Below are 72,089 nucleotides of genomic sequence, written 5' to 3'. Positions count from 1 at the left end.
GTGGAAGCTAATTCCTTGGACTAAGGTCTCTTTTGCCTATGGAGATACCATGCACCCTGGACTATTCTGCTAATGGGGAGTCAAACCCTTACCACCTAAGGATTACTTATGGACTCTAACTACTTATGGACTCTAAAGGACTGTGCCCTGGATTTCATGAGGTGAACTCCGGAGACCGAACTGGGTATTATAATTCTGTTTCTAATCTTTTATTCTTTTATCTTACTGCACTGTAACCTCCCTTTCTGTACCCATATAAGCTTGTATCCGCTAGCATATATCTCTATGTATGTTGGTTGTCTAGTATCGACCCTCTTGGTTTAATAAATATAAAACTTTAGAAAGCTCGTCTCATATTATAAGACCCAGTCCCTCTCTCAGGGTGAGAGCGGACGGTAAAGGTAACAGGGTGATCACAGTTTTGCCCGTGGCAAGGCCAGGTAGGCCAGAGGATGGGTAAAAGTGGCGAGATCCTTCACACCTGGTCTCTACGTACCTGCTTCCAGACTGCAACTGGAGCCTCCTGCAGGCTATCCACGTGCTGTCCCCAGCATCCTCTGCCTTACCTGACTACTGGACCCCTGCTCCCATACCATTAGTAACGTGACAGGGCAATACCATCAATATTTTACTTCTATAGCATGCAGCAAGCAGCAATGTTCTTTTGTGGAATTAAATATGTACATAACAAGATGTTAGAATTGTTACCCCGCCAGGACAATTTTTGTCAATATGCCTTGTCGATATCCTAAACGAAGACCTCCAGAAAGGAAGACGTCCAATTGTGGCAATGCATTTTATCAGGGCATTATACATTTGCTTGAATCTGGTCAAATGAGTCCATTCCATCCCTTCCGATCCTGTAGAGAACCGTTAAATGGAGAAAAAGTTTTTCCCTGTTGAAAACAGACAGCTGGAAATTTTCTTGTTCTTTGTGTCTTTTATTCATTACATAATGCACTGTATGACAAAGCATATAAAACCCAGTCTGGTCCTGATAATGGTTGTGCTTTGAAAACACCATTAATATGTGAATACACATGGAAAATATTTCGGAGTAAGGTCATACAGTACCGTGCATTACATTTATAAAGTAGTTTTACAGTGATTTCCTAGGTATGCTGCTGTACATAAAAGTTTTATTGATGTGAAGCATCTTAGGAATATATTCATAGGAAAGCCTACAGTACGACAACCAAAATGAATAAACATTGAAATTATTTCTCAAGTGTATAGAAAATTACCATCTGGAATCTTTTATTCAGAATGGCTGCTATTTGCAAAAGTTTACTTTAATTGTTTAAATGTACAATGCCAGACTCTACATTTATTGTATTCTAAGCATTTACGTACAACACTATAAAGGAAAAAGGAAACAAACATACGTAATGGGTTATTCACTTTCTAACATTCATGGCCTATCCTACCCATCAACCAAAGATTTTTCTTTATTTAGAGCATGAAATGGTCGAGCTACATTATCCCTGAATTCATTTGGAGACCAATGGCCAGAGAGAAGTGAGTCTTTGTACTACAGGATCCTATCTAAAAATGTCGCTTTTTTGCTGACGGCTGGACTCTCAGAATTTGATCATGTGTGCTAAGAACCTCATTTTCATGCATTTATAATAAAAAAAAGCACAAACAGCCAGAAGTGGTAACAAGTACAGAGAAGTCTTTACTTACATCGTAAGTTGTGAGGTTTGCAGAATCTTCAGTCCTTTGCACAGACAAGTTAGCAGAGGTGCTGTGACAAGAATTAACTGTTCTGCTCTCCATTCACTGTTTGAAAAGGGCAAAGCACCCCCTCTCCACTTATTGTACATATTGCTTCTATCCTTGTATCTAGGGATGCAAACTATAAGATAAGATAATCCTTTAATAGTCCCACTGTGGGGAAATTTCAGTATGTTACAGCAGCATAGTAATACAGATACAGGATAGTACACAGTAATATATTACAGACGTAGATACACATATGCTGAGAAGAGAATATATACTAGGAGTCCATAGCAGCTAAGGACCAGAAGAGAAAGAAGGAAGACTTCATAGTCATAATCATTAGTCATTAGTTTTCTGTGTGGAGTGATCTTCCCTTGGTCTGATGTTGATTATACAGCCTGGTCGCGGTTGGAAGGAAAGACCTGCGATAACGCTCCTTCTCACACTTGGGGTGAAGCAGACGGTCAGTTACAGTGCTGCCAAGTCCCATCAAGGTCCCATACATGGGGCGGGATTTGTTCTCCTGCATGGAGGTGACCACAGACAGTATCATTCTGTCACCCACCACCTGTACTGGGTCCAAGGGGCTCCCCAGGACAGAGCTGGCCCTTCTGATCAGCCTGTCAAGTCTATTTATGTCCCTGGTTGATATACTGCTCCCCCAGCAGGCCACACCAAAAAAGATGGCTGAAGCAACCACAGAGTTGAAAAAGGCCCTAAAAAGTGACCCCTGGACTCAGCCTCCTGAGCAGGTAGAGCCTGCTGTGGCCCTTTCTGTGCAGCGCCTCCAGGTGATCAGTCCAGTCTAGTTTATTATTGAGGAGCACACCCAGATACTTATAGGTCCTGACTATCTCAATACATGTTCCTTGGATCTCCACCGGGGTCGGAGCACCTCCCAGCATTAATCCTGAGGTGGTTCTGCTGGCACCATTCAACGAAATCCTGGTTTAAGTCTCTGTATTCCCTATCGTCTCCATCAGTGATAAGGCCTACTATAGCAGAATCATCGGAGTACTTCTGTAAGTAACAGCTGGATGAGTTGTGCCTATGGTAACAAAGTCAACTGAAAATAAACCGGAGGACAGACACCTAGTGGTAGAAACTTTAGAGATGTTTTTCAGGCAAAAACCAGACACATTTTTAATTAAAGTGCATTGTAGTTTGGCCCAGAATCACATGCTGTATGAAATGAGACTAAGTTGTCTGAAAAGTAAGTCACCATTTAAGCTGCTTTTCTAAACACAACATGGTTTTTGACCGGGGCAACATGGTGGCTCAGTGGTTAGCACTGCAGCCTTGCAGTGCTGGAGTACTGGGTACGAATCATGTCAAGGACAACATCTGCAAGGAGTTTGTATGTTCTCCCCGTGTTTGTGTGGATTTCCTCCCATACAAAAAGTTGTTGTAAGATGTTTTGTAAAGACTTCATATCCATCACCCTTATTTTTGCAAATACTGCCGTAGCCATCAACGAAATATCCTGTAAAATGGGTAACATGGAAAGCCAACTTTGGGCATAAATGTAATCAACTTTCATTGGACATAAAATCCATTTTAATATAAGAAAATTCTCTTTCCATTTGTCTAGATAGAGAGCATTATGAAGTCTCCAAAAACTATTTTGTTACCTACTGCTGCTTTAAGTCACGGAGGACTTTATCTGTGAGAACTGTTACGTCTGATCAATGAACACCAAGGGCAATTTAACTAGAAGAAAATGTAAACATTCTTCTGTTATTCATTGTGCCTCAGTGTTAAATCTTAGATATTAAGACTACTGATGTGAAGAAATTTCATTTAAGAGTATTAAACTGCCATATGCTTAAGTGTGCAATTACATAATTAAAGCAGAGAAAGTGTGAAATATTTCCTTCCAGGCTGACATAACAGATGCTACTCCACCAAGTCTTAAGGCATTGTCGATATACAATATTTATTCTTTTTTTGCACGATCAGCTAAAACAATAAATCAAACTAATGTTTATTGCACAAAAGTATAAATGCTGCCATTGCGGATTTACCAATCAAACAAAGAATCCAACACTCCATGAAAATATACAACTCCAAATCCAAAAACATTGGGACGCCGTGTAACATGGAAAGAAAACAAGAATGCAATGGTTTGAAAATCTTGTCTAACCATATTTTATTCACAATAGGAAATAGAAGACATAGCACAAGTTGTAACTTAGATATTTTTCACTTTCATATGTAAAAACTAACACATTAAGAAATTGATGGCAAGAATATATCTAAAAAGGGTTGTGACTAGAGATGAGCGAACACTAAAATGTTCGAGGTTCGAAATTCGATTCGAACAGCCGCTCAATGTTCGTGTGTTCGAACGGGTTTCGAACCCCATTATAGTCTATGGGGAACAGATACTCGTTAAGGGGGAAACCCAAATCCGTGTCTGGAGGGTCACCAAGTCCACTATGACACCCCAGGAAATGATGCCAACACCTCTGGAATGACACTGGGACAGCAGGGGAAGCATGTCTGGGGGCATCTAACACACCAAAGACCCTCTATTACCCCAACATCACAGCCTAACAACTACACACTTTACACACTCAATACCACCTCTCTGACAGTAGGAAAACACCTTGAAACATGTGTATTTGGCACTTGCAGTGAGGAGAGCTTGTCACCAGCAGTGAATTTGGCCCTTGTAGTAAGTTGAGGTTGGCACCAACATTTGTTTTGAAAATCAGGGTGGATTGAGCCTCTAACCAGCAGAGTTTGGGCAAATTCATGGTGGAGGGAGCCTCTAAAAACCCCAGTTTGGACCAATTCATGGTGGAGGGAGCCTCTAACCAGCCCAGTTTGGGCAAATTCATGGTGGAGGGAGCCTCTAAAAAACCCAGTTTGGACCAATTCATGGTGGAGGGAGCCTCTAACCAGCCCAGTTTGGGCAAATTCATGGTGGAGGGAGCCTCTAACCAGCCCAGTTTGGACCAATTAATGGTGGAGGGAGCCTCTAACCAGCCCAGTTTGGACCAATTAATGGTGGAGGGAGCCTCTAACCACCCCAGTTTGGACCAATTCATGGTGGAGGGAGCCTCTAAACAGCCCAGTTTGGGCAAATTCATGGTGGAGGGAGCCTCTAAAAAACCCAGTTTGGACCAATTCATGGTGGAGGGAGCCTCTAACCAGCCCAGTTTGGACCAATTAATGGTGGAGGGAGCCTCTAAACAGCCAAGTTTGGACCAATTCATGGTGGAGGGAGCCTCTAAAAACCCCAGTTTGGACCAATTCATGGTGGAGGGAGCCTCTAACCAGCCCAGTTTGGGCAAATTCATGGTGGAGGGAGCCTCTAAACAGCCCAGTTTGGGCAAATTCATGGTGGAGGGAGCCTCTAACCAGCCCAGTTTGGACCAATTAATGGTGGAGGGAGCCTCTAACCAGCCCAGTTTGGACCAATTAATGGTGGAGGGAGCCTCTAACCAGCCCAGTTTGGACCAATTAATGGTGGAGGGAGCCTCTAACCACCCCAGTTTGGACCAATTCATGGTGGAGGGAGCCTCTAACCAGCCCAGTTTGGACCAATTCATGGTGGAGGGAGCCTCTAAAAAACCCAGTTTGGACCAATTCATGGTGGAGGGAGCCTCTAAACAGCCCAGTTTGGGCAAATTCATGGTGGAGGGAGCCTCTAAAAAACCCAGTTTGGACCAATTCATGGTGGAGGGAGCCTCTAACCAGCCCAGTTTGGACCAATTAATGGTGGAGGGAGCCTCTAAACAGCCAAGTTTGGACCAATTCATGGTGGAGGGAGCCTCTAAAAACCCCAGTTTGGACCAATTCATGGTGGAGGGAGCCTCTAACCAGCCCAGTTTGGACCAATTAATGGTGGAGGGAGCCTCTAACCAGCCCAGTTTGGACCAATTAATGGTGGAGGGAGCCTCTAACCACCCCAGTTTGGACCAATTCATGGTGGAGGGAGCCTCTAAACAGCCAAGTTTGGACCAATTCATGGTGAAGGGAGCCTCTAAAAACCCATTTGGACCAATTCATGGTGGAGGGAGCCTCTAACCAGCCCAGTTTGGGCAAATTCATGGTGGAGGGAGCCTCTAAACAGCCCAGTTTGGGCAAATTCATGGTGGAGGGAGCCTCTAACCAGCCCAGTTTGGACCAATTAATGGTGGAGGGAGCCTCTAACCAGCCCAGTTTGGACCAATTAATGGTGGAGGGAGCCTCTAACCACCCCAGTTTGGACCAATTCATGGTGGAGGGAGCCTCTAAACAGCCAAGTTTGGACCAATTCATGGTGGAGGGAGCCTCTAAAAACCCCAGTTTGGACCAATTCATGGTGGAGGGAGCCTCTAACCAGCCCAGTTTGGGCAAATTCATGGTGGAGGGAGCCTCTAAACAGCCCAGTTTGGGCAAATTCATGGTGGAGGGAGCCTCTAACCAGCCCAGTTTGGACCAATTAATGGTGGAGGGAGCCTCTAACCAGCCCAGTTTGGACCAATTAATGGTGGAGGGAGCCTCTAACCACCCCAGTTTGGACCAATTCATGGTGGAGGGAGCCTCTAAACAGCCAAGTTTGGACCAATTCATGGTGGAGGGAGCCTCTAAAAACCCCAGTTTGGACCAATTCATGGTGGAGGGAGCCTCTAACCAGCCCAGTTTGGACCAATTAATGGTGGAGGGAGCCTCTAAACAGCCAAGTTTTGGGAAATTCATGGTGGAGGGAGCCTCTAACCAGCCCAGTTTGGACCAATTCATGGTGGAGGGAGCCTCTAAACAGCCCAGTTTGGGCAAATTCATGGTGGAGGGAGCCTCTAAAAAACCCAGTTTGGACCAATTCATGGTGGAGGGAGCCTCTAACCAGCCCAGTTTGGACCAATTAATGGTGGAGGGAGCCTCTAACCAGCCCAGTTTGGACCAATTAATGGTGGAGGGAGCCTCTAACCACCCCAGTTTGGACCAATTCATGGTGGAGGGAGCCTCTAAACAGCCAAGTTTGGACCAATTCATGGTGGAGGGAGCCTCTAAAAACCCCAGTTTGGACCAATTCATGGTGGAGGGAGCCTCTAACCAGCCCAGTTTGGGCAAATTCATGGTGGAGGGAGCCTCTAAACAGCCCAATTTGGGCAAATTCATGGTGGAGGGAGCCTCTAAAAAACCCAGTTTGGACCAATTCATGGTGGAGGGAGCCTCTAACCAGCCCAGTTTGGACCAATTAATGGTGGAGGGAGCCTCTAAACAGCCAAGTTTGGACCAATTCATGGTGGAGGGAGCCTCTAAAAACCCCAGTTTGGACCAATTCATGGTGGAGGGAGCCTCTAACCAGCCCAGTTTGGGCAAATTCATGGTGGAGGGAGCCTCTATACAGCCCAGTTTGGGCAAATTCATGGTGGAGGGAGCCTCTAACCAGCCCAGTTTGGACCAATTAATGGTGGAGGGAGCCTCTAACCAGCCCAGTTTGGACCAATTAATGGTGGAGGGAGCCTCTAACCAGCCCAGTTTGGACCAATTAATGGTGGAGGGAGCCTCTAACCAGCCCAGTTTGGACCAATTAATGGTGGAGGGAGCCTCTAACCAGCCCAGTTTGGACCAATTAATGGTGGAGGGAGCCTCTAACCACCCCAGTTTGGACCAATTCATGGTGGAGGGAGCCTCTAACCAGCCCAGTTTGGACCAATTCATGGTGGAGGGAGCCTCTAAAAAACCCAGTTTGGACCAATTCATGGTGGAGGGAGCCTCTAAACAGCCCAGTTTGGGCAAATTCATGGTGGAGGGAGCCTCTAAAAAACCCAGTTTGGACCAATTCATGGTGGAGGGAGCCTCTAACCAGCCCAGTTTGGACCAATTAATGGTGGAGGGAGCCTCTAAACAGCCAAGTTTGGACCAATTCATGGTGGAGGGAGCCTCTAAAAACCCCAGTTTGGACCAATTCATGGTGGAGGGAGCCTCTAACCAGCCCAGTTTGGACCAATTAATGGTGGAGGGAGCCTCTAACCAGCCCAGTTTGGACCAATTAATGGTGGAGGGAGCCTCTAACCACCCCAGTTTGGACCAATTCATGGTGGAGGGAGCCTCTAAACAGCCAAGTTTGGACCAATTCATGGTGAAGGGAGCCTCTAAAAACCCGTTTGGACCAATTCATGGTGGAGGGAGCCTCTAACCAGCCCAGTTTGGGCAAATTCATGGTGGAGGGAGCCTCTAAACAGCCCAGTTTGGGCAAATTCATGGTGGAGGGAGCCTCTAACCAGCCCAGTTTGGACCAATTAATGGTGGAGGGAGCCTCTAACCAGCCCAGTTTGGACCAATTAATGGTGGAGGGAGCCTCTAACCACCCCAGTTTGGACCAATTCATGGTGGAGGGAGCCTCTAAACAGCCAAGTTTGGACCAATTAATGGTGGAGGGAGCCTCTAAGCAGCCAAGTTTTGGGAAATTCATGGTGGAGGGAGCCTCTAACCAGCCCAGTTTGGACCAATTAATGGTGGAGGGAGCCTCTAACCAGCCCAGTTTGGACCAATTAATGGTGGAGGGAGCCTCTAACCACCCCAGTTTGGACCAATTCATGGTGGAGGGAGCCTCTAAACAGCCAAGTTTGGACCAATTCATGGTGGAGGGAGCCTCTAAAAACCCCAGTTTGGACCAATTCATGGTGGAGGGAGCCTCTAACCAGCCCAGTTTGGGCAAATTCATGGTGGAGGGAGCCTCTAAACAGCCCAGTTTGGGCAAATTCATGGTGGAGGGAGCCTCTAACCAGCCCAGTTTGGACCAATTAATGGTGGAGGGAGCCTCTAACCAGCCCAGTTTGGACCAATTAATGGTGGAGGGAGCCTCTAACCAGCCCAGTTTGGACCAATTAATGGTGGAGGGAGCCTCTAACCACCCCAGTTTGGACCAATTCATGGTGGAGGGAGCCTCTAACCAGCCCAGTTTGGACCAATTCATGGTGGAGGGAGCCTCTAAAAAACCCAGTTTGGACCAATTCATGGTGGAGGGAGCCTCTAAACAGCCCAGTTTGGGCAAATTCATGGTGGAGGGAGCCTCTAAACAGCCCAGTTTGGGCAAATTCATGGTGGAGGGAGCCTCTAACCAGCCCAGTTTGGACCAATTAATGGTGGAGGGAGCCTCTAACCAGCCCAGTTTGGACCAATTCATGGTGGAGGGAGCCTCTAAACAGCCCAGTTTGGGCAAATTCATGGTGGAAGGAGCCTCTAACCAGCAGAGTTGTGGGAAAGCAGGGTGGAGGGAGCCTCTAACCAGCAGAGTTGGTGGAAATCAGGGTGGAGGGAGCCTCTAACCAGCAGAGTTGGGGGAAATCATGTTGGAGGGAGCCTAGTATTAGCAGAATTGTGCAACGCTTATGGTGGATGAGTATGAGGATGCGGAGGAATTGGAGAGGTTGAGTACAGACATGGAGTTTCATGTTGGGGTGCTTTACACAGGTGGGCACAAAAATGAAGGCTCTATCCAGTGGTGGTTCATTTTTATCAAAGTGAGCCGGTCGGCACTCTCAGCTGACAGACGGGTGCGCTTGTCAGTGATGATGCCACCGGCTGCACTGAACACCCTCTCAGATAGGACGCTGGCGGCAGGACAGGACAGCACCTCCAAGGCATATAGGGCAAGTTCAAGCCACAGGTCCAACTTCGACACCCAATACGTGTAGGGCGCAGAGGGGTCGGAGAGGACAGGGCTGTGGTCGGAAAGGTATTCCCGCAACATGCGCCTATACTTCTCACGCCTGGTGACACTAGGACCCTCCGTGGCGGCACTTTGGCGAGGGGGTGCCATCAAGGTGTCCCAGACCTTAGACAGTGTGCCCCTCGTTTGTGTGGACCGGTGAGAACTTGGTTGCCTACTGGAGGAACTGCCCTCCCTGCCGCCAACGTCACATGCTGGAAACATCTCCATCATATTCTGCACCAATTGCCTGTGGCAAGCATTGATGCGATTGGCCCTCCCCTCTACCGGAATAAAAGACGAGATGTTGTTTTTATACCGGGGGTCAAGGATAGCAAAGATCCAGTACTGGTTGTCCTCCATGATTTTGACAATACGCTTGTCGGTTGTAAAGCACCCCAACATGAACTCAGCCATGTCTGCCACAGTGTTAGTTGGCATGACTCCTCTGGCCCCACCGGAAAGTTCAATCTCCATTTCCTCCTCATCCTCCATGTCTACCCATCCGCGCTGCAACAATGGGACGATTCGAAGTTGCCCGGAAGCCTCCTGTATCACCATCACATCATCGGACAACTCTTCTTCCTCCTCCTCCTCCTCCTCCTCCTCCATTAAACGCAGTGAAGCGGACAGATGTGTGGACCTACTCTCCAGCTGTGACGGATCGGATGCTATCCCTAACTCCTCTGTGTGATCTGAGTTATCCCTGATGTCAATCAGGGATTCTCTCAGAACACACAAGAGTGGGATTGTAAGGCTCACCATCGCATCCTCAGAGCTCACCCTCCTTGTGGACTCCTCAAAGACCCGTAGGATGTCACAAAGGTCTCTCATCCATGGCCACTCATGGATGTGAAACTGAGGCAGCTGACTTTGTGGCACCCTAGGGTTTTGTAGCTGGTATTCCATCAAAGGTCTCTGCTGCTCAACCACTCTATTCAACATCTGAAACGTTGAGTTCCAGCGTGTGGGGACGTCGCACAAAAGCCGGTGTTGTGGCACATGCAGGCGTTGCTGGAGAGATTTTAAGCTAGCAGCGGCTACTGTCGACTTGCGAAAGTGGGCGCACATGCGCCGCACTTTCACCAGTAGCTCTGGAACATTGGGGTAGCTCTTTAGGAAACGTTGCACCACTAGGTTGAAGACGTGGGCCAGGCATGGAACATGTTGGAGTCCGGCAAGCTCCAGAGCTGCTACCAGGTTCCGGCCGTTATCACAAACGACCATGCCTGGGCCCAGGTGCAGCGGCTCAAACCATATTGCCGTCTCATCGAGGAGGGCATCCCTCACCTCGGAGGCAGTGTGCTGTCTGTCCCCCAAGCTGATCAGCTTCAGCACAGCCTGCTGACGTCTACCAACACCAGTGCTGCAACGTTTCCAACTCGTAGCTGGGGTCAATCTAACAGCGGAGGAGGAGGCGGTGGCGGAGGAGGAGGCGGTGGCGGAGGAGGATGCGGTAGAGGAGGAGGAGGAGGGGGGTGTTCTTCTCGTGTCCCTGCCAGGAATGTTAGGCGGGGAGACGAGGTACACCGGGCCAGTTTGGGAAGCAGTCCCAGCCTCAACTACATTCACCCAGTGTGCCGTCAGTGAAATGTAGCGTCCCTGTCCGCATGCACTTGTCCACGCGTCGGTGGTCAAGTGGACCTTTGTGCAAAGCGCGGAACTAAGGGCCCGCCTGATGTTGAGTGACACGTGCTGGTGCAAGGCGGGGACGGCACACCGGGAGAAGTAGTGACGGCTAGGGACGGCATAGCGAGGTGCCGCAGTTGCCATCAGGTCCAGGAAGGCGGGAGTTTCAACAAGCCGGAACGCCAACATCTCCTGGGCCAGCAGTTTAGCGATGTTGGCGTTCAAGGCTTGCGCGTGTGGGTGGTTAGCAGTGTATTTCTGCCGCCGCTCCAATGTCTGAGAGATGGTGGGTTGTTGTAAAGAAACGCCTGATGGTGCCTTTGATGGTGCAGGAGAAGGAGATAAGACAGGACCAGGGGAGGATGAGGTAGAAGTCAACAAAGTGGCGGAGGCAGATGAAGTGGTGTCCTGGCTCATCCTCTGGAGTGCATCGCCAGCACAGTCAGCAGTGGCAGTGGCAGAGGCAGAGGCAGTGGCAGAGGCAGTGGCAGTGGCGTGAACGGCAGGCGGACTTTGTCCTGCCGTTGCTGCCTGCCACTGATTCCAGTGCTTGGATTCCAAATGACGGCGCATTGAAGTGGTGGACAGGTTGCTCTTCTCAGAGCCCCTAATCAATTTCGAGAGGCAAATTGTGCAGACAACACTATATCTGTCCTCGGCGCATTCCTTGAAAAAACTCCACACCTTCGAGAAACGTGCCCTCGAGGTGGGAGTTTTTCGGGGCTGGGTACGAACTGGAACATCTTGGGAGATTCCGGGTGTGGCCTGGCTTCGCCTAAGCTGCTGACCTCTGCCTCTGCCTCTAGCTACCCTTTTTGGTGCTGCACCTGCCTCAACATCCACACTACTTTCCCCGCTTGACATCCCCCCTGTCCAGGTCGGGTCAGTGTCCTCATCATCCACCACTTCCTCTTCCAACTCCTGTCTCATCTCCTCCTCCCGCACAATGCGCCGGTCAACTGGATGCCCTGACGGCAACTGCGTCACATCATCGTCGATGAGGGTGGGTTGCTGGTCATCCACCACCAAATCGAACGGAGATGGAGGAGACTCTAGTGTTTGAGCATCTGGACACAGATGCTCCTCTGTTAGGTTCGTGGAATCGTGACGTGGAGAGGCAGGTTGAGGGACAATGAAAGGAGCGGAGAACAGCTCTGGGGAGCAGGGACAGTTTGGGTTATTGTTCTGTAAAGCTTCGGAATTTTGGGAGGAAGGAAGACAAGACTGTTGGGTAATAGGAGGAGAGGAGGCAGAGTCTGACTGGCTGCTGGACAATGTGCTGTAAGCGTTCTCTGACAGCCATTGCAAGACCTGTTCCTGGTTCTCGGGCCTACTAAGGTTTGTACCCTGCAGTTTAGTTAATGTGGCAAGCAACCCTGGCACTGTGGAGTGGCGCAATGCTTGCTGCCCCACAGGAGTAGGCACGGGACGCCCTGTGGCTTCACTGCTACCTTGCTCCCCAGAACCATTCCCCCGACCTCGCCCACGGCCTCGTCCACGTCCCTTTCCGGGAGCCTTGCGCATTTTGAATTCCTAGTTAGAAATTGGCACTGTATACCAGTAGTAAAAATTGTGGGTGCACGTAACCCCAATATATTCTTTGAATTCCCAGTCAGACACTGGCACTATATGGCAGTAGCAAGAAATGAGGGTATTTGTATTCCCAATATACTCTTTGAATTCCCAGTCAGACAATGGCACTGTATACCAGTAGTAAAAATTGTGGGTGCACGTAACCCCAATATATTCTTTGAATTACCAGTCAGAAACTGGCACTATATGGCAGTAGCAAGAAATGAGGGTATTTGTATTCCCAATATACTCTTTGAATTCCCAGTCAGACAATGGCACTGTATACCAGTAGTAAAAATTGTGGGTGCACGTAACCCCAATATATTCTTTGAATTACCAGTCAGAAACTGGCACTATATGGCAGTAGCAAGAAATGAGGGTATTTATAACCCCAATATATTCTTTGAATTCCCAGTCAGACAATGGCACTGTATACCAGTAGTAAAAATTGTGGGTGCACGTAACCCCAATATATTCTTTGAATTCCCAGTCAGAAACTGGCACTATATGGCAGTAGCAAGAAATGAGGGTATTTGTATTCCCAATATACTCTTTGAATTCCCAGTCAGACAATGGCACTGTATACCAGTAGTAAAAATTGTGGGTGCACGTAACCCCAATATATTCTTTGAATTACCAGTCAGAAACTGGCACTATATGGCAGTAGCAAGAAATGAGGGTATTTATAACCCCAATATATTCTTTGAATTCCCAGTCAGACAATGGCACTGTATACCAGTAGTAAAAATTGTGGGTGCACGTAACCCCAATATATTCTTTGAATTCCCAGTCAGAAACTGGCACTATATGGCAGTCGCAAGAAATGAGGGTATTTGTATTCCCAATATACTCTTTGAATTCCCAGTCAGACAATGGCACTGTATACCAGTAGTAAAAATTGTGGGTGCACGTAACCCCAATATATTCTTTGAATTACCAGTCAGAAACTGGCACTATATGGCAGTAGCAAGAAATGAGGGTATTTATAACCCCAATATATTCTTTGAATTCCCAGTCAGACAATGGCACTGTATACCAGTAGTAAAAATTGTGGGTGCACGTAACCCCAATATATTCTTTGAATTACCAGTCAGAAACTGGCACTATATGGCAGTAGCAAGAAATGAGGGTATTTGTATTCCCAATATACTCTTTGAATTCCCAGTCAGACAATGGCACTGTATACCAGTAGTAAAAATTGTGGGTGCACGTAACCCCAATATATTCTTTGAATTACCAGTCAGAAACTGGCACTATATGGCAGTAGCAAGAAATGAGGGTATTTATAACCCCAATATATTCTTTGAATTCCCAGTCAGACAATGGCACTGTATACCAGTAGTAAAAATTGTGGGTGCACGTAACCCCAATATATTCTTTGAATTCCCAGTCAGAAACTGGCACTATATGGCAGTAGCAAGAAATGAGGGTATTTGTATTCCCAATATACTCTTTGAATTCCCAGTCAGACAATGGCACTGTATACCAGTAGTAAAAATTGTGGGTGCACGTAACCCCAATATATTCTTTGAATTACCAGTCAGAAACTGGCACTATATGGCAGTAGCAAGAAATGAGGGTATTTGTATTCCCAATATACTCTTTGAATTCCCAGTCAGACAATGGCACTGTATACCAGTAGTAAAAATTGTGGGTGCACGTAACCCCAATATATTCTTTGAATTCCCAGTCAGACACTGGCACTATATGGCAGTAGCAAGAAATGAGGGTATTTGTATTCCCAATATATTCTTTGAATTCCCAGTCAGACAATGGCACTGTATACCAGTAGTAAAAATTGTGGGTGCACGTAACCCCAATATATTCTTTGAATTCCCAGTCAGACACTGGCACTATATGGCAGTAGCAAGAAATGAGGGTATTTGTATTCCCAATATATTCTTTGAATTCCCAGTCAGACAATGGCACTGTATACCAGTAGTAAAAATTGTGGGTGCACGTAACCCCAATATATTCTTTGAATTCCCAGTCAGACACTGGCACTATATGGCAGTAGCAAGAAATGAGGGTATTTGTATTCCCAATATATTCTTTGAATTCCCAGTCAGACAATGGCACTGTATACCAGTAGTAAAAATTGTGGGTGCACGTAACCCCAATATATTCTTTGAATTACCAGTCAGAAACTGGCACTATATGGCAGTAGCAAGAAATGAGGGTATTTGTATTCCCAATATATTCTTTGAATTCCCAGTCAGACAATGGCACTGTATACCAGTAGTAAAAATTGTGGGTGTATATAGCCCCAATTCTATTGCTAGGGGACTTGCAGGGTATTTCTGGGGTGAAGGTGGGGGGGCACACCGTTGGAACGGGTATCGGGGTATATATCGGGTATACGGGAATACACTGACAGTGTATTCCATTCAGGATCCTGGGAAAGCTGGGTTGCGGCGATTGAGCCCGTCAGTGCCACGTTACACTGACAAGCTTCTCCCTGGAATTTAGCTCTTACAAGAGCTGTTGGTTGTCTTCTCCTTCCTATCCTAGCCTGTCCCTGCCTACCCAGAATCTAAGCCCTAGCTAGCTGGACGGAAACCTCCGTCCTCGGTGAATTGCAAGCTCAGAATGACGCGAACCTGGGCGGCGCTGTTCTTTTAAATTAGAGGTCACATGTTTTCGGCAGCCAATGGGTTTTGCCTACTTTTTTCAACGTCACCGGTGTCGTAGTTCCTGTCCCACCTACCCTGCGCTGTTATTGGAGCAAAAAAGGCGCCAGGGAAGGTGGGAGGGGAATCGAGTAATGGCGCACTTTACCACGCGGTGTTCGATTCGATTCGAACATGCCGAACAGCCTAATATCCGATCGAACATGAGTTCGATAGAACACTGTTCGCTCATCTCTAGTTGTGACCCGGTTGTCTACCATTATGTACTGTCTTGCTGAGGGTCCATTCACAAGGAGTAAAGTGGCATTGATGCTGACATGAACACTCGCGTAAGAATCAGCGCTGATAAAAAGCCTCCCATTGATTTCAGGTTCCACACGGAAAAACTGATCCCATTGAAATCAACGGGAGTCTGTAAACGGAAAAATGGAAAAAAAAAAAAAGGTTTTTGGAATGGGGGAAGGAAAAATGGAAATGCAAAAACAAAAATTTGCCATGGCATGAAGGGGTTAAAAAAAAATTGCTTTTTTGTTGCATCCAACTGAAGAACTGTCCACAGAAAATAGAGAAGACTGCTCGGAGGATCCAGCCCGACCCTCACTCGTGGACTTGGTAAGTATAATTTGATCGAACGTTGCCTACCCCTGAAACGAGCATTTTCCCCCCATAGACTATAATAGGGTTCGATATTCGATTTGAGTAGTCGAATATTGAGGGGCTACTCGAAATGAATATCGAACCTCGAACATTTTACTGTTCGCTCATCTCTAGTGACTTCCCTTTGGAGATGCAGTCCTGGAAGTGATGAGACGGCCCCCACAGAACCCTGATCTCAACATCATCCAGTCCGTCTGGGATCACATGAGACACAAGGATTGGAGCAAGACTACATCATTACAAGATCAGTGCTTAGTTCTCCAAGATGTTTGGTACAACCTCCCTGTCGAGGACTTTTCTCTCTGTATTTTTCAGGTGAAAGCCGGGCGGAAACACGTCAGACCCCATTATGGTCTCTAGGGATGACGGGTTTCTGGGGGTAACCACTTTTTATGCAGATCGGGTTTCTATTTTTTGAGTCCTCCCCAAACAACAGAAATCCTAGCACAGGTGTGAGCATTGCTTTGCAGAATTTTTCCTTTCCTGCATAAAACTTTTACACAGTACAAAACTACTAAAAATGAAATGTCAAATTTACAACCAAGATTCCAAAAAAGTTTTGGTTTGTTTGTTTTTGCATACTGGAGATTTATATAGAAGTTTTAGACTTACATTTATTAATATGGATTTTCACTGGCCTAATTCTGCAGAGACTATAAAAGATTTGGCATTTTTTGTGAACTTGGATCAATTCGCAAATTAATTTCAAACATGAAATTCAGCAACATTTATAAACTGGAGAGATCAATTCTTCTATCTCTAGTAAGAGTTGGCTTATTAAAAATTAACTTTTCACCGTAGAGGTGACCTGGCGGGAGATGGTAATTGCTTGTGACATCTGACATCTACCTTGATGTGCCAATTGCTCTGACGTAAGCATATGACATCATGACACTGCCATCTGGCATTTTTTAAAGTGGGTCCAATAGGGAGTTATATTGTATAAGTGGTCGAGTATACAATAGTGCAGGAGCGCATAATCTACGCCTCAATTATTGATGTGTCACAGATGTGAAATGCTTTAGGATTGGCTGCTGGGCTTGAAATACTGATAGCCTCTCACCCTGGGTTCATTACTGGGCCATAAAATGCTGCAGAGCCTGCACTTCAGGGTAGATCCTGAGAGCGAGAGGAGGCGCCTGCGTCTGTCCTGAGATACTGAGAGTCTGGTGAGACTGTACTGTGCTGCTTTGTTTTGTTCATGTGGTTATTAGTAAGCCATCCATATAGTTACTTCTTTACTGTTTAGTTAGTGCTCGGACAAGCAGGGTTTTGTTTGACGTTTATTTTTGCCTGGAGTTAAGACTGTATTTATTTTGCTTATTCTATGCCTGATGTTAAGGTTTATTTATTTTTCCTATTTTTACAAATAAACCTGTTTGCACCACACATCATGTCCCTGTCTCTTACTGGTTGGGTCCGCACCATAATTGCTACTGAGCTACCTTCCCCACACCACTAAAAACGTTTTTATTCACTAAAACCCTCTCACAATGTGCTGTGTTGCTAAACCTCTTCCGACCCTGTAATTGTGCTCAAATTTAAGTTATTTCACAGTTTCTGGGTCAAATGACTCAGTGATGATCACTTGCAATTTATCCTCATTTCTGTGTCTGCAAGGGATCACAACCAGCCAGTATGACCAGTCTCAAAGATTTGTAACTTGCACTAATCGGAAGTAATGCCCCCCCCCCCCATGTACACTTCCAAGAATCCTCCTATCCCCCTCTCTCTTCCTCCTATAGCTACTGATGGGAGCATTTGGTGAAAGTTACTGCCGTTCATTACCTGCTGCACCCTGGTATGTACATGGTACATGACTATTGCATCTCCCACATGGTACCCAAAAACATCATAGATAGTCTTTGGATCAACTGATAGATATCTGCACACTTACATTTTGCATACATTAGTTCCAACCATAGTATAGGCTGCCAGTGCAGATCTTGGTATGGACATGTCATAGCTTTTCCACTACTAGATGGATCTTGGTAGATGTACCTTAGAGATGAAGGATGCACACAGTGCAGGGAGGAAATAGAGGACGGTAAGCGCCTATTCACATGTCAGTGAAAAATTACTTTTTATTCAGTTTTTTTTTGACTGACCAATGATCTATTTTGTTCCCATTGAAGTCCTAGGACACAGAAGATTTACTTTTTGCCAATAAGAAAAAACGGAGTGTTTCTTTAAGATCAAAGAGGACTATAAATAATTTTATACAGACAGTGGGTTAAATGATATTACATATATTGCAGAAAGTCTAAACCCTTCTTTCTATTTTAGTATTCATGAATATTGCTCGACATAGGATATGTAAGACTTTCAAACTTCTAAACATAGTAACTTACTAGGTCATTCCAATCAGTAACATTTCCTAAGTGATCTTGACTGTGTCATTTTAGCCTATGTGTCTGTCCTTATTTAGTGTTGTATTGATTGTTCTATGTTTGAGTGAAAGGCACTTGTGGTTTTTGGGTTTAACTTACATCTTTGTCATTGGTTTATCTTCAATATCTCATTCTAAGCAATCACATTGTGTATTGTCCTTAAAAGACACTGAAAACAAAAGGTCATTAAGCAAATAATATTCAGTAAGGCAGGGCTGTACATGGAAGAGCAGCTGTATCAGAGTCTATGAGTGGTGTGGTATCATATAGGTAGCAATGTAGCAAACTTTAACTTGACACTGATAATGCAGTGTGATAACTTATCATTCACCACAACAAATGCCATTGAAAGAGTCAGTTTAAAGTTTATTGTGAGAGTGTATCACTTAAAATGTAAAAGTTAAGTCTGCTATATCTGTATGCAGAGGTGTAACTTGTGGGGGTTCAGAGAGTGTACAAGCACCCTAGCCAGGAGCTTTTCTTGACTAATAAGCTCCTTTCATAGTATAGTAGTTGGGGGGGGGGGGGTCTGGAACAGATTTTCCACTGGGGCCCAGGAGCCTAATATTGTGCCTCTGTCTGTATAGCTGCAAAATTTGTATACTTGCGGATCTGTTCACTCTGCATTGAAGTCTTACATTGAAGAGATATTGTAGTTTGGTAAAGTTTCTCAATGTATATATATAAAAGAATATAAAAGAAGGTTTTGACATATGCCTATACAGTGGCGTATATCACCCATAGACATCCATGTTAACAAATACATGTGTTTTTCTATACAGTAAAAAAAAATATTCTTTCTGTCCATCAGATGCACAGGGTTCTATAAATGTAATAGAAAAAGAATTTCAAGTTTTTCATCCGTGTAACTTCAAAGGTATATATGGACATATATGGAGTACAGCAGCGTCCACACCGAGCTGATCTCCATTTGGTATATGTTATGTATGTTCATATGTATACCCTGTTTCATGTGATTTTAATGAAAATGTATGTTGTATATAAGATTTGGTGATTATAAGAAACTAATGATTGGCCCTCTGTTACAAGGGCAGGGATTGTTGGTGTCTTATATAAATTACACTGGAGTAGATGTGTTTATTTGCACTTCAGAAAGGTCCCAGTGTGGACCGATACATGGTGTACTGCTTTTTCCAATAAAAGGACATTTTCAATCCATACAAGTTGCTGACAGAACGGATTTTTTTTCCTATTGCAAAACCTTTTGCCTGGAGAGGGGTTTCTGCCGTGCAATTTGTGGGATAATCCCCAGATTTGCTGATCCTGCTGCAATTATTTTTCTTTGATAGATAGATAGATAGATAGATAGATAGATAGATAGATAGATAGATAGATGATAGATATATTTTCTACATTTATATATTAATAGGATGTTTGGAATATATTGTATTCATTATTATTCCATCAGTAAATAAAATTCAATCACATGACAGAAAGTAACATTTGTTATGACAAATGAACAATTACATAGGGGAAAACTTTAGCTTTTGCTGTAAACAAATAAACGTTCCCAACTTTTTAGTGCCTGTAAGATTTACTTATCCCCGTTCTCACATGCATGCTAAAGTGATGGATAATACTTTCCTCTGACAGCTTGTAATAACTTTCAGATCATGACTAGAATTGATACAAGTAATATCCATTTAATGACACATCAAAAGAGCTGAAATGACAAATTTTAATCTGTCACGTAGTTTAAAATATTTCTTTTACCGCATAGAAAATAAAAATAATTTATTTAAAAGATTAAAAGGTGTATTTTACGAAGCCAGAAAAATGAATTTGTTTCACTGAATTGGCTCGGAAAGAACATTGAACATTTATTTTTGTTCTTCCAATTTTTGTTCTCGCTCGAAACAGAACAATTATGGACAATTGCACAACATGGGAAGGAATTAATAGATGTAGATCGGAACATTTATGTCCTGCCATTATTTCTCTCTTCTGTTCCAATTTGTTTGAAAAGGTTTCTTGAAATCGTAAGAAACTTGATGGACCAGTGTCTGGGATGTGAATGTGATATTATAACGTGTGTCAAGATTATTAATGTAACTTATTGATGGGAAATTTTCTACCATTCTTATTGTTCAGGTGAATGATTCGGCCATCGGAAACTAACTTTTACAATGTCATTTGGATGTCACAAGCTCAGCCGTAATTTTATAAGGTTTCATAATTTGATAAGTATACTTGGAGATTTTTTGTGGAATTTCAGTGATCTGCAGTTCATTCAAGCAATGAAATCTTAGAAAATTGACTCAACAAAATTAGTATTTAAATAAAGCTTTATATATTTTTTGCTAAACATTTTCTGTGGCAGTGCGCTTTTTTAGCATAGTGTTCTATTTATATTGCTTTGCCAATTTTTGCCCTATATTTAGTTGTGTATACAGACCAATATAAGTAAAACATAACATGTAAGAATCAGTTTATCATATGGCCAATGTTTGTAAATATTTAATTAAGTAATTGATATCGCCCATTGTAGCAAATATATAAATATATCAAAGTGGTGCAAAGTTCTGATGGTATATATAGCAATAAATATCAGATATATAAACCTTATGTGAAATAGTCAATATATATAAAATACTAATATATAGCAGGGGATCACAGCCACAACTTCCAATCCTCAGCCCCAACGCACGTCTTACCCCACAGCTACCTCTGCAGGCCACCGAACACAACACTAAGGCCTATGTCAGTAGGGATGCCAGTGACGAACAGGATACACACAGCACCGAAGGGCACACACTGCCATTCATATTAAGGGAAATCAGCCCATGGATCAAGCAATGAAGGAAGACTAAGAACAACTATGTACAAAAAACTATGATAACAACGTGATAACTAGGGTTGAGCGATCGTGTTCGGAAAAGATCGGATTCCGAACATGATCTTTTTAGGTGGGATTGAGATTGGTGATTATTTCCCACAATGCTTGGCTACTGGCCAAGCATTGTGGGAAAAGCTAACAATGTTAGCCTTCACACTTCATTCTGAGCGGAGTGTATACTCAGTGTGAAGGCTCCGCTGCGGTTCCATAGGAATGAATGGAAGCAGCCAGCACACAGCCTTAACCTCCTGCGCGCCGGCTGCATCCATTCATTCTAATGGGAGACTAGCTAACATCTCTAGTAGCTACTTACCCAGAGAGATGGCTGGTCCGGTGCCCGGTGTTCTCGTTTTTCTTCGCCTCGCTGCCCCCACCTCCCAGGTTAGTGTTAAAGAGCTAGGAAGAAGGTGGGGTTTGTGGCTTAGGAGAGTGTGGGCGGGTACAGGGCAGGGAAACGTGACGTCTCCCCTCCCAGTACCTGCCCACACTCTCCTAACCTGGGAGGCAGGGGGCAGCGAGGTGAAGAAGAACGAGAACATCAGACACCGGACCAGCCATCTCTGCAGGCAAGTAGACATCAGGTGGGGACTAAGTAGCCAGAGGATTAAAAAAAAAAAATCCTACTTTAAAAATGCTACTTAGTGATTAAAAAAATCTCCGATTTGTAAAAAAAATCCCATTGACTTGCATTGGGATGGGAATTCGGGTTCGAATGAAAAATGATCGGAAATCGAATTTCAAAATCGATCCTGAAAAGTCAAGATCGGCTCAACCATAGTGATAACAAAGACAAATGATACTGAAACATGGCAGGGTGATAAGAAATGATGACTGAAAAGAACACACAAAAATGGAAAAGTGAGTGAAAAAATGAACAAACAAAATGTGATAAAATCATAAAAACATTTTAATTATGTTGAGAAACATTGAACAAAGTTGTTTGCAATTAAAAAAAAAACGGATGAAAATAAGTGGACAAATGAGTGAGTAAATGTGAAATATCTGTGAAAATGTGATAAATCTAATGACATGTATATGAAGGTGATGAATGTTAATAATAGTGACAAGTGTAAGGAAAAACAGATACACTGAAAAATACATTTTACAAGTTTACAGCTTAACAGAATATTGTCCCACTTACATCACCCACACACAGTGACGTGAATATGCAACTAAGACCTCTTTACAGAAATGGGAAATTACTCTATCACCACCTTGTGGAAGATCAATCAATGCCTGACTTTCTTAAAACCTAGTAGCACAATCTGGGAATAAAGCCATACCAGAATACCTCCTCCAAAAGCAAGAGAGACCCCCTCTTCCACCAGGAGGCCTTATTTACATGTTCCTTTCCCATAATTCTTAGCAGAGCATGCCTAGTCTACAAAGTATCTGTATGCTGCAGAGCAGCCTCCTTGAGGCAATATTTCTTTAATGAGATATAGTAGTGCCCGTTGTGACCCACAGCTATGACCTCACACCCAGCCAGCTAGTACCCTGGATTGCAGTGATGAGAGGCAATCATGTCAAAACAACTGTTAGTTTTGAGTCATATTATTTATTATGACACAGTTTAATGGACCCCTAATAGTATTGTAGGTGGCGGCCCTGTATATTATGTACAGAACAAGTTCTTGATTACTGATCCCCTTCACTCTGTTCTGGTGCCCGCTCATATAACCCTGTGAGTAATGTTGAAATTTGGACTCACTGCTGACTCACTGGCTCATTACCATTGACCCTCACTGGCTGATACTTCCCTAGGTTGGAGGTGTTAAGATATCAGATATGTGACTGAGAATTACAGTGATGAAATGGTTTAGGTGGTTTAGTATGAGACACCCCAGAGTATAATAATGTTACTTTTCACTTTCACATAACTTCACTTGTGTTTGCCTTAGAGAGCTAGATAGAAAGATAGAAGAGAGAGAGAGATAGATAGATAGATAGATAGATAGATAGATAGATAGATAGATAGATAGATATGAGATACATAGATAAATAGATAGATAGATAATAGATAGATAGATAGATAGATAGATAGATATGAAATAGATAGATAGATAGATAGATAGATATGAGATACATAGATAGATAGATAGATAATAGATAGAAGAGATAGATAGATAGATAGATAGATAGATAGATAGATAGATAGATTCATAGGAACCCTGAAAATGTTTTAACCAATGTAACCCCTTCCCGCCGGTGGCATTTTTCGATTTTTGCTTTTTACGCTCCACCTTCTAAACCCTATTTCTTTCATATTTTTCAATTCATAGAACCAGATGTGGGCTTAATGTTTGTGGTACAAATTGTTCTTCATAATGGTACCATTTAATATTCTGTATAATGTCATAGTAAGCTGAAAACAAATTCAGAATGGGGTGAAATTGGAGAAAAATTGCCTTTGTGCTACTTTCTTATGGGCTTCATTTGTACGGCCAAAATTACTTGTTACGCTGGATTCACACCAGCGCTTGTTTTCCATTTTCAGGTTTCCGTCTTCTGCAGACAGAAGACGGAAACCACACAGACAGTGTCTGGCCGTGAGCGCCGGTGAGTGTTTTCTGCTCTCCGCGGTGAAACCGTTTTTTTTATAAATCGGATACAAAGTCCGAAACAGTTAATAAAAAAACCTGCGCATTGGCACTTTTAATTTTTTTTTTTCCCACTGTGGTGAATGTAGACCGGGTGTTTTCAGACTCAAGGATACCAAATGTATATGTCTTATTTCACAGTGCTTAAGTACTTTTATAAGTGTTCTTGGGAAAGGGGGGTAATTAGAATTTTTAATTGTATATATCTTATACTTTATTTATTACACCCATTAGAGGTTTTAAGCCCCAGGATATCTGATCACTAATGCAATACACTACAATGCTAATGCATTGCAAAATATTGGCTTTTTCTGGTAATGAATGCCAGACAAGCCTAGGAGCCTTCAATAGGCTCCCGGCTGTCTTGTAACCAGAACACCAGCCCTGGATCTTGTTCAGGGTGCTGATGATCCTAGCCAAAATGGAGTATTGGTCAAAGCTAAAGGACCTTTAATGCTCAGAAAAGCATTAGCGCCGGGTCTCTGCTATACAATACAGCAGAGACCCAGTGACTATGTCGGCCGCTCAGCTCCTAAGCTGCTGCCATATTTAAATACCTGTACTGGTACTATTACAGCAGATGTTGACAAGGGGCTAAAGTGTTGTTCATCCCAAACTTGATTGTCCCAAAATGATCCAAGGACCCGAGCTGCCAAACCCAAACACAAAACGAGTCTTGAGAGGTTCACTACTCTCTATTAGTAAGTAAAGCCCCATTTTTTGTGATGTTTTCTGTGTACAAGTGTTCACCTTTTTTAGCACTGCAGTAATCATCCATTACCAACAGAGGCGCTGTATGTGCTGGGAAACTCTGAGAACACCTATAACCAGTTATAACATAGGCAGCATAGTCCCTTCATATAAATAGTGAAGGGGGAAGTGACAGTTCTCATAAGGGGGGGTTAATCCTCTTAAATCGCATTATAGCTTTAAATCATTACAATTTATTATACCATGTCACATATGTACATAATGCAGTGCTACACACAGAATACAATATCTGGGCATATAACTATATTTATGGAAATTCAGTTCCTATAGCTGGAGCTGTATATGCTATGCGTTACCTGCTGTAGAGAAAGAAGCATTGCATTAAAGGAGTAACAAGTCATGGAAGACGTAAATATTATTTTGTTAATTTATGAACATAAGACCTTTCTTAGATACAGGTTTTCTATTAAATAACTTCACTTTGCTTTCTATTAAGGACTGATTTCTTGGTCACCTCCATTTCTTTTAACCCTTTAGTTATTTTCCTTTTGACATTCCTGTACCATACACAAGTGTTTCCGGGATTGTTTGTCTTTGGCGTCTGTTTTCTTTATCATTTTTCCCCTTATTTGACAATATTCTGGAGATCAAGACTAATTACTGAATCTGCTGACTGTCTCTTGGTTACTTTTGAGGCTCTATTTAAACATTTATATCATTTATATTTATGTCACTTGCACAGGATAGCGGCACTGATCAAAGATTTACCATTTTTACTGTTTATGCCACACACAAAACACTCTTTCTTTATTGAATACTAAATTTTACAGGTAGTATTTTCATTTCATTGCTTTGGCAGATATATTTAATGTAGAACACATATATTCCGAAATGTGATGGAGCAAAGAGGATTGTCTACCACTGTTACTCCTTTCAATATTCAATGCATAAATAATTGAAGACCGGCTTTGAATTCCAAATTTGTTTGTGACCTACAGTCGGTAAGGAGAACGTATCAACTTAATAATAACAACTTTTACGCAAGCTAGTTTTTAGATGGAATTGGGAATGGGACAGTTTGGAAAATACGTCATAAAGGGAATGAAAAGGCACAAAGTACAAGTTCTGTAATGCTATTATGTTCTCATTAAGAAAACGGCAGAAAAAGATTATAAATCTTATAAATCTGATTCCGTTTTGTGTTTACAGCTCCTTAGCAGGCTAATGTATTTCTCTGCTTACAGACTACAAACAACCATAGTCTGATCCTGCTGTAAACCTTAGCAATTAGAAAGATGCTAGCGAATTGGCAAAACAGTATTCATCAATTGATGAAGGACCTATCCAGGTCCTTATTTAGTTGACTGAGGACCCAAACAAGACATTTTGCCACTTGGTCTGAATTTATGGGTTTTTTTCTACCGTTAATGTTTTGTAGCCATTGAAAATTAAAAGTTTTATACAGTGGCATAACAAGTGTCTTGTGGGCGGGGGTGCACCCCCAGCACCCCTCCCCCACAGTGCCTCTTCGGCCAACGTCCCAACATCTATGCTGGTCCTCAGCGGTCATGTGGGGGCGCACTGACGTCATTATGTCGCTGCACTACATGTGTCCGCTGGGGTCTGATCTAAGGCCTCAGTCACATGACGTCGGAGAGGTGAGTATAGCTATTTAATATTTTAAGTCACCTTCTCTGGCTAGTATCTATTGAAAAAGGGCCCGGCAACATGCCAGGGCCCCTTTTCATTAACAATATATATAGTGGTTGGAGAAACGCTGTCATAGTAGTACCAAGCCCCGGCTATCTCCAGCTGGCCCTGTACCTTGCCGGGTCCGGTTGTGGTCACACTCCTTGTGACCACAATCATTACATGGCTGGTTTTATACAGAATTCATGAGCTGATTCTACAGCGATCTGTTACCATACAAAGGCACACAGTGACTGTCTTAGAAAATTGAATAAAATCCAGCTCCAGTCGTAATCCAACGAATTCCAAACGTACGTGATTAAAATATAACTTTTATTTAAAAAAGTATAAAACAGTCACATCACGACTTTACGAGGTCAACATCTTCACGGCCGTGAAGAAGGGAGACATCCCGAAACGCGTAGCTTTTCTGAAATGTTGACCTCGTAAAGTCGTGATGTGACTGTTTTATACTTTTTAAAATAAAAGTTATATTTTAATCACGTACGTTTGGAATTCGTTGGATTACGACTGGAGCTGGATTTTATTCAATTTTCCAAGATTGTCTTCACCTTTGGATCCTAAAGGTTCCGGGCTCATTGAATCCAACATTTATTTCATATATATGGTGAGCTGGACTTATATATCTTTTTTGAGTTGGACACAGTGACTGTACTTACCGACATCAATGCCATGAATGTGCATGCTTCTTGCAAAAGCATGGGGCCTTGGTTACAAGCAGCCAATTGGTTGTGTCTATACTTTCTTGTACTACAACTTTGTTGAGTGTCAAACAGAATCTGTCTCTTGCATTGAGCGTTGAAGACCTTATATGTCCTGATTTAAAAATATTCCTGAGGTAGTCATGACCGCTCAAAATTCAGCTGAGCACCGTAGTTGATGTTTTCAGGGTCACCACATTCTCGTAAGCATAAAATACTGAGCCGCTCACCTAAACACTTTCCCCAATGAGCCAGTCTTAAGGGATGTTCATGATGATGAGGCTACTTGTAACATAAAAAATACATTTACATAGTAAGAAAATACACATTGCCAAAGTTTAGCAGGAAATTTATTCTTGATGCTGAAACAACAATACACTAATGTTTCCCTTGGCTCAAATATTCCAGAAAAATGTTAGTGACAGACATTGGCCCTTGTTGTTTTATAGCTGCAAAGCAGTTAAGTTACAGGCACCGGGGAAATACATTTTAGAGTAGTTGGTTAAAAAAAAAAAAAGTACAAGTAATGCAAACTGAGCCGAGTGTTCTTCATTTATCTGATACAATACAAGCGCTTGCTAGAGGCTTAAACACGAAGGAACTAGAATATTCAATAAGATATTGTATTTATATGCAGTTTTATAGATATAAAATTATATAACAAGATCAAAAACAGAACAAAGCATTAATCATTCAATACATGTATGATTTGTATTCAACATAGGCTACACATAAAAAGAGTGTTATGGGAATTAAAGGGGTATTTCCATCTTAGATAAAGAGGGGAATATGTGGCTCCTTCTACTGACCACAATGCAGCTGTTCTACATGGTTTCCATAATTCCCATAGAGGTAAATGGGAGTTACAGAAACAGTGTAGCAAAGCGACCTACACTTGGGAGTTATGGAACTATTGTAACTCGATGTGCTACACTGTTGCCAAAACTCTATCTCTATGGGAGTTATAGAAACAGTGTAGAACAGCACTCAGCTGTCTTGGTAATTTGTGATCTCTTCAGGGAGGCCGAGGCAGGGTTATGAATGGCTAACCGCAGAGGCACTGTCCTAAGAGGAAGCGTACAGGGGCACCTTTTTCCTACATACATCCTGGGAAACAGATATGCATATTCCCCATAATCCCCTAGTGGAGTGAAAATGGCTTTGTAAGTCTCCATATGTCTGCAAAGGTGCCCACTCTTCAAGGAGTGATATTATCCTCTGACCCTGGTCTTAAGTCTCTCACCCAGCCAAACCAGTTTCCCTACGCTGTGCTGATGAGATCCAACCAGACCTAAACAGCGCTGTCCACAGCTGGAATTCTGTTCCTTTTGGAATGGATATACTGGTTTGGCAATAACCCCACATCATGTTATTAGGCTTATTGAAAAAGTCATATGTGATGTTAAGAGGGCTGTCCTAAGAGGCAGTGTACAGAGGCACTGTTTTCCTAATTCCATCCTGAGAAACAGACTTGCATATTCCCCATAACCACAGTTGGGATTCGAGGCTCTTGAGCCCCAGTGCAAAACAGGTAACAGGGATGTAGGTGGTACAGCAAGTGTGGAGGAGAAGTGAATAATGGAGCACAAGCCACAGAGGGGCGTTACTGAGGTATGACATGGGGGGCACTCGCTGGCCCTGGTGAATGCCCAGGGTGCTCGGTTAGCCTCATCAGCATATTATTTTTACCGATTTTTACTAAAAACAGGGGGGGGGGGAGAACTGGAAGCAGCACTTGAATAGCCTTTAAAAAGGCTATTCAGGCATATGCTTAGCTCAAAATCCGTTTTCTGAATGATAGAATCCCTTTCATGTTGAGTAGGAGACAACAAGCAGTACTTTTCTCACCACATTTTTTGGACAAAAACCTGGCGAGCCCTATTATATTCTATGGGGTCCGCAGGTTTCCACGAGTAACCACTTTTTAAGCAAATTGTGTTTCCGTCTTTCGAGTCCCCAAGTGATCCCAAAGAACGGAAACCTGAGCGCAGATGTGAACCTAGCGAAGACAATAGGACATGTCCATTTATTTACTACTATTCCCAATTAGAAGAGCAGGTCAAAACCAATTTGGTTCTTCCTGTAACATAACCCATATCTAGACCTAATGCAATAAAACAATTGACTCGAGTTCCTTTGCATGCTACTTGTATCCTTCATAACTTCTCCTCCTTTGCTCAAAAATAAAATCTTTGTAAGTATGCGATTGACGGAGAACTGAGCGAAGCATAGAAGGAATACAAATAATGACAAGATATTTTTATTTTTCAGTAAGTTCCATATTCATGTTTTGAATTCTAACTCTGTTCTGTATTGCTTGAAAATTGGATGTGTGAGAAGCCCTAGAACATTAATCTTGTTTCAGATAAACCTGTCAGTGTGAAATTGTGGGGGTTGAGGAGTATCAGCAAACTACAGATTGCACAGTCTGCGCTGTGTCATATAACAGAATCGACAGTTGCTGATACACTGGGAGCTCGCCGAGATGTTGAAATGGCAATAGTTGGCCGCATTACATTGAATTTAAGAGGAAACTTGGTATGTCCCTCCGCACGATTATGAAACATTAGTCAGGCATGGGTTATGATTAACATCAGCGGCAGGTGAGGAAAATAAATTGAGGTTAGTTCGAGGAATGTGGCATTACACAAACATACAGTGTCTTCTGTTTATCTCTACGCTTGGCTTCCTTCTATAATCTTGAGAGATAAAATTCTGAGCTGAAGGATTCACAGCTCCTCAGATTATATGCTTCAAAACTTTAATATAAGAAGATGGCATAAAGGGGAACACAGTGCACCAACACATGGCAAAAATGCAAATAGAACTGGAAACCTTATGTAAGCTTCAGATGCAGATAAGACTAATCCCAAATTATGGAAAAAAAAAAATTACAAAAATTCATTATGAAGTACCTGCCCTATAAGACTTGTAAAATACACATTATTGACATCACCACTATGGACATGGATTGGCTCCTGCAGTCTCAGGAAGTCAGACCTATCTTTATGGAGAAGAGACAAGCACAAAATGGTGGGAAACCATAGTGGTAAGAGCCATTTTAAGGCTAAGGCTCCACGTGGCGAACTGCAGACAAAAAGTACTGAAGGCTACCATCTGGCCTCTAGGAACTGCGTTTTTTACCGCATCTAATCCACATAGGGTAGATTTTTGTTCCTGATGAGCCTCTAGAAGTTAGGAGGTGAAACGCGTAGAACACGAACACCCGATGCAACCTTATTAGGCTTTGGATACTTTAAGGGCCAATGGCTTTAATAGAGGGAATGTATGAATTGCTTAGAAAAGGTGTATTTTATATATGTCCAGTCGACCCAGACTTTTTGATGGGACATGGAGGTCGGGTATTGTTGGTTTGGCCCCTGTAAAGCGGCTACTTGGCCCCTAATACTTACCTGTGGACTTGTTTGAACAGTGGGCCCACTTTTGTTTTGTGATGTATTCAGGGGTGAACCTGGCTGTTTCTCCGGGAGGAGGGGCAGGGCAGAGTTAAGGGGGCGGAACGAAGGGGGCGTGGCCAAGCGGCGTTAGCAGGCAGAGAGCAGGCACGGAGAGGACCTGCTCTCTGCCTGAGCGTGAGGGGAGGTCGCTGGAGCAGCGCTGCTCCAGCGGCCTCCCCAATCCACAAGCTGTCCTGGACTGGCTTAGGTAAGCAAAAATGCCGCCCTCCCCGAGGCCCTGGAATAGCGCCGCCTGAAGTGGTCGCTTCAGGTCGCCTCATAGGAGGTGAGGCGCTGGATGTATTGTATGGGGAGATTTAAACATACACCAGAGTGAATTCCACCACACCCTTTGAGACTTAGATGTTGATATAGGTGGACCGCACTGCATGAGTAGATTGATTCCTTAATATTTATTTGTTGTTTCCCCAGTCATATCTACCGGAGGGGTCACATAGTATTGTCAGTGTGGCTGATGTTTTTGAGGGACACAAGTTTTTAAAGATCCCAATAAAAGTTACATCTGATTTGTTTATTTTGGGGGACACCTCCCTTTCCTTACTAGTGCTTGAAATTCAGATGTTCATTTCACCAGTATTATGTTCCTTGCAGCAAGCTAAGGGTAAGTTCAAACAGAGTTTTTTGGACCGGAACCTGAAGCAGAGGCCGCCTCAGGTTCCAGTCCAAAAGACAGGTTGCCGCAACTGAAAGCCGGTACACTGCACCGGCATCCAGCTGCGCACTCCGCTCCGGATTTTGCCCAATGTATGGGCCTAGTCCAGAGGAGGGAGTTTCTTCAGACCGAATGAGCATCTGGGCGCCGGAAAAAGCTCCTGATTGATTTCAATGGGAGCCGTCTTTTGGTCAGGGTTTTGAGGTGGATGCAGCCTCAAGACCCTGACCAAAAAAACCCGTGTGAACTTACCCTAATACTTTTTATCTACCCCTATCTGGTGTATTAAAAAATATATATATTACAGTTCTTACAGTGCAATACCCACACCCTATTATAATACAGCAGCAAACCATATAGTGCTTTTCCAGCACACGTCCTCCATGGGTTAATATCTCCAGTATTATTACTCATTTATGTTATCCACAATCAGCAATCCTATATTTTACGCTTTATTCCTGACATTAACCTATGTGATTGTAATAGCTTTGTTTCCTATCAAGCTAAACATAATAGTAAAAAGCTCATTTTTCCCAGCAGGTCCGCGCACTGCCACTGGCTATATCGAGCATTATTGAGTGAGGCCTTTTCTGTAAAGTATAAATAAAAAAAACACAAATGAAGATTAATTCACAGTGGCAAACTGGTCAATAGAACCCTTTGGGCTCCTGTTAAAACTAAAGAAGTTAAGAAGTTTAATTAGTGAATATACAAGATTTATTTTCCCAGTCTTCAAAGCAAATACCAACTTGTATAAGTAACATGGCCGTGATATATAATGAAATATATCTATTCTTCCACTTATAAGCTCCTTCTGTAAAACTGTGGATAAAGAAAGTTTAATACAATTCCATTCGAATTTAAGCTTTGTGCTCTTTTCAATGCAAAATCCAGTGTCCAAATAAATCATTGTCCTTATGGCGCCCAATGGCTGGTTTGTACACAGGGTCTTCATGCATTGATTTCCCTGCTAAACAATAAAGTTGCAGTTCTCAGCAAAGAGGTAGATGGTTGTAGGAGACAAGACTGTGAGCTTCTAAACAGACTAGTGCAACCTTCACCTCAATTCACATGGTATATTCAATTGTCAACCCACTGGGCTTTAATGCAATGCACACTATAGCATTATATTGTTACTGTTAGGATAAAAAGACAATTATTAACAAAGAATATAGTGCACAAAAATAATGCACGCAGATAGAGTCATAGCATATGACAGTCTGTTATAGCTAGTAGTAGTAATTAGAGATGAGTGAACACTGTTCGGATCAGCCGATCCAAACAGCACGCACCCATAGAAATGAATGGAAGCACCTGTGACGCCGGCCGGCCGCCGGCAAAGTCAGCGTCACAGGTGCTTCCATTCATTTCTATGGGAGCGTGCTGTTCGGATCGGCTGATCCCAACAGTGTTCGCTCATCTCTAGTAGTAATATAAGAACACTAACAAATGATATGTGCAGGTCATCTTGCTGTCACGTGTGTTTCGTCTCATGGCAGGGCTTGTGAACTAGTATATTTAGCAGGATAATGCTCACCCCCACATGGCAAAAGTTTCCAAAAAATGTCTCCACCAGATTGCAACACTTCCCTGGCCTGTCCGGACACCAGATTTATTGCCTATTGAGCATTTATGGGACCAGATGGGGCACTGGTTTTAGTAACCTACAAGCGTGCAGGATCTACAGGCCCAGCTGTGACATTTGTGAACAAATGTGCCACAGGATACAATACACAACCTGTATGCCTCCATGTCCAACAATATCTCATCTTTAACCAGCGTAGAAGAGGCTCAACCAGGTACTAGAGCCTCCTTTTAATCGTAGAGTTTGCCCAATAAACCTTGTGCTTATCATTTCGCTCTAATATTAATCACTGACATATATTATCATTATATCCATACAAATAGATTTACTAACAGTTAGACAGTAGAGATGAGCGAGTACTGTTCAGATCAGCCAATCCGAACAGCACGCTCGCGGGGGGTTAAGCGGCCGGCCGCCGTCAAAGTACCAGGTGCATCCATTCATTTCTATGGAGCGTGCTGTTCGGATCGGCTGATCGGCTAAACCGAACAGTACTCGCTCATCTCTAGTAGACAGTGAAAACTTAGAAAGGATGTCCGAAAATTTGGCAGATTTATTAGAATGGCTGATGCTGGATGATAAACCTGGCGTTTCTTTAGACTGTCTACTCTATATTTATACCACCTCTCAGTTGGCTTACTTTGAGACAGTGTTTTACAAAACAATATTGGTGCATTTTTGGTGCATTTTAAGCCATGTCCCTAGCCATATATTCATGTTTAGCAAGTTAAACAATTCTAGTCTACACTAGGTCCACCATTCTGTGCCAGGTTTATGACAGTGTCTCTTCCTAACCATAACAGTAAAAGGGGCCAGAACGTTTCATTCAATTCCAGGTCTATATCATAGAATTGTAACCTCTATCTAATCTAAATTCTCTAATTTCGGCAAAGATGAGGCTCTGGTAGCTAAGGCGTTTCTATTAATACATACAAGGTGCAACCGGCACTCCTTAAATGGCGCTGTAAGCTAGTCTCCTATACTTAAGAACATGATGACTATGTTTTTGGTGTCTATCTCTTGTTGTAAGGAAAATGTTCGTTCTTGTACTGTGTTAGCCAGTGGGTTGGAAATATAAAAAACAAAAAAACTTGATAGTATTCAGTAGTTGATACCTTTTTAATGGCTAACTCATAATGATGACAGTTTACTGACGTTTCGGAACATCTAGGGTCCTTTATCAAAGTAAATTTAAAACATTTCTGAAGGATGCATGTATATATACAGAGCAGGCACAAAGGGTGTTAGAATTCCAGGAGGAAGGGGGAGGGGGGTTTGTTAGTAATTGGTAGAGACAATGTAAACACTTACAGGATACCGAACTCGAACAAGGAATATAAAATTCCAGGTACGTTCACCTGCAGCACATCCAATGTAGTGTATTTAATTATGTGTACCAAATGTTCCACTGATAATCTGTATGTTGGAGAGACCGGACAGCAGCTTAGAATGCGGATGAACTCACATCGCCATACTGGACCTCCCCGTATCAAAACATTTCTGCAGTGGGGATCATAATATCACTGATCACATGAAAATTTTGGTTTTGAGAGGGAATTTCAGATCAAAGAGAGAACGACGCATACATGAATATAAATTCATGACCCTGCTTCAGACACTGGAGTGTGGATTGAATGTGTCACAGAGTTTCATGTCTCTTTACAGATACGTGTGAACTGATAAGGACCTGTAAGTGTTTACATTGTCTCTACCAATTACTAACAACCCCCCCCCCTCCTCCTGGAATTCTAACACCCTTTGTGCCTACTCTGTATATATATATATATATATATATGCATCCTTCAGAAATGTTTTAAATTTACTTTGACAAAGGACCCTAGAGGTTCCGAAACGTCAGTAATCTGTCATCATTATGAGTTAGCCATTAAAAAGGTATCAACTACTGAAGACTATCAAGTTTTTTTGTTTTTTATATCTCTTGTTGTGTGATCTATCATTTTGTGTGGTATTCTCCCTCTTTACGGTATCTGTACTGCTTCCTGGCTATCCCCTATCCTTGTCTTGTAGGGTCGTGTTTCACATGTAGGTTAGCATGTAAGGTTGTTTGGAAGATGACACTTGTCTCATTGTGTTCTCTTTGTAGGAAGACACACTACTGCTTCTCATACAATTCAACCTATTCTGGATCTACACAACCAGTCCATAACAGAGATTCCAACCCAGAATTAGACTAGAGCCCCTATGGGTTCCAAACTAAGCTGCTCCAGAAGCCCCAGTTCTCTCCCTATCTGCACTAACCGAAGAGTCACCTTAGCCATCATTGAACAGGGTACACGCCACTCAGAATGATGCTACACCTCTTCCTCTGCACTGCAGGGTGACAGGTCCAAGCCTAGTTACATGTGCAGACCCTCTGGCACCTTCATTACACATTATTCCACAATTTCCGCACCAAATCCCATATTTTTCTGCTCTCTCCAACCTTTTCAATCATCGTGAAGGGGGTCACGTCCAACAGCAATATCTTGGGCATTCTAACACATAGAACAGTGATTTAATTTTCAGCTGGTGATATCTCTGGAAATAATACAGGTAGAAGCTTGGTGTCAGGTGAAAGCTGAGAATCTTATCTTTTATATAACACTATATTTTATAATGTCCAAGATACAGCTGTTTATAGTGATGACGCTATGACGAAGGGGGACCTCCACCCCGAAACGCGTCAGCTGTCTTTTTAATTCACTAAGTTTTGTTTTCCTACTATCATATTTTGTTTTGTATGGACTCTGTCTTTTTTAATGAAGATACAATAAAGATTTAAATTTTAGAAGAAAGAAGAGTGTCGCAAACCATTCTGCCCTTTGGTATAATCTTCGTTGATTGTCCTCCACGGTCCGGAGGCTCGGTTTAGCACCTCGAAGATGACATGACAAGTGGTAAGCAACAGTCAATATAATTTTTTTGTTATTCTCATAGAGATCGTTGATGTTATAACAGCACCGATATTTCCGGTGCTGGGGCACATAACGGGAAAAGCCAGCAGCGCACTGAATTAAGCACACTGTTGACTTTCTAGCGGTATATGAAACCGCTTGTGTCTAAGAACATGAGAGGTCCCCTTTAAAGGGAGTCTACAAACTTGGCAGTGGTGTAACCAGGAATGGTGAGGCCCCGTGGCAAACTTTTGACATGGGGCCCCCCGACTGATGCCAAAGACCCCGACCAATATCCCCCCCCCCCCGCACGATTATGCCCCATAGTGGCCCCTGCACACACAGTATTATGACTCTCTGTGGACAACCATGAAAAATTATCATATTCTGAGGTCTTTTCAGACCATAGAGTATAATAATAAAACGGGATGTCACACTAGTAGGCCAAAAGCCTGCCCAGAGCTTGGAGAGGTAAGTAAATGGGGCCCGTTACTGGCTGGAATTACTCCAGCTAGTTGTGGCCTATTAAAAGAAAAAGAAAAAAAACACACAGCGGTGGCAGCTGTAGAAAGGCTCCTTAATGTCCCGGACGCTGTGGTAGCTGCTACCACAGTAGTTACGCCACTGTATCTTGGAGATGAAACTTGTTTAACAAATGATACAAAAAACTTAACTTAAACAGAATCAGTTATGACTGAAGGAACACTTATACAAAAACCTTTTTTTATTAAATAGTCTAAAATCTACAAATACTACCTTCCCCGAGCATATTCAACATCCAAAACAGTTTTAGGCCACAGCAAGAAAAAAAAAGCGCAACACTTCTCACAAAAAGTCCTCTATGGTTTTGGAAATTGTAGTGTATCCGCTGCACATATTTTTCTAATATTTTTTCCATACAATTCACTAGAATACCATCCACCTTGTGGGGGCTGTAAAATTCCTCGCTTTTTGATGCAACATATCCACTGAAGCCAAACTGCATCGTTTATGCCACATGGGGCCCCTGCCTTACAGTGCACGTTACAGTGGTAAATAAAATGACTTTCTTATGTATGTCACTTTTGTAGATTTGGAGAAAAACAACTTATGTTAAAGAGGCTCTTGGTGCCCAGGAGGTAGCACTTTAGCTTCCTGGAGCACTGCTCTTGCCATGCAGATCACTACCATCCCTGCATGCAGCACCCAATGCAGTAAGAGTTGATCCTACCAGTGATATGACATCATCCGTCGCACTTGAGGCAGCAAGAGCAGTGCTCCCAGAGCTAAAGACCCGCCCCCAGTGCACTAGTGCAGACAGGAATTGTAGAGGTCTGAATAGCAGTGCTCCATTGAGGTAAAGGCCCACAACCAGTCCGCCTTACAGGCATGGTTTTCGTTGCTCTTATGCTACGTGGGGCCCCGTCCTGAAGAACAGTAGTGTGAACTCATCATTAGTTTGCTCTAGTGTATTGAGCTTGCATTTTATCCTTATTGATTCTCTATTCCAAGTGTCTATTTCTTCATCTCAAATTCAAAATTTAAGATTTTAGTTGTAGAACAATTTCAAAATTCGCCAAATATTTGAAAGTGCCCAATGTAACAGCAGCTTTCCTTCACAGAGCCATCTATACTAGAGATGAGAGAGTAGGTATTCGAATGGAAAAGTTTGATGCAGAACCAGCATTGATTGGCTGAATGCTATACAGTCGGCCAATCAATGCTGGTTCTGTTCCTACCTTTAGAAGTCTTCTCCGTGCAGCTTCCCCGCGGCGTCTTCTGGCTCTGAATTCACTCTGCCAGGCATCGGGCCTGGGCAGAGCCCACTGCGCATGTCCGCTTGTAGTGTGGACATGCACAGTCGGCTCTGCCCAGGCCCGATGCCTGGCAGAGTGAATTCAGAGCCGGAAGATGCCGCGGGGATGCTGCAAGGAGAAGACTTCTCGGAGGATCCAGCCCGACCCTCACTTGTAGACTTGGTAAGTATAATTTGATCGAATGTTGCCTACCGCTGAAACGAGCATTATCCCCCCATAGACTATAATAGGGTTCGATATTCGATTCAAGTAGTCGAATATTGAGTCGCTACTCGAAACGAATATCGAATCTCGAACATTTTACTGTTCGCTCATCTCTAGTCTATACCCAACAATCGTGCTATTCCAAATCCAAGTATTTGCCACTCCAGTTTTATATATGGCCAAATTATTCCTAACTCTATCATATTCTTCATACAGAAGATATATTCTCAAATTGGACTATAAATTCACTCTTGCTAAGCTCATGGTAATGATGGAGAGAAAAACTTAAGCAGTCATATAGAGACTTCAAATCAATAAGAGAAAAAATACAGCAATCTCACTGATTGGCTTTTTGTGTGAATAAATTGACTTTTTACTGAACAGAACAGAAAGCATTGGAATTCTTTCCTGTTATGGAGCGAGGAGTGAGTAATGTTCAATTTCTGAGGCTGAATCTAGTTGAATGGTTCTGAATCTAATGGAATATCTAAGAACATCATTTACATTTTGTAGATGAAAAGCATTTTTATAGTGTGGGGTGTAGGTATTGCACAATGTAATATATTCATATTTTTCATCATTTACTTCATTTCTCATGGCTATTGGAAATGCAGTATGAATAAAGTCCTAAACATAACAGGGACCACAATGCGTTCTTCCAATAATGCATATCCCATCAACATAGTTCTCATAATTCTAATTTTTCCAATCCATAAATATTTTAATTTCTTTCACCAAATTCAAAAAACAACAAATATTTTTCTCAAACTGTTAAAAGAAAAATAATGATTTGCACCTATTTTGGCTCCATTCCATTTCAGCTTTTCTTCTTGGATTTATCACTTAATACCTACAGGCAGGTATTCAATAAGGAAGGCATTGATGAGTTATTAACATCCCTGCCTTCCCTATCCTATTGTGCAAACAACAACAAAAAACTGCATTTCTACAACCTGGGGCTTTAACCACTTCAGTACCGGGCCAATTTGTAGTCCACGACCAGACACATTTTAGGTTTATTTTGTATGTGCGGTTTTGAGGTCCGTATTTTTTCCGTATGTCTCAGTCAACTAATTTTTGCGTCTTTTTTCGGGCACACATAGGGCTTCATTTTTATGTTGTTTTTATTTTCAAATGTGTTTTAATTTTTTTTATATCCGGGAAAATATGAACATAATAGGAGGGAAATTGTGTCTGGTTTTCAATTTATTATTATTTTTTTAATTTAATAACACAAAGTGTCACTGAAAAACTTTATAAAATAGTTTTTCCTCACCGTTATGGTAATTCTTATTTTGTATGGTGTCGTTGGGGGTGGGGCTATAACCTTTAATAACGGCGTTTTATTAGCGTATATTTATTTTTTATTATTATTTTATTTACATTTTTTAAAAACTTTTTTATTATATTTTTATTTTATTTCTTTTTTTTTCAGATTGTGTCCCCATAAGGTGATAAGAGACCTTTGGGGACATCTGATCACTTATTTTTTTTGTACTGGAGGCTGATTTCTCCTATAACTGGAACTGCTACATTTAACCCCAGATGCAGGAGGAATACAGCCTCCTGCACACTGTATATACAACTTACTGAGCTGATCTGGGTCCTGTAGGACCCAGCAGCTCTGGTAAGACTCTGCTCCCAGCGGATCACGTGACCGCCAGATCAGAGGGCAGCTGAATTATGGCAGCGTCCATAGCTGTGTATACAGCGCTAATTGAGCGCTGTATACACAGCAATCAAGAAGGCAGGGGAAGTAATAAATCTTCCCTGCCATCTCTCTGGGAGCTCCGGCTGAAGTTACAGCCGGCTCCAGCTTCAGTAGCTTCACAATCTCTATGCAGCTACTGTGTTCTGACTGGACGTACCGGTATGTCCTGTCAGAACTAGGCAACCACTTCCCGGACGTATATAGTCTATGGGTGGTCTGGAAGCGATTAACGTTCAAAAAAAAAAAAATTGTACCATTTTGTCCTATTAAAAAAACAAAAAAAACATGAAAAACGTGAACAAAAGACATATTTCCACCCTTTTTTGTTTACATTTACTCAGATATTAAAATAAACAAAAAAAACCTTGGAAAAACATAACATGACATACAGGACTTTGTGTTCGGTTATTAAAAAACAGTTGTGCTGCGGAGACCAGAAGACGTCCACAGGCAGACACTTTGAAAATCCACCCATGCCAGGTTTCTGTCTCCTGTCCAATTTCTCGGGCAGAAGAGGGAAACACACAAAGTGGAGTCCGGGCGCAGATGTGAACCTGCCCTCATGTAAATCTGTATATATATCAGAAATAGCTGTAAAAAGCGGCAAAAAATGTTATACAATACAATCAGGAACATCTTGAGGGTTCTATACAAGAGACACATTGTACCAGGATAATAACATAGAGCAAACATCACTTGGTGTCCAAAGAAATAGCTCATCCTGGCACAGGTATATAATAGTGCAGTACATGTAAAGGCTGTTATGGTAGTGTTCCAGGAACAAATTTCTGCAGGCTGATAACTGAGAGCAATAGAACGAGCTGCTTAAATCTTATATAGTACTGAGAGATAGGCCCGGACACCCAAACGCCTTCACCAGCGCCACCTGCAAGGCCAGTTGGACTTTGCTGAATTTAGGGCTGGCGTTAACAACACCAAAAACCATGCAAGAAATAAATGCTCCACTAACTGAAACCTAAACCAGAACCCACAATTAACCTACAGGGCAGAAATGAAACAGAATAATAAATGTCCAGGCAAATGGTCAGTGCCAAGTGGTAACAACAAAGCCAGAATCAGGAGACAAAACAGACATCAAATACAAAGCCAAGGTTCAGTTTCAAGCAGTAATGTCAGAGGAAGAATCAGGAGACAAAGAAATATACAGAAACAAGCTAAGAGTATGAATAAAGCTGTCCGATACACACACGATCAGGGTTCAGAGCCTAACTATAGTAGTAAATTAGCAGGCATCTTATTCACGTGAAAGGTTTATTTTATATATATCTCCTTAGCTGCTAATTGAACAAGCCTAGGGAACGTCTGATACCACAAGGGCTTTTCAGGTCTGCATGGTAATCTTCAAGGAATAGCAGCTTAGATGAGATTCCTGACAGTATAGTACTGTGCTGCAGAGAAGTGCTACTAGACAAGTGCTTTACCTATAACCACAGGTCAGTATAGATGTGACACCATATGTCTCTTTACTTTTTCAACACATTTTCCTTTTCCTGAAACTGTGAAACTAAAACTGTAATTGTAGAATCTTTAAAGGGGATCTATCATTGGGAAAAGTCATTTTTAACTAGTCACATCCTTGCATAGCCTTTAGAAAGTCTATTCCACACCTACCTTTAGTATGTAAATCACCTCAGTGGCTTCTGAATAAGTCCGTTTTTATTCATATTCTAAAGAGCTTCCAGCCAGCACAGGAAGTTCCCAGCAGCACTTGTCTCTGCTATTATCTCCTATGTGTGTGTGCAAACAGGAAGCTGAGTCATCATCAGCAGCAGCAGCAGCCTGTGCTGTATACTCCATATAGGAAACAATAGCAAAGGGGGTGCACGATGCATCGTGCACCAGTCTAATTAGCATATGAATAAAAAGGGACTTATTGAAAAACCACTGAGACAATTTACATACTAAAGGTAGGTGTGGAATAGCCTTTCTAAAGGCTATGCAAGGATGTGATTATTTAAAAATGACTTTTCCCAATGATAGAGTCTGTTTAAATAGTCTCCGTCATTCCAACATACTTTGCATAAATGAATTGTACAGGTGATTCTAAGAAACTTTGTTAGATATCTATATATTTAGAAGATTAGTCATATAATGACTATGTATAGTGTTACTTCTCATGTGTGCACAAATAAGAGCTTATCCTGAAAAGCCACCTGAAACCACAGGTACAAAGTACTAAATACAGTCCTATGAAAAAGTTTGGGCACCCCTTTTAATCTTAATCATTTTTAGTTCTAAATATTTTGGTGTTTGCAGCAGCCATTTCAGTTTGATATATCTAATAACTGATGGACACAGTAATATTTCAGGATTGAAATGAGGTTTATTGTACTAACAGAAAATGTGCAATATGCATTAAACCAAAATTTGACCGGTGCAAAAGTATGGGCACCTCAACAGAAAAGTGACATTAATATTTAGTAGATCCTCCTTTTGCAAAGATAACAGCCTCTAGTCGCTTCCTGTAGCTTTTAATCAGTTCCTGGATCCTGGATAAAGGTATTTTGGACAAACAATTCAAGTTCAGTTAAGTTAGATGGTCGCCGAGCATGGACAGCCCGCTTCAAATCATCCCACAGATGTTCAATGATATTCAGGTCTGGGGACTGGGGTGGCCATTCCAGAACATTGTAATTGTTCCTCTGCATGAATGCCTGAGGATTTGGAGCGGTGTTTTGGATCATTGTCTTGCTGAAATATCCATCCCCGGCATAACTTCAACTTCGTCACTGATTCTTGAACATTATTCTCAAGAATCTGCTGATACTGAGTGGAATCCATGCGACTCTCAACTTTAACAAGATTCCCGATGCCGGCATTGGCCACACAGCCCCAAAGCATGATGGAACCTCCACCAAATTTTACAGTGGGTAGCATGTGTTTTTCTTGGAATGCTGTTTCTTTTTGGACGCCATGCATAACGCCTTTTTTTATAACCAAACAACTCAATTTTTGTTTCCAAAATGAAGCTGCCTTGTCCAAATGTGCTTTTGCATACCTCAGGCAACTCTATTTGTGGCGTACGTGCAGAAACGGCTTCTTTCTCATCACTCTCCCATACAGCTTCTATTTGTGCAAAGTGCGCTGTATAGTTGACCGATGCACAGTGACACCATCTGCAGCAAGATGATGCTGCAGCTCTTTGGAGGTGGTCTGTGGATTGTCCTTGACTGTTCTCACCATTCTTCTTCTCTGCCTTTCTGATATTTTTCTTGGCCTGCCACTTCTGGGCTTAACAAGAACTGTCCCTGTGGTCTTCCATTTCCTTACTATGTTCCTCACAGTGGAAACTGACAGGTTAAATCTCTGAGACAACGTTTTGTATCCTTCCCCTGAACAACTATGTTGAACAATCTTTGTTTTCAGATCATTTGAGAGCGGGCTGCCCATGTTCGGCGACCATCTAACTTAACTGAACTTGAATTGTTTTGTAGAAAGAAATGGTCCAAAATACCTTCATCCAGGATCCAGGAACTGATTAAAAGCTACAGGAAGCGACTAGAGGCTGTTATCTTTGCAAAAGGAGGATGTACTAAATATTAATGTCACTTTTCTGTTGAGGTGCCCATATTTTTGCACCGGTCAAATTTTGGTTTAATGCATATTGCGCATTTTCTGTTAGTACAATAAACCTCATTTCAATCCTGAAATATTACTGTGTCCATCAGTTATTAGATATATCAAACGGAAATGGCTGTTGCAAACACCAAAACATTTAGAACTAAAAATGATTAAGATTAATAGGGGTGCCCAAACTTTTCCATAGGACTGTATATACTAAATATATACTATACTAAATGAATGCTAAATATAAGGATCTGTTGTTCGATGATATGTTAATGTGTTTGTCCTGGTTTAAGAAACAATAGCCCAAAGGTGGGCAATGGATTAAAATATCAAACTAAGGCTAGGTTCACATCTGCATTTTAGTATAAAGCAGACATGTTTTCCATCTTTTGGGTATCCATTAGTTTGATACCGATTTTCCTGCTGACAGGCAGACTTTAAAAAACTACTAGTTTCTTGCAGTTTCTTACTGAATTCCAGTGATTCTCTATGTGTAACTCTTTTGTTAGTTGTTAACAGCCTTCCTAATGTTGCTTTCTTCCAGTGCCTTGTTCTAAGTCCCCTCTCTAGCATCCTGTACCTGTGGCCTTGTTTTTAGGTTCTCAGTAGGAATCTGTTATTTGATTGGTTAGACTCCACTCCACATTTGAGCCAAGCAGTCTGTTCTTCTGGCCCTTCAAAAAAGTGGACTACAAAAATAGCAGAAATCACAAAAAAGTTGACCTCGCAGCACCTTTATCCGGATGGACACTTGGCGCAGATGTGAGTGTGTTCAGATTTGCTAGCTTGAGTTTCTGGGTTCTGGTGTTCTCTTGTTTTTCATGTTAGGGTCAGTATTGTAGGGGGCTTTGTCAGAGATAACCTTAGACATAATAACAGTCAGTGGACGTGGTGTCTATGTGTTAGGGCTAGCATTTAGGGATATGGAAATATTCAGTGAAAATAAGAGGAAAAATATACAAATCTGTTTTCCAAGATGTAAATAGGAAAACAGTGCCTCTGTTTGCTGCCCTCTAGCCTCCTTAAACATTAATGCATGACTTTTTCAACAAGCCTTTATGCTATGATGCAAGGTTTAGCTAAACCAGAGGAGAGATCACCTTCACAGACATATGGAGACTTACAAAAGCCATTTTCGCCCCACTGCCCCTAGAGGGTAGCAAACAGAAGCACTATTTTCCTATTTACATCTTGGAAAACAGATTTGCATATTTTTCCCATAATCCCCCAGTGGAGCAAAAAAGCCTTTTGTAAGTCTCCATACGCATGTGAAGGTGATCTCTCCTTAAGGAGTGATAATATCCCCAGAACATGAAAATTAGAGTCATTGTCATTAGAGATGAGCAAACGGCATTTGATCGAATTGATATTCTATCGAATATCAGGCCGTTCGAGGTATTCGATTACAATCGAATACCTCAAGGCAAATACACTAAAAATTCATATCCCCTCCCACCTTTCCTGGCGCTTTTTTGGCATCAATAACTGTGCAGGGGAGGTGGGACAGGAACTACGACAATGGAGGCATCGAAAAAAAAATTGGAAAAAGTAATTGGCTGGCTAAATCAGGTGACCTCCAATTTATACAAATAGTGGATTTAATATCCGGGTCATATGAGACTATGAACTATGTGACTGTGAGACAGGGACAGATGTACAGGCAGGGTTAGCTAGGGATTACCTTTATTTAGGTGGGAATGTTACTGAAACAGCTCTTTGGGGCTCTATCTTGTCGGGATCCCTGTCAGCTTGCAATATGCGGGAGCTGACTTTTTCCCATAGGAATGCATTGACCAGTGTTGATTGGCCAAATGCCATACAGAGTACAGCATTCAACCAATCAATGCTGGTTCTGCCAGAGGAGGCGGAGTCTAAGATCGGTCCACAGCAGTCTCCATTCTGGCCCAATCTCAGATGTAGCAGTGTTGAGCGCACAGCTCTGCTACACCGAAGATGTAGCAGAGCTGGCCGTGCGCTGAGCTCTGCTACACCCGCGATGTAGCAGAGCTGAGTGTGCGCTGAGTTCTGCTACATCCAGAGATGCATCTGGGGTGTCATAGTGGACTTGGTGACTCTCCTGAGTTGAAGTGTGGCTTCCCCTGAAACGAAGCATTTTCTCCTACAGACTATAATGGGGTTCGATATTCGTTCGAATAGTCGAATATTGAGCGGCTATTCGAAACTAATATCGAATCTTGAATATTTTGCTCATCTCCAATTGTCATTTATTTTCAGTATGTTTAATCATTTTCTTGCCATTAGAGATGGTGTATCTAAAAAGATTTGTTTTGTGAATATTCATGAGGTCCAGCTCTCCTGTTTGTTTCATACTGAACTTGTTCAGATAGAACTGGAGGAAATGAGAAAAAATAGCAAACACTTATACTCACTTTTTCTCACCGCTCCTGGGTATGTTTTTGCTTGGCAGGATAGATGATGTCATGATGCTTGGCACATCCCATGTGACTGCTGAGGTCCAATCACAGGGATCAGCGGTGATCCTGGGAAGTATAATGCTAGCTGGAGGCTGTACAAGACCTGAAGAGGATGCCAAGGGACCATCGGATGCCCAGAGGAGGTAAGGCAAGGGCCTCCACTTTTTATACTCCGGGGTGTTTCTTGGTTAACAAATCCTAAAAGTTTCATGTTGGGGCAAACCCAAAACATTAGCAAATTTTGGATTGACTCTGGTTCTAAACAAAATGGCTTGCCCATCAGTACTCACCATACCATAGCCATCATGCATTTGTTCCATCTTCTGCTGCTATTGTCGTCAAGCTAAATGCTATTTATTTTAATCCATTTAATCCAAAGGCTTATTTTTTCTTAAAATCAGGTGAAATAATACCATGTGACATGAGGCCTTCAGCCAAGAAAAGTATTGCATTTCATAAGTCTTTTTTTATGTATGAATCAACTTAGAAACCCAGATTAGTCAAATAACATAGAGATAGATTAGATAGATAGATAGATAGATAGATAGATAGATAGATAGATATATGAATGAAGATTAGATAGACAGATAGATTGCTAGATAGATAGATAGATAGATAGATAGATAGATAGATAGATAGATAGATAGATAATAGATAGATAGATAGATAGATAGATAGATAGATAGATAGATAGATAGATACAGGGACCATCTATCTAACTTAACTGAACTTGAATTGTTTGTACAAAATACCTTTATCCAGGATCCAGGAACTGATTAAAAGCTACAGGAAGCGACTAGAGGCTGTTATCTTTGCAAAAGGAGGATGTACTAAATATTAATATCACTTTTCTGTTGAGGTGCCCATATTTTTGCACCGGTCAAATTTTGATTTAATGGATATTGCGCATTTTCTGTTAGTACAATAAACCTCATTTCAATCCTGAAATATTACTGTGTCCATCAGTTATTAGATATATCAAACTGAAATGGCTGTTGCAAACACCAAAATATTTAGAACTAAAAATGATTAAGATTAATAGGGGTGCCCAAACTTTTTCATAGGACTGTAGATAGATAGATGAATGAAGATTAGATAGATGGATGGATGGATGGATGGATGGATGGATGGATAGATAGATAGATAGATAGATAGATAGATAGATAGATAGATAGAGATATGAATGAAGATTAGATAGATAGATAGGAGATAGATAGATAGATAGATAGATAGATAGATAGATAGATAGATAATAGATTACTTCTTGGAGACAAAATGCCCTTTATAGCAATATTTCATTTTCTGTCTAAATATTTCAGCAGAATCCGTTGCTAAATGATCTTAGCCTGAATATACTTTCCATTGAAAAGGCTAAGTACGTTTCCTGATTACTCGCTCACAGCTACAGAACCTCTCTGTAAATACACATTTAACTTCTCTTGCAGAAGATCATGGTTTCTTAATACCATATTATCCCTTGGTAAAATCATTGCGTATATTACAATACTCACTACAATTAAAATGAGTTTGGAAGATTTGCCGTTATCCTCTAGAAACCAATTATAAACTATTAGAAAGCTCACAGCTAAAATTTGCACATAAAACCAGTATGGAGTTCCGACCACGTGAAAACATAATATGTGGATTTTGCAAGTTAATTAAGATTTCTAAGTAAGCATCTGGAGAGCCTATTAGCATTGAATACACAGGGCATTATTTCTAGTTACCAAGCCAAGGAACAGCTGGAATTATCATACCATCTTGGCTGTAGGAGTTTCAGGTAAAAAGGTTCTTGAAAAACTAAGTTAGATGTTTTAATAAACCAGTGTCTCATAAGTATACAGTATTTCAGTTTCTAGTCTTAAGACATGATATATACTCTTTGGTGCAGCCATGCCGGACCATAATATATATATATATATATATATATATATATATATATATACACAGTCCTATGAAAAAGTTTGGGCACCCCTATTAATCTTAATCATTTTTAGTTCTAAATATTTTGGTGTTTGCAACAGCCATTTCAGTTTGATATATCTAATAACTGATGGACACAGTAATATTTCAGGATTGAAATGAGGTTTATTGTACTAACAGAAAATGCGCAATATGCATTAAACCAAAATTTGACCGGTGCAAAAATATGGGCACCTCAACAGAAAAGTGACATTAATATTTAGTACATCCTCCTTTTGCAAAGATAACAGCCTCTAGTCGCTTCCTGTAGCTTTTAATCAGTTCCTGGATCCTGGATGAAGGTATTTTGGACCATTTCTTTCTACAAAACAATTCAAGTTCAGTTAAGTTTGATGGTCGCCGAACATGGACAGCCCGCTCTCAAATGATCTGAAAACAAAGATTGTTCAACATAGTTGTTCAGGGGAAGGATACAAAACGTTGTCTCAGAGATTTAACCTGTCAGTTTCCACTGTGAGGAACATAGTAAGGAAATGGAAGACCACAGGGACAGTTCTTGTTAAGCCCAGAAGTGGCAGGCCAAGAAAAATATCAGAAAGGCAGAGAAGAAGAATGGTGAGAACAGTCAAGGACAATCCACAGACCACCTCCAAAGAGCTGCAGCATCATCTTGCTGCAGATGGTGTCACTGTGCATCGGTCAACTATACAGTGCACTTTGCACAAGGAGAAGCTGTATGGGAGAGTGATGAGAAAGAAGCCGTTTCTGCACGTACGCCACAAATAGAGTTGCCTGAGGTATGAAAAAGCACATTTGGACAAGGCAGCTTCATTTTGGAAACAAAAATTGAGTTGTTTGGTTATAAAAAAAAAGGCGTTATGCATGGCGTCGAAAAAGAAACAGCATTCCAAGGAAAACACGTTACCCACTGTAAAATTTGGTTGAGGTTCCATCATGCTTTGGGGCTGTGTGGCCAATGCCGGCATCGCTAATCTTGTTAAAGTTGAGAGTCGCATGGATTCCACTCAGTATCAGCAGATTCTTGAGAATAATGTTCAAGAATCAGTGATAAAGTTGAAGTTACGCCGGGGATGGATATTTCAGCAAGACAATGATCCAAAACACCGCTCCAAATCCTCAGGCATTCATGCAGAGGAACAATTACAATGTTCTGGAATGGCCACCCCAGTCCCCAGACCTGAATATCATTGAACATCTGTGGGATGATTTGAAGCGGGCTGTCCATGCTCGGCGACCATCTAACTTAACTGAACTTGAATTGTTTGTCCAAAATACCTTTATCCAGGATCCAGGAACTGATTAAAAGCTACAGGAAGCGACTAGAGGCTGTTATCTTTGCAAAAGGAGGATCTACTAAATATTAATGTCACTTTTCTGTTGAGGTGCCCATACTTTTGCACCGGTCAAATTTTGGTTTAATGCATATTGCACATTTTCTGTTAGTACAATAAACCTCATTTCAATCCTGAAATATTACTGTGTCCATCAGTTATGAGATATATCAAACTGAAATGGCTGTTGCAAATACCAAAATATTTAGAACTAAAAATGATTAAGATTAATAGGGGTGCCCAAACTTTTTCATAGGACTGTATATATGTGACTTAGTGGTCATCCTGACACATAGGCAAGTCTCACTACTAAGGCCAGTGATTGGCTGCAGAGATCACATGGAGGTACGGCTTGTCATGACTGCATAAGAGTAAACTAAGATCAGTCAGGACCACTGGAGCACTGGAGCGGCCGGGTATTTAACAAATAAGTGGTTATTTTTTCATTTTATCACATGGTCCCGAAGTCTGCTTTATTGGTTCTCCTATTAGGTCCTGTTCTTTCTCTGTCTATCTGCTTAACTGCCGCAGTCTCTATTGTTAATGCCATCTAAAGGGTTAAATAGTCGAAACTAAAATTATCTCTGTGTATTGCAACAAAGTGCCAGCTGATACCCAACACCTAAGGCATGGGCTCAGCTCCTTAGCCTGCATCATCTCTACGCAATATAAACTAGATTGTGTACAGTTCTTGCCACCACAGCCATATATATATATATATATATATATATATATATATATATATATATATATATATATATATATATTACCGTAGGTTTTTTTTTTTAAAGAAAGAGAAATCTACTTATCTAACCATTCTAAAGGTTACATTGGAAAAGAGCTCAAAAAGAAAGCACTCATCATGTCCTCCAGTATCCAGATTGTTATGGCATAAATCAACAGTACATCAAGGAATATGTTGGAGGGACCTAACAAATATAGGATAGATATCTTATCCTATCAGATAATATCCTATGAAAATGATTGTCAGAATCCTGTGTATTTTGCTAATCTACCACTAGCGGCCGCTATTTCTCTCACTGTGAAATATTGTTGCACTTCCACTCCTCACCTCTGTAGGCTGCTGTGTTCATCCTAAAAATTGTCTTAGCAAAGATGACCGATTTGTACCAGTGTAAAGCCATCTTGTTTTCTGTTTGGGCCTATTTATACCCATGAAGCACTACAAGCCTCTGCTCAAGTATTGTGACTTGTTCCGGTCTCCTGCTCCTCAGAGTTGTCTTTCCCAGACTGTTTCTACTCCTAGCTGTATTACCCTTGCCATCTACACTTCACACTATACTCCGGATTATTACTCTTCCATACCTATCTGCTCCTGGCTTATTCTATCTTGCCTCCAGTTTCCATCCGTGTATACCAGTATCGTAGCAATGATCTTACTGTGTTCCTTTGAATACTTCCTTCCCTTCTGCAGCCCTTGTTCTATAGAATTATTCTGTGTGTTGAAGGTTTCTGCAACCCTTTTGATTTCTATATCTATTTCCAGGATAATATGCATCCAGGTATATTTGATCCTTCAGGCTCCTTGTACACGTATATGGGTTATGTCAGTAACTTGACCATGTCTTTAATGACTTGTACACTGGCCTATTATATTCTTATGGCCCCATAACATGTCCGTGTATTATCACAGGTTCATGTAGCAAGCTGTGACTCATGGGCGAAACTCCGGACAGGTCCTATTCCTGTCTGTTTTGGGTCCTGGGCTCTTTAATTAAATGAATGGGTCCATGGAGGCCACAGATGGCTCTCAGATATCACCCATGTGCCGTCTGTGCATGCTTTCTCTTAGACCAAGGTGCAAATTTAATCAACATTTTATGTTTACAGGATATTATTGTTAAACCCTTCATAAGACTCAGTGGGAGTTGAAAGTGGATTCTCGAAGACGCTAAATGTAGTTTCATCATGGCTTAAATTGTGCAGAATGATTTTCTATATTCTTATTAAACTTTTGTCATTCAGTTTCATCTATTTTTAGTATGTCATGAACTAGACAGAACAGTTTCCTCCGGAGTTTACAGTATTAAGATTGATTCAATAGTATTTTGCCAGTGTAATATTAGATTAGTTAAATCAACTTATTGATACAGTATGTCATAAATATTCATGATAGGTTATGCAGGTGGAATCTATAATCTAAAATGGTGCTGACCCCTTGCCAACCATTACACTGGACTACCCAAGGGGATGTACAAAACGCTGTCAGGATTTAGGCAATATACTTGTCGTAGTTGTAGGTTATAGCATGACTTCAAAGCAAGTTACAGCAACTACACATCAACTTCTTGCATTCTGACATCTAGCAACATTCCTGCTCTCATAGGGATAATGCTCAGCTCATACAGACCATAATACACCAGTAGAGATGAGCGAACACCCAAATGTTCGAAGTTCAAAATCCGATTCGAACAGCCACTCACTGTTCGACTGTTCGAACGGGTTTCGAACCCCATTATAGTCTATGGGGAACATATACTCATTAGGGGGGAAACCCAAATCCGTCTCAGGAGGGTCACCAAGTCCACTATGACACCCCAGGAAATGATACCAACACCCTGGAATGACACTGGGACAGCAGGGGAAGCATGTCTGGGGGCATAAAAGTCACTTTATTACATGGAAATCCCTGTCAGCTTGCGATTTTCGCAAGCTAACTTTTTCCCATAGGAATGCATTGGCCAGCGTTGATTGGCCAGTCTTCAGAATTTGGCCAATCAGCGCTGGCTCTGCCGGAGGAGGCGGAGTCTAAGATCGCTCCACACCAGTCTCCATTCAGGTCCGACCTTAGACTCCGCCTCCTCCGGCAGAGCCAGCGCTGATTGGCTGGAGACTGGCCAATGCATTCCTATGGGTATGCGGTGATGCAGCCTAGCTGAGCGAGTGCACACACTCACCACTGCTGTGCAGAGACTCAGCAGTGTTGAGCCAGTTCTGCTCAACTACACCGTGTGCCGATCGGCTCTGCTGTGCGAGCTTGGAACACACTCAGCTCTGCTGATTCTGTATACTGATTCTGTATACTGGCCAATCAACACTGGCCAATGCCAGCGGTGATGCAGAGCTGAGTGTGTGCCGAGCTTGCACAGCAGTGCTGACCGGCACACGGTGTAGTTGAGCAGAACTGGCTCAACACTGCTGAGTCTCTGCACAGCAGTGGTGAGTGTGTGCACTCGCTCAGCTAGGCTGCATCACCACATACCCATAGGAATGCATTGGCCAGCGTTGATTGGCCAGCCTTCGGCCAATCAGCGCTGGCTCTGCCGGAGGAGGCGGAGTCTAAGATCGCTCCACACCAGTCTCCATTCAGGTCCGACCTTAGACTCCGCCTCTTCCGGCAGAGCCAGCGCTGATTGGCTGGAGACTGGCTAATGCATTCCTATGGGTATGTGGTGATGCAGCTGAGAAGGCAACAGATTTCCTTAATAAGTTAAATTACATAGTTTCTTATATTCACCTGTACTATTCATTTATGGAAAGTTTTTCTATAATTGGAAGTATGCTTTAAAGCCAACATTATGGAAGGGCTTTGCTACCATAACGTTACAAGGGTTTACATACGAAAGAGTTCTATGGCTTTCTAATAAAAATGATAGAAACACCTCTGGGAAGTCTGGGAATGATGGGGAGTATTAGTGTGTAGTCATGTCATGAGCACGTCTTCATGGTGGTCTAGGGATTATTTGTTTAAATCCCGAACTTGTTGGTTAAAGGGGTATTCCCATGACGCTTGTTCACTAACCTGCAGGCTGTTGTGCTCTCTTCCCTTCCTGCTTCTCTCGGCACATAGGTTGGGGGGGGTTTCACTTGCACGGGATTGGTTGTAAATGAATTACCACAGTGTGAAGCTGATGTAGCAGAGCTGGATTTGAGTCAGTTTGCATTATATACAGAGGTAACAGACTCCCCATCTCAGCCCTTATCAGCCAAATTAAACCAACTGATAAGAGTTCAGAAATCCCGAAGCTCTCTGAGAAGCTCCGCTACTTAAAAGACGCAAACAGCTCAGAGCTGCTCCCAGCCCCTCCCTCCCCCCCTGAGAGCAGGCAGCTACATCACTTGACAAATGAGCAGATAATCCCAAGCGCCATAGAAACTGAGTGTAAACAATGAAGTGAATAAATTAAGATAGCGGCCAAACAAAGCAGTTTTGATAAAGCAATGCATTTAGGAAATGTCTTAAATCTACATAAACTAGCAGTATAGATAGGATCCTTCTGATGGGACAACCCCTTTAAGGTTGTCATGGTAGAGTTTGGCGCCCATTACAAGTTTTGCTATGGTGCCCCATTGTTGCGTGTTGCACTCCAAGTTCCAGATGAAAGGACTTTAACGCCATTGGATGCCGATTTCATCTACAGGCTTCCTTTTCTTCTATAGCGCTTAACTAAGCTAAGCAAATCACCTTTTTCTCTCTATTTTGCCAACACTAACAGTAAATACCATGGAAACATAACTATAATTGCCACCAAAATAAACAAGCATGTGAAACCAGTAGAAAGTCGGAATGTTTAATTAACGTAACCTGAATTATTTATGACTAGCGAGTCACTCATAAAACTGCAGTCTTATTTTATGACTGGAGGGTGCATATGGATTTTGCTGTAAAATTAAAAATGTACTTTGGTGCACATCTCGGCTGTCATAAACAAAAGATCAATCATGCACAAAAGAAATAAAGACCGTAATAGCAAAAACATAAAACAGATTTTAAATGGCAGAGTAAAGTGTACCAAAGATATAAGTTCTATATATTTTCATGGGATTGTATTTCATGTATTAGCGAAAGATAAATTTGCCCATATGATTAAAGAGATTGTGCCTACAGTGTTTTACTCCACATGATATATAAAATAGTAATTAAAAGTAAAAATTAAATGATCTATTACTGAACCTATCCCCAGGCATGTGTTTTATCATCACTTCACTTAGCTGAAATATCTAAGTTTGTCTCTATCAGCAATTCCAAGATCAATGTCTCCAATGGGTAGCTCACAAGTTCACCAATTAATCCTAAATAAAGGAAAACGGAAAAAGATAGAAGGCACAGATATAGAGTAGTAGCCCAAAAGAGACTCAAAACACTAACATTTCCTCTGCTTCCTTTTAGGTGGGCATTGAGCTTATCTAGTTGTACTATGGATTGGAACAACTGTTCACTGCAGTTAGTAAAGGTACTTGGGGCACCCCTGACTGCTGGTGTGTCCAGTTTTCTGGATGTTAGTGACCTTGCAAATGTAGATGGATCCTAGTTGGGAAGAAAATGATAGAAAGGGAATAGATGGCTCTCTAGTGTAGAACACTCCCCTGTCTGGGAAGAGAAGAGGGGAAGCAATGGGAGGAGAAAATGGGAGAGAAGTGGAAGAAGGAAGTGAAGGAAAGAGGACGGGATTTGGAGAAAGAGTACAAGTCACTCTCTACCCTTGGGCAGTAACACAGGCAGACACGCATGCCCTCTCTTTTTCCTTCCCAACTGGGATTCATATACACTTACAAGTTCACTGGATGGCCATCTACCATCCAGAAGACTGGGCATGGCAGCAGTTAGGGATCTCCCGATTACCTTTAGTATATGCAGTATAAAGTCACACCTATCCATAGCACAACCAGATAAGAGGAGTATTCACCTACAAGGAAGTAGAGGAAATCTCACTGTTTCAAGTCTTTTGGGGGTTTTACTACTCTATAGCTGTGCCATCTCTCTTTTTTATTTTGCTTTATTTCAGGATTAATTTATGAATTTAAGAACTAACCATAGGAGACGTTGATCTTGGAATTGCTAAAGTGATGATAAAACACATGCCTCGGGACAGGTACAGTAAGAAATCTTTTGAAGAATGGGATTTTCCATTCTGAAAAAAACACAGAATGAAAAAAAATAGTTGCCACAAGCCAATTTATCTGCCATCAGTGGCTCAGAGCAATGCCGAGGCAGACTACTAAAATATTGGTTACACACGGAGTCTGACAGATCCCGTTGGTTATAATGGGTTCTCTCAGGTGCCCCAAAGTCATATGGTTGTTAGAAGGACTTTCCTGAAGCTGGGATTTGGTGGTCTGAGACACCACTGCTTGCTCTCAGTTGGCAACTGAAGAGCTGCATGTTGGATCAGTGGTTAGCACTGTCACCTTTCAGTGCTCAAGTTCAAAAAGGGCAACATCTTCAAGGAGCTTGAATGTTCTCCTTATGTTTACAGGGGTTTCCTCTAGGTACTTCAGTTTCCTCCCACACTCCAAAGACATACTGATAGGGACCTTAGATTGTGACACAGTCTTGGAGTAAACAATGTAAATTAAGTAAGTATTGTAAGTATTTTAACTCCAGTATGTATCGTACATTTACTGTGATTTTTTTTTTTTTTAAATCATGAGCCAGAACGTTGCTTTAAAGAGGACCTTTCATCAGATTGGGCACAGGCAGTTCTATATACTGCTGGAAAGCTGACAGTGCGCTGAAATCAGCTTTCCCGATCTGTGCCCCAGGTAAAGCGCTATCGGTACCGTAGCGCTTTACAGTCAGTCAGGAACGTCCTTCTCCACAGCAGCGCCTTAGTAGTCTTGGTGAGATGTACACCCCCTCCAAATACTTTTGGCCAACACTGTAAAGTGTAAATAAAGGCGTTTTCTCATAAAGATTGCTATTTTTCAGAATAAAACTGGCTAAACACAATCTCCTTGCACTGATGATCTAAGAGTAGACATAACATATGTTTTCCCTCCGGTGACCAATATTATATGGATTGGCCATTGATTTCTAGTTATTCTCTATTGAGGTTAAGGAAGGGGGATCCTACGTGAGGGAACTCTCTTTATGATATCCATTGTCCTGGTAGGAGTATGACAGTGTATGGATGAGACAGTACTAGTAGATCACTATGTTGTGTTCTTTGAAAAATGCAATACACACATACAAGGCTAAAACATCCTTGCCTGTAGACTTTTAGAATTGTGTTAATATTTTTACTCTTCTTTTTACTGTTTCTGGTGCAGTTCCTCTGACTCCCAGTTCCCTCTTCCTTAAGATAAAATGCCTGCCTACCAGCTTTACAGATTACTCTGTGAACACTGGGTTTGGTAGTCCAAGATACACCCCACTTGCTCCTGCCAGGTCCATCCAGGAGCGGCGGGAGTGTCTTAAACCAGGTTCACACGGGGTTTTTTGGTCAAAATCTGGCTCAAAAAAGCTGCCTCCCATTGAATTCCATGGGTTCCTTTTTCCACAAGTGGTTTGTTCCCGCTCGCAGAAAAAAAAAGTGTCATGCCCTTCTTGAGGCAGATTCTGCGGCAGAATCTGTTATAGAATCCGCGGTGTCGCACCTCCCTCCCGACTAGGCCCAGTCATTTGGGCCTAATCCAGAGCAGAATGCCGCGACTGGATGCCAGTGCACCGGCATCCAGTCGCGGCTATCTGTTTTTTGGACCGGATTCTGAGGCGGCCTCCGCATCAAATTCCGGTCCCAAAAACCCCCGTGTGAACCCGACTTTAGACTACCAAAGCAAAGTGTACATAGGGTAGCCAAAGAAGACAGGCTGGGAATTAGAGAACCTAAGTCTAACGTTAAAGCTAAAGCCCCACATTGCGGAAACAGATTTTTTTTTTGTTGCAGATTTTGTTGATTTTTTTTTTTTTTTTTAAAGCAAAAGCCAGGTGTGGATTGAGCAAAAGGTAGAAATATAAGAAATATATATATTTCCCATTACTTTTGTTGCCATTCTTGGTTTTGGCTTAAAAAACTGCAGCAAAATCTGCAACAAAAAAAGCTGCATTTCTGCAATGTGGGGCTTTAGCCTAAAGGTGTTATTCATGAATTGGACCAACCTCTGTGGAGGCCAGGGGTGCATGTCGATTTTTTTTATTATTTTTTTGTAAAGCATACTCACCTGCCCTAAGCACTCTTTGGTCTTCAGCCGAAGTCTATTTGGTCTTGCACCAGGACCTGAATGCCAGAAGTTCTGTGCCCCACAGGACTACTGAGACCAACCAGGAGCCAGTGATGTAAGTGAGTGACACCACCTTTCACTCTCCAGCGTCTGTGTGATGTAGGACTTCCGGCATCAAGGACCGAACAGACACTGGTGGCAGATGACGGAGTACCTGGTACCGGTAAGTCTCCTTTTTTCTTATACTTTACACCTCCCCTGGCTTCAATTCCTGACAACCACTTTAAATAGGAGGCAAACAGGTATTTTCACTATGAATTAGGCTCTTATTGTGATTTTTTTAATTGCAAACCAGGGGGTTTGTTAATTGCTTGGGGAAAAAAATTCCCAATAGGAGTCCAACATTTATAACCTGTTAAAGACTACGCTACCTTTCATGACCAGGAGGTGATCTGTTGGAATGAATTTATGACGCATTTATAGCTTTTCTAACAATGATCTGGTTTTATTTTGTAATACCTGTAAACCAAACATCTTGTAGCCTGGATACATTGTTACCCATTGTAACTGTAGATACAGCTCGTATTGTCATAATGAATAAATATGCATTTACGACCCGCTTCTTGAAAATCCATCGACTTCTCCAACCACGGCTGTTTTCTAATAATGACATACTCTGTACAATTAGTTACAATATCTACCCATTCCCTTGTTTTATTCTCAAAAATGCTTTCAAGTTAACACAAGTCTTTTCACGGTTCAATAAAACGCTAACACGATTAATAAAAGCAATATTTTTCCGTCCTGCCAATTGTAAGGCTTCTCGGCGAGATTATGTTGAATGAAATACATTTTTAACAAATGAGTGGGTGTTATTTTCATTCTCCTATACAAAGTATTAGTAGAAAATGATTTGTGGCTCTTTGTGCTACGAAATAAAAGCCCCTTTAATAGGGGATTATTCAGGTGACAAAGAATTCCTCTCGGCGTTCAACATTTAACCTCATGTTTCAATTTGTTTTTCTTTCTATATATATTTATATCCTCTTAACTTACTACTACGCCATTGTTATATTGTTTGTAGATTTTTTTTTTTTTTTTTCTGAGCCCTTTCAGGGAAGGACGGCTGTTTTTTTTCTAATTATTGGAACTACCTTTCTTTATGTAAACAGCAATAATGTAACTGCATTACAAATCCATTGAAATTCAGATTTTATTCATAGCCTGGAAGTGTTGAATACATCATTTATGTATTTTGAATAGATTTGATTTAAAAATTTTCAGTTTCTGCAGTTTTACACTGTGCAGTAGCAAATATAACTCAGAGGGTAACAACTCCTAGGTAAGGGGCATAATTATATTGGAAATTTCAAGAGAGGAGAGGTTACTTTTTCATATTACATTCTGTTCAAAGTAACTCTAGCGATGGAAAGCGGCCAATGGAAGATAACAATTGGGTTGTGCTGGTGGGAGGGGGTAGGGTTTAGCTTTCTGGACAACCAGTTATGGAGCCATCAGGAAGGCATCTTAATAACAGCTCGGTTGCCTAATTTGTTTTGGGTTGAACAAGTTTGGTACCAACCAAACTTAAAATTGGCTTAAAACATAGTGTAGAACACTGTCAGGGCTTCTAGGAACCTATCTATAAAACATAGTGTAGAACACTGTCAGGGCTCCTAGGAACTCTTCTATAAAACACAGTGTATAACACTGTCAAGGCTCCTAGGAACTTATCTATAAAACATAGTGTATAACACTGTCAGGACTCCTAGGAACCTATCTATAAAACATAGCGTATAACACTGTCAGGGCTCCTAGGAACCTATCTATAAAACATAGCGTAGAACACTGGAAGGGCTCAAGGAACTCATCTATAAAACACAGTGTAGAACACTGTCAGGGCTCCTGGGAACCTATCTATGAAACATAGTGTTGAACACTGTCAGGGCTCCTAGGAACCTATCTATAAAACATAGTGTAGAACACTGTCAGGGCTCGTAAGAACCTATCTATAAAACATAGCGTAGAACACTGTCAGCGCTCCTAGGAACCTATCTATAAAACACAGTGTAGAACACTGTCAGGGCTCCTAGGAACTTATGTATAAAACATAGTGTAGAACACTGTCAGGGCTCCTAGGAATCTATCTATAAAACACAGTGTAGAACACTGTCAGGGCTCCTGGGAACCTATCTATGAAACATAGTGTTGAACACTGTCAGGGCTCCTAGGAACCTATCTATAAAACATAGTGTAGAACACTGTCAGGGCTCGTAAGAACCTATCTATAAAACATAGCGTAGAACACTGTCAGCGCTCCTAGGAACCTATCTATAAAACACAGTGTAGAACACTGTCAGGTCTCCTAGGAACTTATCTATAAAACATAGTGTAGAACACTGTCAGGGCTCCTAGGAATCTATCTATAAAACATAGTGTAGAACACTGTCAGGGCTCCTAGGAACCTATCTATAAAACATAGTGTAGAACACTGTCAGGGCTCCTAGGATCCTGTCTATAAACATAGTGTAGAACACTGTCAGGGCTCCTAGGAACCTATCTATAAAACATAGTGTAGAACACTGTCAGGGCTCCTAGGAACTTATCTATAAAACATAGTGTAGAACACTGTCAGGGCACCTAGGAATCTATCTATAAAACATAGTGTAGAACACTGTCAGGGCTCCTAGGAACCTATCTATAAAACATAGTGTAGAACACTGTCAGGGCTCCTAGGATCCTGTCTATAAACATAGTGTAGAACACTGTCAGGGCTCCTAGGAACCTATCTATAAAACATAGTGTAGAACACTGTCAGGGCTCCTAGGAACCTATCTATAAAACACAGTGTAGAACACTGTCAGGGCTCCAAGGAACCTATCTATAAAACATAGTGTAGAACACTGTCAGGGCTCCTAGGAACCTATCTATAAAACATACTGTAGAACACTGTCAGGAATCCTAGGATCCTGTCTATAAACATAGTGTAGAACACTTTCAGGGCTCCTAGGAACCTATCTATAAAAAATACTGTAGAACACTGTCAGGGCTCCTAGGATCCTGTCTATAAACATAGTGTAGAACACTGTCAGGGCTCCTAGGATCATATCTATAAAACATAGTGTAGAACACTGTCAGGGCTCCTAGGATCATATCTATAAAACATAGCGTAGACCACTCTCAGAGCTCCTACAAACGTATATATCTAATTTCTCATGCTCTAAGGCAAACACAGCTGAAATTATGTCAATGTGAAAGTGATATTATTTTACTTCTACTACCTCTTTGGACCTCTTTGTGGTGTTTGATGCTCTCCTGGTGATGTCTGGCATTCTTCAGAAAGGTCATTGCCCAGGAGTCATTGCTAAGATAGGCTCACCAGCCGTCACATGATGTCATGACACTGGGGGCGCTCAGGTCAAATCACAGGCCTCAGCAATGAGCCCGGGTCCATGACATTACAGAAGATTGCCAAATATTATCAGGAGAGAATCAGATGCTGAGAGCATGACCAAAAAGTAGTAAGGGAAGATGAGTATGAACGTTTTCATTTAGAATATTCAGTTCGAGTCCAGCTCAGTATGAACCGATTTGCCCATGTCTACACGTGACAATCATTTTTAGATCACATCAGGGAAAATGTATCAACACCAGTTTTCTGAGGCCACTTCATGCATTTCAAATGCGCTAAATCCCCAATTTTAAGCCTCGCTCTTCACTTTCTGCAAATGTGGGCTGAGCAGAATTGACAGTGGGGCAGGCCATGGCGGGGGCACCTGACATAATTATGATACCAGTTTTCTACCATGACTTAGCAGGAATTCTTCAATGGGTTGTGACTGTAACTGACTTCTGGAGTTTGTTGATAATTCAGGCGTGCCTTGCGCCTGTTGGGGCCTTTATTAAAGGGGATCAATCATTGGGAAAAGTCATTTTTAGATAAGCACATCCTTGCATATCCTTTAGAAAGGCTATTTCACACCTACCTTTTCTATGTAAATTGCCTCAGTAGATTTTGAATAAGTCTGTTTTTATTCATATGCCAATGAGCTTCGACCATGCATCGAAGCATAGAAGTGTCTGTGTGCACTGTCTTCTCTATGTGTATGTATAGAAGACGAGTCATCAGCACAGCAGCCTCTGCTATACATACACATAGAGCAGACAGTGCACACTACAGATGAGCGAGTAGTGAAATATTCTAAAATTCGGAATTCGATTTGAGTAGACCTCAATATTCGACTATTCGTTCGAATATTGAATCCCATTATAGTCTATGGGAAAAACATGCTCGTTTCAGGGAAAACAAAATTTGACGAATTGTAGTCACCAAGTCCACAATGACACCTCAGGAAATGATGCCAACACCTCTTGAATGCAACTGGGACAGCAGGGGAAGCATGTCTGGGGGCATCTAACACACCCAAGTCCCAGTATTATTATTATTATTATTATTATTACTGCTGCTGCTACTACTGATTTAGCAAGCCAATGACTGTATATGTTTTTTTTCCAATGCCTACGATGTCCTACTTCCTGTCCCACCTCCCCTGCATAGTTATTGGTGTAAAAAAAAAGCTCCTGGGAAGGTGGGAGGGGAATCACATTTGTACTGCATTTACCATGTGGTATTCGACCAAGTACGAGTATTTTGAATACTATAGTATTCACCTGATCGAATACTACTTGCTCATCTCTAGTGCACACAGACACTTCCAGTGCATTGTTTAAGCTCATTAGCGTATGAATAAAAATGGACTTCTACTGAGGCATTTTACATACAAAAGGTAGGTGTGGAATAGCCTTTCTAAAGACTATGCAAGGATGTGCTTATCTAAAAATGACTTTTCCCAATGATAGAGCCCCTTTAAGAAAGGTAAATAAATCTGCCCCAGTGATTTCAGCGTCTGTATTCACATGGTCATTTTATTGTCAATTTTTCACAGCCTTTTCTTTCATATGAGCACATGTAGCCTTAAGCAGCTTACCGGGATGTTTTCTACAAATTCCAATAATGCAATGCAGGATCCTGGGCAATAATCGGATATACCAACACGTTTCCACACAGATGTATCTGGCTCCCACGCATTTCATCCAGTTTTCCTCTTTTGAATATGTTTCACAAGGGAAAGAACAATTTGTTCTTCTCTAAAGAAAATATTTAATTACTTAAGATATATATATAATTGATGAGATTCATTGATATGAAGAAGTGATACATGCTCATATTGCAAATGGATTTGATACAGCAGCAGCAGAGAGATAAAAAACATGAAGTGTAGCACCATTAGGCAAAGATGATTACAATATGGAAAAAATTAGTGTAGAAAGTATTTTTTACAGTAACACCATTAAAATAAGGAACATTGATTTAAAGGGGTATTCCCATGTACATAAATATTTTTTAAATTGGTAGATAATTAAAAGGCAAACATTTTTGCAAATATAAGTAATATATACTCGAGTATAAGCTGAGTTTTTCAGCACAGTTTTTGTGCTGAAAAATCCCCCATTGGCTTATACTCGAGTCAAGCAAAAAAAAAATTATTATTATTATTTTATTTTTTTTTTTTTGGGGGGGGGGAGGGTCTGTGACCACCCGCAGTAGTAATGTATAGAATCTCCCTTAAAATAGTGAAAAAAAGAAGCTGTAAAAAAAATAAAATAAATAAAAGTTCTAAATCCCTCCTTTCCCTAGAATACATATAAAAGCAGTGCTCCTGTTCCATCGGGAAGGTTTAATAGGAGCACTGCAGATACCCTATATTCAGCCAGGCTGAATTTCAATTGGGAGGAAAAAAAACAATCCTCAAGCTCAAGGAAGGGGCAGACAGACAACCAAAACACCCCCTGCCCTTTCCCAAAACCCAGCAACTACTGCACCCAAAAACTGCATTTTCCCCCCTAGGCTTATACTCGAGTCAATAAGTTTTCCCAGTTTTTTAGTGGTAAAATTAGGGGCCTCTGCTTATATTTGGGTCGGCTTATACTCGAGTATATACGGTAAACATTTTGCAGAGTTTTAAAGATTTTCTCAAAATATCTTGTGGTCACAGATTGTTGTCTTGATCGGTTGCCAGTGGATATGACCATGAATGCAGGACCTTTCTAAGGTCAGAAAATCAGCCATGTTTTCCTTATTTGGGTCGGGATATCTTCTGATACATGTAGTGTCCCTACATGATAACCCAGCTACAATAAGAGAATCATGGGTGGGTTCCTGACAAGTCCCAGACCAGAGAAAGTTTCTGTATTTGTGGTCGTTTTCCTTGGCGACTGATCAAGACAACAGACTGTCACCACTAAGATGGTTAGAGGAAATCTTTAAAACTTTCCAGAATTTTTAACTACTTATATTTACAAAAATGTTTAACTTTTAATTATCTACAAATATAAATATGATTATGTTCTTGGGAATATCTCTTTAAGCAACATCCTATTATACAGTAGTCCTTAAGGTGGATTTGCACTTTAGTACAACAATCTCTATTCTTATTATTATGGCATCCTCATCTTCTGTTACATTGTTGGATCATGTAGAGTAATTCTCCCTACCCTAGTTGAAGTTCACCCTTTGGGAAGGCTGCAATAAAACATTCATGAATATTGTAATGCCAGGCAGTGGAATGATTGCAATGAGGGGTGTCTGGGTTAGTAAAGCCATTATAAATACCCTATTAGAGAATTATATTAGGAAGTTATTAGTAGTGCCAAACAATATGCACTATATGTGCAGGTACACAATGCCATGACTGCAATAGAAATGCAAACACAAAAAAATGGAAACACTAATTTATTATATTTATTTTTGTGAAAACGAGGTTCTTGGTGCTAGTTGGGACACACAATACAATAATTCACCTCTCTCTGGGACTTGGCCTCCAATGAGTTCAGGACAAGTATATTTTAGCTATATTATGCATACTATAAACAGTCTTGTTCTGGACCTTACATAATTTATACCCCTGGACCTCAAAGCAAAATCTGTCACTTGGCTAGCTACATCACCATGTTCCATTTTTAATACTGGCATCTATTTATATGGCATTGGGACCTATTATCACCCACAGGGCCTTCTTTGTGTTCGCCATATATAACTACAACCCTGCCCTGTCTGTTAGTCAAAGAGGAACTGCAAAGAAAATTCTCCTACTGGAGAACCAGAAACATCCATGTACATTGTACAGACAATCCATTGATCTCAGTGGCGTGTGCGGGAATTGAATACTTGTTGCCATGATCCTTCAAAAAAATAAAGCTGTTTATTAAGGTTCGTGGCAATGTAATACCCCATGATGAGTTTATTGGAATCCTTCAAACATACAACCCCCTTAGCGGAATGTAGATTGTAGAATGTAGTCTGACATCCTATTGATGGACAGAGATTCCACCAAACTGCTCTGCTCTTCTGTTTGGCAGGGCTAAGCTTGTTGCATTTATCAAAGTGAGTGCTGAGGACCTCATTTGTATAGCTATATATCTCTATCTATCTATCTATCTATCTATCTATCTATCTATCTATCTATCTATCTATCTTAGACAAGCAGTAACATTGTTAGTTCTAGCAATAGCTAATAGCTGAAACTGACCAATTGACCCCTTTTCATATACTGGATCATCCCTGGCAAGAATGTACCAATAGTGTTGGATGTGTGAGTGCAATCCGCTCTAAGTATCACTGTATTGAAGTCCAAATTGTTAAAGACATATTAGCATATGCTAGAGACACGCACAAACTACACTCAGCCAGTGCCGCACCTCCCATGAGGCGACCTGAAGCGAGCGCTTCAGGCGGCACTATGCCAGGGCCTCAGGGAGGGGGGCATTTTTGCTAACCTAAGCGGTGGTTTGGGGAGGCTACTGAAGCAGCGCTGCTCCGGCAGCCTCCCCTCACGCTCAGGCAGAGAGCAGGCAGTCTCCGGGCCTACTCTCTGCCGGCGAACGGGGCTAAGCCCCGCCCCTTCACTCGGCCACACCCCCAATCCACCCGCCCATGCCCCCGATCCACCCGGCCACACCCCCGATCCGCCCCCTCCTCCCGGCGGGGGGGGCGGCTTTCTGCAGTTAGCTCGGGCGGCGAAAGGGGAAGGTTCACCCCTGCACTCAGCTGTGGTGTAAATGGTGGTTCTGCTTTAATGATGACATTGAAGCGGTATATAATACATTGCATACACAGGAACAGGTTTGGCTAGGATAATTAGCATAACATGATTGGTGGAGAAGTTGTAACAATAGTCCTGATGCATGTCTATTGGATAAGAAACTGGAGACAGGTCACACCCCCCTGAGGGCTGAGGGGGGTTGTGATGAACAAAGGTGAGTTGTAAAAGACCACATGGTCTGAAATCTAAATTGGAGTCTACAGTACTTGGCGCATGGTCTCACAAAATAGCACACAAGCTGACATCCTCCACAGATGGATACTGCTCTTATCCTCTGATGATAATGTTGTTACAATGTTTACTTGCTGATCATGTTACTTTTGAACTTTCCTAACCTGTTTTGCTGTATTTTGGATCATGCCCAGTTTTCGGGTAACCTGGTAATCAAACATAAGTTTACACCATTAGCTATAAAATCTGCCAAACTTTGTAACGCTTTTTGAATACACACAAGGGATTTACTGAAATGTACTTTGAATGAATTCCACTTTGGCAATGTTCTTAAAATATTCATGGCATACCAGCTCAAAATCTGCTTTCCTTTATGATAGCTTGGATGCATTTTTGCAGCATGCTGCTAAATTGAAATACATTGTATATTTATGTTTGCATTTTAAAGTGAACATTCATTGTTATAAGTAATGACTTTTATATTACACCCAACAGACAAAGATAGAGCACCGCGCAGAAAAGTTTCAATTTTTGTATCATTTAAGTTCTGAATCATTCATGAGATGTGTCCTAAATGTAAGTGATTAATTCAATTTGCATCAAACTTTGCTCTATAGTAAATGAAACTGCAAAGTCACAAATAGGCGACTGAAATAAAGGAAGAACCCGCCAAACGTCAAGAATTTGCCAAACACATAAGGATGTTGCTAGAAGCAAAGAATATATACCAATATGTACCATATAAATCAGACCAGAACAAGCAATTTTAGATGGAAAAAAACTAGGTAAAAATAGTGGCTCTAAAAAATTAGAGATGAGCGAATACTGTTACACAATACATATTCGATCGAATATCAGGCCGTTTGGGGTATTCAATTGGAATCGAATACCACGAGGCAAACGCACTAAAAATTCGATTCCCGTCCCACCTTCCCTGGTGCTTTTTTTGCACCAATAACTGTGCAGGGGAGGTGGGACAGGAACTACAACAACGGAGGCATCGATAAAAAAATCTGAAAAAGTAATTGGCTGGCTAAATCAGGTGACCTCCAATTTACACGAATGGTGGATTTAACATTCGATTAATTTGAGACTGTGAACTATGTGACTGTGAGACAGGGACAGATCTACAGGCAGGGTTAGCTAGGGATTACCTTTATTTAGGTGGGAATGTTACTCACACAGCTCTTTGGAGCTCTATTTGGTCGGGATCCCTGTCAGCTTGCGATATGCACGAGCTGACTTTTTCCCATAGGAATGCATTGACCAACGTTGATTGGCCGAATGCCATATAGAGTACAGCATTCAGCCAATCAACACTGGTTCTGCTGGAGGAGGCGGAGTCTAAGATCGGTCCACAGCAGTTTCCATTGTGGTCCAATCTCAGATGTAGCAGTGCTGACACAGCTCTGCTACATGGAGAAGCAGCAGAGCTCAGCACACACAGAGATGCAGCAGAGCTGAGTGTGCAGCAGGGTTCAGCGCACACTCAGCACTGCTACATCTGAGATGCAGCAGAGCTGAGTGTGCAGCAGGGTTCAGAGCACACTCAGCACTGCTACATCTGAGATGCAGCAGAGCTGAGTGTGCAGCAGGGTTCAACGCACACTCAGCTCTGCTGCTTCTGAGATGCACTCAGCTCGGCAGCATCTCCGGAGTAGTCGAGCTCAGTGCATGGTCAGCTCTGCTTCATCTCCGATGTAGCAGTGCTGGCCATGCGCCCAGCTCGGCTGCATCTCCGGAGTAGTTGAGCGCACAGCCAGCTCTGCTTTATCTCTGATGTAGCAGTGCTGGCCGTGCGCTGAGCTTGACTGCATCTTTGGAGTAACCGAGCTGAGCGGACAGTCAGCTCTGCTACATCTCGGCATAGGAATGGACCAGCGTTGATAGCATTAGAGTACAGAATTCGGCCAATCAACGCTGGTTCTGCCGGTGGAGGCGGAGTCTAAGATCTGTCCACAGCAGTCTCTATTCTGGTCCGATATTAGACTCCGCCTCCTCACAGACGAGCCTCCGGCAGAACCAGCGTTCATTGGCCGAATGCTGTATTCTGTATGGCATTCGGCCTATCAACGCTGGTCAATGCATTCCTATGGGAAAAGTCAGCTCCCGCATATCACAAGCTGACAGGGATCCCGACAAAATACAGTGACTTGGGCATGTTAGATGCCCCCAGACATGCTTCCCCTGCTGTCCCAGTTGCATTCCAGGGTGTTGGCATCATTTGCTGAGATGTGATAGTGGACTTGGTGACCCTCCTGAGTCGAATGGTGGGATCCCCTGAAACGAAGCATTTTTCCCCATAGACTATAATGGGGTTCGATATTCGTTTGAATGGCTATTCGAAACGAATATCGAATATTTTATTGTTCTCTCATCTCTAGTGGTAATACAGAATTGTAGATTCTAATGTTTCATCTTTACTGAAACTGAATAAAGCCACATTTTAAAAGACAAAATCCCTTGGCTCGCTATTGAAATTCTGATGCCTTTTTCAGATTCATTTAGAAGCCATACAGTGCCCCTTACTTTTGGATAGTTGCTACTACAAGAGAAGAGTGCTTGAGAAGGAGCCAAAATGTTTACATCTGTTTCCATGTCACAAGACTTTATAGATGACATCACTTATTACAAATCATGAAATGTGAAATGAGATTTTGCCCCCCCCCCCATATATGTGAGTGCACCTTCCCCCCTTCTCTATTCCGGCTACCTAAGCTGTGTTTTAGAATGTAATATTGCTCTGTGCATATTTATTCCGAGCCAAGTTTTGACTATATTCCTTCATCTGTCTGATATGAGTTTGTCAGAAGTTATTAGCGCCTGATTTTAGATGAATAGCACCTGTCAGACAAATATCAAATGGTAGAACAGATTGATGTTGGAAGATCGAATTGTGTAGAATCTGAGAAATGATCATTACAATTCATGGGCAGCGGAGATAAAGAACCCTGCTTAGTTTTGCTTTTGATTACCTCTGGGAAATTGCACAGAAATCCATTTTACTTGTACTGTAAAAGTTAATTTCAATGGAAATGACTTCTTTCAAAACAAAACAATAGTAAGGACAAGAATTGGACACCAAGACCCTGTGTGATTGTTTTAGACGTCGACTTTTCTGGTATTCAAGGTTTGCAAGTTTGCATTTATTTACCTACTTATATTCCCGTAAAAATAGATGAACTGCAAGTAATGTACTTTCTGAACTCTTATTTGCTCAAATACAGATGCTCATCTGCCGGTCATATTTACAGGAGATTGTGTTATAGGCGTTCTAGACCTCCATAAAGCTTAATACATGGACAAAAATCAACATCATACAGCCCGAAACCACAAAGGTCAGTAAAGATTCCCTTCACGTAAAAAGAATTTTCAGGCTTTATTCACAAGTCCGCAATCTGCAGACATTCACAGACAGGATCCCATCCTCAGACTTTGTGGGTGCTGTGCTGCTTGTGGTTGATAGTTTGATACATCTGTGAAAATCATATCTCTGAATTTTTTTGTTTTATTTCTTATACTTATGTTTTATACTCCGATTGGAGATGGGCAAACTGTTTTGGCACCAGAAGGGTTCGACTCAAATATCCCAAATTTTTCGGTTTCACCAAAAGATTCCAATCCCGTAGTATTATTGTAACATCTTTGCCTGTTCGGGCCTCTGCGTCACCCTCCGCTGGCACGCTGCAGTGCAGGAGGCATGTTCAGTTGTGATCCTTTGCACGTGTTATTGTAGCACAGCTGAGGATCTGTTGCTGTGTGTCAGTCCAGCCAGTGCTTTTGTTCCTTTGGCTACTAGGGAGATAACTCAGTGCTTTTTATTGACATTCTTCCTGGCCAATTAAATCTAGGGCTGATTCCTTTAAGTATCTTTCTAGCCCACTCCCTAATGTTTGCTATTGCCTTGTGTGTACTGGCTATATACTCTTTGCTGTTTATATTTATATTTATAACCATTGGCTTTTCTTCTGACAACTCTCTTGAATTCCAACTCTGTACCTTGCGCTACGCCTTGTTCTGACCCCTTGGCTAGCTGACCTCTTGTTTGTGATTGTTAGTGTTGTATGCATTCTGTGTTATCACTGTTATCATAGGAAGGGACTGTCACCCAGTTGTCCCCAACTGCCTAGGGTAGGTGAAGCAAATAAGTAAGGACTGGGGACTGATTCAGTCTTAGGTCTAACTGCCTTGTCATTCCCTTCCTCCCAGGTTTCACCAGCAGCTACTTGGGAATTGCTCATCTAGCAATTCCTTCACAATTATGATCGGATCCTCTAGTCCTCCTTGACTATTTATCTTTGCCTGCCTTTCATCTCTTCTCTACCTTGTTTTATAACATGTTAGTAAACAAAAAATTCCAAAAAGTATTCACATCTAGGCCTGCATTCCTCATAGTGTAGAAAATCCAACTTTTCATTGTGTTGGCTCTAGAAACTCTACATGGAGTTCTGATTGTAATAAATAAGGTTGTCCCTCTATGAGACTTAGATAAGCCAAGATATTGGTTCAATACAAATAAATGGGTTCTCTTTATTTCTTACAATTTCAAATTCAATCAGCGAGGCATCTATGTCTTGGCTTTAAATATGAGTGTATATAACCACTCTCGACAATAGAAAGCCATACTTTATTTATTTATAGATGGGTCAATTCTAGAGATGAGCGAACACTGTTCGGATCAGCCGTTCCAAACAGCACGCTCCCATAGAAATGAATGGAAGCACCTGGCACGGAGACTGGCCGCCGGCAAAGTGTACGTGCCAGGTGCTTTCATTCATTTCTATGGGAGCGTGCTGTTCGGAACGGCTGATCCGAACAGTGTTCGCTCATCTCTAGTCAATTCCACAGTCGTGTCAACTATTGGCTATGAAATCAAGCATGCCTATCACAAAACCTGATCCAGGAGTCTGACAGCTTGTGTAGGTCCGATAAAAGTATTTCCACATTCAAGATCACTGAGTATCAGCCCAAGAATCTCAAGTGATGCAGGTTCTTAGTCAATTGAGGAATGAGGTTGTTTCGAGTGGAACCAATTGACTCCAAAGAAGTCATGCCCGCTATTAGGTAGAATATGAATGTCAAAAATTTGAAGGCTGATGCAATCCCTATTAAACGGGTTTACCCTTACATCCTGAGATGAAGAACGTTTTGAAACTGTTTAATAGTAAGTTTATATGTATCTATAGTCCTAGGTCTAGCATGAAATGATCAAGTGATATCCTTAGGAAGAGAGACCAGTAATGGAGAACAGTCAATCCACATTAACTAAGGGAGTTTTGTTAGTAATCAACTGAAGTGTTACGGTAATACAAGTGTGTCGTTCCATTTAATACCAACTGAAGTGTTAGATACCAGGGCTTTGAGGTCCTCACCACATACACTAATATCTGTAGTCTTTGATTCTCCACTATTTTCCACAGTACTCTCAACAGAAAAACTGGAGGTGAAAATGCCTAAGGGCTGGTGAGGTCTCCCCAAAAGCTTTCACTGATCACAAAAACTACAGATGAAATCTGTAAGTTATAAGATGGGCTCAGGTCTCTGAACCAAAGAGGTTTACCTTCCTCTTCCCTAACTAAAGTATCATCCTCTGAAGGGGAACATACCGTAGTGGGTCTTCTAATTCAGACCATTTTGCAGAACCAAAGACAAAATCTCTATTGCATCTGCACAGTTTTCAGATTCTTTCTTGCCATCCTATTGATGTATTCGTGTTCTGCTGTCAATGTGAGATGTTTGATTTTATTGGTGATAGTCTGGAGGAGAAACAATTCTTCAGAGCTAATTTGGCTACTCATAACTAAGTCTAAGGCAAACTCATAGGCCACTGTCAGGCCTCCGGCTATCATGGCAACCCTCAGCACACCGTGATTGTGTTGCACAGAGATGGGGGACTGAAGGCGATAATTCCTTACCTCTGTCTAATTGCTTAGATGTGTCATAGTTAGATATGGGCAAACCAATTGGTTTTACCCAAACATCCCAAATTGTTTGGGTTTAACAAAACCGAACTGGGGATTCCTCTCAGTCAAACTAAAATGGCCGCCATGATATTCAATGCTGTACCTTTCAGACCCCAAAATGTAATAGGTAGAGGCCCAGAGGAGGTGAAAAAAATAGAAAATATTTATACTCACCTTCCCTCACCGCTTTTGTGCCTCCTTGCGGTGTCTGGCACTCTCCTGGTGACATCATAAGACCAGGATCATTACTGAGGTCTGTGATTGGGCTACAATGGTCACATGGACATACCGAGCTCAATCATAGGCTTTAGTGATGACCTAAGACGCATGACATCCTTGAGGAGACCAAGAGAAAGCACCAGATGCCAATGGAGGCCCAAAAGAGGCAAGGGAAGATGAGTATGTTTTCTTTTTCTTTTTTACACCCATCCTGAGCCTCCACCTATTATATTCTGGGTTTGAAGAGACCCCAAAATACAATGATTTCACTCCTGGATTTATTCGAACGTGTTTGACTCAAATTGATACAGTTACATCCTTCATTGAGCACAAACTGCCCCTCTATCTATTAGTCATGCACTACTATGGGGTTAAGGTGCCATGATGCCTTTGTTCTGGTGTGGACTATTCCTTTAAGTGAGTTGTTTTTCCTAAACGTTTCATCATGATAACAGAAGCAGTAACAGTTTACACCTATGGGGCAACTCTAGGACACAATTTAACATTCTGGAAGGTTGGATCGGCTCGGTCTACTTTACATTTTACAAGTAAAGGCTGAGAAGTGCTGAAAGTTTAAGCATAAGAAACAGCAATTTTCAAAGTCAGTTCAGCTCAGGGTTGAAAAAAGCCTCAGGAGCAAAAGTGATAATAAAAAAACACCTTATATTTTACATTTAATTTTCCACTGCCTTTTTTTTTTTATCCAAAAGTGTGCTACACCAGCAGCCTGTCCCTAGCATCTCAGTACAGAAAATCACCTAACAAATCTGCTTACAGAGTATTAAGCATGACAAGCTGACATTTATTGCACCACAAAAAAACTGAACATCTTTACAGTCAGCAACTAAGGTATGGTTCACATTCTGAAGTGGTTGAGGGAACTAAAGGTAAATTAAGTTTATGCATCCTGGAAAAAACCTGCATCTTAAGTGTATCCAACCACTTTATTCCTGACTCAGAAGCATACATAGATTATTATTGCATGGTTCGGAATTGAATATTTTACAACTATTTTGCTGCAGAAATGAGATCACAATACTAATAACCAGAAGAAATAAGCTTTTAAAGGGAATGAATCATTTAATTTTTTATACTAAGTAATAGAGATGAACGAACAGTAAAATGTTCGAGGTTCGATATTCGTTTCGAGTAGCCCCTCAATATTCGACTACTCGAATCGAATATCGAACCCTATTATAGTCTATGGGGGGAAAATGCTCGTTTCA

Source organism: Leptodactylus fuscus, chromosome 4 (genome assembly GCF_031893055.1).
Source record: "Leptodactylus fuscus isolate aLepFus1 chromosome 4, aLepFus1.hap2, whole genome shotgun sequence".
In the NCBI taxonomy this organism is placed as follows: domain Eukaryota; kingdom Metazoa; phylum Chordata; class Amphibia; order Anura; family Leptodactylidae; genus Leptodactylus; species Leptodactylus fuscus.
Note: the sequence above shows the minus strand (reverse complement) of the source record.